This window comes from Haliotis rubra, unplaced genomic scaffold (assembly GCF_003918875.1).
Source record: "Haliotis rubra isolate DU_JTF1 unplaced genomic scaffold, ASM391887v1 Scf181, whole genome shotgun sequence".
NCBI classification, from domain to species: Eukaryota; Metazoa; Mollusca; class Gastropoda; order Lepetellida; family Haliotidae; genus Haliotis; species Haliotis rubra.
Window position 1 is genome coordinate 437786 of NW_025765792.1, and position 72089 is coordinate 509874.

Consider the following 72089-nt stretch of genomic DNA (forward strand, 5'->3'; position numbering starts at 1 on the left):
GGTCCAAGAACCGTGCATGAGCGTTTCACGACAGAGGTTAACAACAGCCTGTAAGTCATTTCTCCCTTAATAATAAACCCGTGAAGATTCGGGTTAGAATTGGTCTTCAGCAACCCATACTTGTAAGAGACGACTAACGGGATCCGAAGGTCGGGCTCGAGTGGTACGGCTTGCTTATTTGGTTAACACATGCCATCGTATCTCAATTACTTAGAGTGGGCGGTGGGGTAGCCTAATGGTTAAAGCGTTGGCTCGTCACGCCCAAGACCCGGGTTCGATTCCCAACATGGGTACAATGTTTAAAGCCCATTTCTGGTGTCCACCGCCGTGATGTTGCTGGAATATTGCTAAAAGCGGCGTAAAACCAACTCAGTCAGTCAGTCAGTCAATTACTTAGATCGATGCTTATCCTGTTGATCACTAGATTGTCTGGTCTATTATTTACAAACCGCCGTTAAATAGATAGAATATTGCTGAGTGCGGCGTTAAACAATAAACAAACAAACAAACAAACAAAATAATAAATCTGTGTCATTTTCGAACCTGCGGCCTCATTATCTGGACAAAACATGAGATGTTTATATTTCACTCTATTTATTGATTGATATGTACATCAACGTTATCCGAACTGAAGGCAGAGTTATATTTTCTGACGAAGATCTGAAAGGAAGACATCATAAAATAATTAACATTACAAGAAATTATTCGACAGTATATTAAATATAAAACATGATGCTTATTTCCAGCATGCAGATTTACTGCATTAAGGGGTAATTTCAGTTCTTGTTAATTCTGTTCTATGTTATAAAATTTTAAGAAATTATTCTAAAACTTCTCAACCATCGAGGGTTTCCAGCTTACCATGGCAAGTTACACATTGCGTAGGCATCTGCAAGTCAACCATGGTGTCGATGACGACGGTGACGTCTATGGCGATGGCGACGACATCGGCGATGACGATGTGCGCCTGACATGTCAAATGCAAGCAAAGACCCTGAAAGAAAAATGACCCAAATAGAGGAAATACAATTTTTCGGGAATAAGTTATATTCAGTTTCATCGAAGACACAACTAAACTGAGCGTTCTTGTTCAAGACGCAGGGATACAAAAGCTTTAAATTGCGCGTGAGTGAGTATGGTTTAAGGTCGCTTTTAGCAATATTCCAGCAATATCACGACGGGGGACACCAGAAATGGGCTTTACACATTGTACCCATGTGGGAATCAAACCCGGGTCTTCAGCGTGACGAGCGGACGCTTTAACCACTACGCTACCTCACCCCTCTAGATAGAGATGTTGCTTACCCTAAAGATAAGAAATGTAGAAGTTTCGTCCACTGGACAACATATCAACATGTTTAAACTTACCTTCAGGAACTACTTACCCAACAAAAACACAACAAGGAGATAAGAGATCTTCATCGTGGACAAAGCGATCCGTGTATGTTTGGCTGAAAGATCTGATCTGACTGATCCGTTAGCCTAGCGCAGTGTGATATATATATATATATGTATATATATATATATATACATACATACAAGTGAACTCGGAAGTTTATTTCGAAAATAGTTCAGTCGACATATATATATATATATATATATATATATATATATACACACAAGTGAACTCGGAAGTTTATTTGGAAAATAGTTCAGTCGATGCCATTTCGGTTCTGTTAAGTAGGTGCTGCCTGCTGTTTGTTGATACTGGCAACTACGTCAAGCTTCACAGACGTGCCTCCCTCCCACCATCACACGATTGGCTGTTGTTGATGGTGTTGCTGTCAGGCAGACGCTGGACGAAGTGGGGGTCACTGATCCACAGTGCGGGGGTTGTCACTTGGAGAGGACGTGTTTAGTTTGCATCAAAAGTCGGCAGGCGTCCTAGATGGTATGCACGTCTCTTAACTTTCGATTTTGCGTATATATGTATGTAGAATTACTATGAACCTGGCATACACGTCCTGATACACTTCCGGCTTCAGTTGTATATAAAAGCCATCGTGATTCTCAAAACGACAGTCAGGATCTTCCACAGCAAAAATAACTTAGTTTCCGTTCTTGCGGAAACCTAATGGATACTGGGTAATGTACGTTTCCGCTAGGTTTCAGTATCCGGAAACAGACAATGCGAGTTTCCGCATAGTTTACAAAACTGAAACTAACAAATCTAGGTTTCCGTCAGGTTTCTACAACTGAAACTATCATTATGCGTTTCCATTTAGTTTCAGGTCGCTGAAACGGGATCAGGCTAAAACGGCCCCATGACAAAACGGCCCCAATTTTGCTTGGCTAAAACGGCCCCAAATTGGCTAAAACGGCCTCGGTGCAAAACGGCCCCGATGTTGCTATCAACTATGTTGCTTGAAATGACCCCGTACAATTGCAAAAAAGAGACGTGAAATATATGTGAGCATTTATATTAACATGTAACATATATTAAAAACAGAAAACGTCCTAACAACACACATCTTGCGGCACACACTGGTTTTTCCGGATGGTCTTATTGCAAACCACACAGCGTTGTGTCATTGTGAATGTACAGTAACCATCTATCCCCATCAATAAATACTGTATATCATTGACACAGAGAACACTTTGCCATAGTCTTGAGTTCATAGACTTATATTTTATCATATTCATTTATGTTCTATTGCTAATGTTTGTCAAAACACCAGCTCTGTCAGGATTCACTCGACACAGAGCAACTGCTACTTCAATGTTGTTTTAATGACTGTATGTGTGACTTCATGGTATGGATGTGTTTTTAACAATTTGAATTCTGATTCTGAAATCTAATGTTTTATTTGTCAAACTTAAATTTTAGTGAATATTGTTAGACGATCTGTACAATATTCAGTTTGATTCATATCTTCCACATGTATTATTGGCCTCATGGCCATTTAAACAGAATAAAATCATGATGAAAATGTCAAAGTTAATTAATTTAATAAGTAATTGAAAACTATGCGTTTTGATCTATCATTTATGACTAAGGTCACACATTGAAAAAACGTTGATTATTTTGGGCCATTTTGGCACATATGGGGCCGTTTTCACTTGGGGCCGTTTTCACTTGGGGCCATTTCAGCCAAAGCATTTGGGGCCGTTATAGCCAATTTGGGGCCGTTTCGACTTGGGGCCGTTTCAGCTATAACCCGCTGAAACATTCATAGCAAAATGACTTAGTTTCCGTTGTTGCGGAAACCTATTGGATACTGGGTAATGTAGGTTTCAGCTAGGTTTCTGTACCCGGAAACTGACAAGTCTGTTGGTTTCAGCTTAGATGAAGTGGCAAACTTAGCTTTTTGCTGTTCCATTGGGGGACTATATTTATTTACTGTTACACTTGCAAAATAATTTCTATATACAGTATCCAGCTAGGGCCCATGCAGGGAGGAAAAGCAATAGCCCATTTTTATACTGTACTGTTAAAGTGTTTATGGTTATATGTTTTTAGTGTACATTTGTGATAGACTAGTTATTTTACTGTCCTTCGCAGACAGGTAAGTTTGTTTTTTATATAATGCACACATTTTCAAATTTAAATTATCAAGGTTAGTTTCAGCGACTGGAAACTACCGGAAACCAACAAAGTTAGTTTCCAGAAATGGAAATTTACAGTAAAGTATCATTGGTAGTTTCCATTGCATAAACCATCATTGATGGGAAGGGAACTAGTCAAATGGGCCGAAGGACAAAGGGCCGAGAAGTGCCAAGTCAAAAGGGCCGATGGAAAAAGTCAAAAGGGCCGAGGTGAAAGTCAAATGGGCCGTGACAAAAAGTCAAAAGGGCCTTAATTCCTAGTCATATGGGCCGAACAGAAAAAAGTTTAGAAAGGTTATACATTATTTATTGACACATATAGCACTGAAACATAATATCATCATAACATTAATAAAATGGTAATGGCATGGTAACAGCCAAGCATGTAGCCAAGTTTACATGTAATGGCAATACATATAGTTCATAATTTACTTAATTAACACAAGTTCACATAATTAACAAAAATTGTATAATGGTAATTTACACAAGTTCATTCGTTCAATAACAATAACCACTTATTATACCACATCTATTAAATTCCAAATCTCTATTACTCTTTACTTATTTCATTTTTTTACATACTTTTTAAATTCGTTCTTCCATTTAAATTTCCCTTAATACTTCGTTTCTATTTTTTGGGGGGTAGTAACACCATTCTTTCAAAATGTATATTTTTGTTCCCCTTCATTTCTTAATAAGTGTACTACGGTACCCCGTCGCCGAAATAACTTAGTTGTGAACCACTGTGAAGATCGAGTGGCCCATCAACTGTCGCTCCATGTAGTCACAGATATCACCCAGCTTCTGTAACGATGCCCTCATCTACTTTACAATAAAAACATTAGACTCACATGTTTTAATTAGATTTGGATTAAAAACTTAAAACAAGAAAAACTTAACTTCACTTCAAAATGAAAACATTTGAGTCTCATGTTCAAATTCCATTTAAAATAACAACCACAAATTAAACCCTATTTACACTATTTTACTATGTACTAGTAATTTATTAAATTTTTATTTTATCGGCCCTTTTTTCGGCCTTTTTGACTTTTCATTTCGGCCCATTTGACTTTTAGCCTCGGCCCTTTTGACTTTTTTCTTCGGCCCTTTTGTCCTTCGGCCCTTTTGACTACAACCCGATGGGAACGTCAATGAAACGAACGAGGAGGAAATTACTCCATATATACCAGTATATACAGCATATAACCGACATTAACCTACGCTAAACTGTCTATGTATTCCATGTATATAAGTTTCAGTTTAGTGATCTCAGTGTTTCTGTACACCAGACTTCAAAAAAAAGGATACTGTCACATGAAACAAGATTAATTTCAGGAACAGTTAAACCATATTACGGAAAATTAAGATTCTACTTTGTCTCTTTAACGGTTTGTTAGGTACACTCACAGATGCCTTAAACTTATAAATTACTGAAGAACCGGTAAGGCTCCATTAGGTTTCAGTTACCCATTGGCTTTCCATTTGTTTTTCTCAAAGTGATACATACTAATACAACTAACTGGGAGTGGTTATGCACATTACACATAACTGTACTAAAAAGGACAATAGTTTCGTAAATGTTCAATAAAGAACATAATACAGGCTACAACAAATTATACAGTCGACTTATAGACATAAATTATTTTTTAAGTTTAACTTCATCTGCCAGTGGTGAAAAATGTTAGGATTGAAAGGAAATGAAGTCAATGAACATTTTGCCTTTTAATTATAGCATTATCATTATTGATCCATTATCATATTTATAAGCACTTTGGAACCTCATACATTTATAAAATGGCTTTCTAGATATGTCATAGAGTACCTAAAATATAAGGGAATCAGTTTACAACCTGAAAAAAACTCAGAGATCTTGTTGGGTACGCCCCTGGATTGTCAGAAGAGGAGAGGTGGGGGCTTATAACTCATTAGTACATGTTGTTTGTGGAATAATTTTGTTGAATGCTACAAGAAAAATGAAAACAAAATACAGATATCAAACTTAAAACCAACTAACGATATAACAAAACTAATGGGCTATTACCTTGTTCGAGAAAAGTATCCATCAGTATCCACATAATGGAACGATATGCCATTCATCTGCAGCTGCCAAAAAACCTGTTCCATGTCACGTGACCGGGTTTCATTGGACACCAAAGATAATACACCTGACAAGTTTTTACATAATGTCACAATTCTTTAAAAACGGTGCATGTTGTTTTAAGGGATTAGCTTTCTGAACTACCTAGCGAAATAGGTGACACGAACTCACCCCTTGTTCACTTACATAATGAAAATCAATGAAATTGAACTCACTTAGGTTGTTTTGACAATCATTGATTGTCATTAATTGATATGAGTAAGCACCAACTCATCAATTTTGGTACATAATTGCATCAAACACAACTGATTTGAATGTCCTTTTGGGAAAGAAATTGAGAAACCCAGTGAATACAGCACAGCACAAAGCACCAAACCCGATAAGATCAGGGTTAGAACTGATTTTCAGTAACCCATGCTTGTCGTAAGAGGCGACTAAAGGGATCAGGTGGTCAGGCTCGCTGACTTGGTTGCCAAATGCCATCGTATCCCAATTGCGTAGATCGATGCTCATGTTGTTGATTCCTGGATTATCTGGTTAACAATATTCCAGCAATATCACGACGGGGGACACCAGAAATGGGCTTCACACATTGTACCCATGTGGGGAATCAAACCAGGGTGTTCTGCGTGACGAGCGGACGCTTTAACCACTACGCTACCCCACCCCTCAAGATAGAGATGTTGCTAACCCTTAAGATAAGAAATGTAGAAGTTTCATCCACTGGACAACATATCAATATGTTTAAACTTACCTTCAGGAACAACTTACCCAACAAAAACACAACAAGGAGATAAGAGATCTTCATCGTGGACAAAGCGATCCGTGTATGTTTGGCTGAAAGATCTGACTGTGTCCGTTAGACTAGCACATCGTGATATATATATATATATATATATATATATATATATACATGTATATATATATAAGTGAACTCGGAAGTTTATTTTGAAAATAGTTCAGTCGATGCCATTTTGGTTCTGTTAAGTAGGTGCTGCCTGCTGTTTGTTGATACTGACAACCACGTCAAGCTTCACAGACGTGCCTCCCTCCCACCATCACACGATTGGCTGTTGTTGATGGTGTTGCTGTGGGCGGACGCTGGACGCAGTGGGGGTCACTGATCCACAGTGTGGGGGTGGTAGCTTGGAGAGGACGTGTTTAGTAAGCATCAAAAGTCGGCAGGCGTCTTAGATGGTATGCACGTCTCTTAACGTTCGATTTTGCGTATATATGTATGTAGAATTACTATGAACCTGGCATACACGTCCTGATACACTTCCGGCTTCAGTTGTATATAAAAGCCATCGTGATTCTCAAAACGACACAGTCAGGATCTTCAGTCCAACACTCACGGGTTGCTCTCTCCATCATGAAGATCTCGTATCTGCTTGTTCTGCTTTTGTTGGGTGAGTATTTCCAATGCTAAGATCGATATGAAAATGTAAAATTTCGGTAGTCGAAATTTCTTGATCTATCATCTTTTAGGGATAAGGAACATGTTTGGTGCTTTGTGAGTGAGTGAGTTTAGTTTTACGCCGCACTCAGCAATATTCCAGCTATATGGCGGCAGTCTGTAAAAAATCGAGTCTGGACCAGACAATCCAGGAATCAACAACATGAGCATCGATCTACGCAATTGGGATACGATGGCATTTGGCAATAAGTTGTGTTTGATCAAATGCATGCTGCAATTATGTAATGCACGGGTCTGCAAGTATTACTCACGAAGGTTTTGCTTCTATTGAGTTATTTGTCTTTCAGGATCTTTGCTTGCATTTGACTTGACTGGCGCTCATCGTCATCGCCGATGTCGTCGCCATCGTCATAGACGTCACCGTCGTCATCGACACCATGGTTGACTTATCGGTACACATTCTGAATGGAACAGGCCAAAGTAAACCTTAATTCTACCTTCGATGCGAAATGGTTGAATGGTTTGTTCTCAGTACAAAATACCTATGTAATGAAATGTAAAGAATGTGTAGAAATATAATTGTGACATTTCATATGAGGTCTCAGTGGTACCCATTTATTTTAAAAAATCTGAAGAACAATGTCTATCATATTTGCTATACCATCAGTTGTAAAATGATTTTAGGTGCATGCTATACACGTAAAGGTCAATGTAAGCATAGCTCCCTCACGTGTAAGTATTAGTTTTCCTCGCAAGACTCTCGCGATTAAAAGGGTTTAGTGTATATGAAACACCTATAGAGGAGGTAAAATGGGACAAGATTTGAAATGTGTAGACATTAAAGAATCCTGAGGTATTTCTTTCTTTCCGTATGAATCCGTGAAAATCCGGGTTAGAATTGATAATTCAGTAACCAATGCCTGTCGTAAGAGGCGACTAACGGGTCTGGACCAGACTCGATTATTTACAGACCTCCGCCATATAGCTGGAATATTGCTGGGTGCGGCGAAAAACTAAACTCACTCACTCGCTTTCTGTATGATATAGATTTCGTATGGATGTGGAAAGGGCTGTGTCACCAGTTTCAAGTGGCCGTATCTGTTTATCTGTTTATCTCCCTATTGAACGTTGGATCATTTTACGTGTACTGTCAAGAGACAAAATAAGAGATGATTTTTTGTTTGTTTCAGGTCTTGGTCAGAAAACAACCCTGCATATACTTTGGAAAAATGTACATATTTTTCAGTAAATAAACAGTTACTGTATAAGCGCCTAATGTTTTGTCGTGATAAAGAGGACTTATGTTCGTTCTGAAGTTAGGCAGTCGTACGTGACATGGTAGCTGAACATTGTACCAAATATGGGAGTGAAGGGATAGAAAGAGACAACACCTCAGTGGAGAAACAGAGGAGCATAGGTATTGGAGCAGAAACTCTGGTGTAAACAGAATTCGAACCCGCAATCAACGTTTTTAACTACATATTACCTTGGACATCCGCAAACCGAAACATGAGTCGCATTAACCTATTCAGACAATGACCTACTTTTCAGCCAATCCAAATTTTCTTGTGTGAAAGTGAAAAGAGACACCACAAACAACTATGGTTACACTGAATTTTAATTTCTTGTTTCATAAGAAAATGGTATTTACAAGTTAATTTTAATTTTAAACTTTAATAACATCGTATTTCTATATTTTATGGCGAGGTGTGGGCAGCATGACCTTAACTAAGACGTCACAGACTGCCCCAAATACAGTTTATGGAATAAGCCCAAACACTGCCAGATATCAGGGCTGGTAACTTCAAAATGTTACCAGGTAACAATGGATTTAACCAGACCAGACACCAAGATATGCTGAATTTCCTCAGATGTATGGAACAGCTCAAGTTTTTACCAGACCATCGCCCTGGCAAGCTGTAAATTTAGACCGTCCGTCAGAAACCTAGTCCGTCTCGGAGGGGCCTTATTTCATACACTGATTTCTACCATACATCATCCGCTCATATGATACGTACATATTGACTAGGGCTGGGACGGGTCCAAAATTACTACCCGGGTTCCCCACCCATTTTACCCTACTCTACCCTACCCGGACTCCCGTTATGTAAAGTCCTGATATCAAATTTGCAAGAAATGGCAACATATTCTTCAGCTCAGAGGCTAAAATTTCGAGTTTTTAATGTCTTAACCATGTGTAAAAACCTTGGAGTCAACTTTGTGTGCAGACTCTTTCAGTGTTGTCACAACCCCTAGTGTACAGTACACAACCCTGTGCACTTAAAAGAACCCACGAATCCGTTGGTATATGACCAGATGGTGGCCACACGAATACGTACAAACACCTAGTTGCGGGTACAGCAACGTGCAGTAAATTTGGACAAAATACTGTGACTATGTGTCCCAGTCCACCCAGCAGTGAATGGGTACCTTGTTAGGATGAGAAAGCCACAGTAACTCGGTGCGCCTAGTGGCGGCAAGAGTTGTATACTCCCCAGGAGTTGAGATTGATACTATGATGTTCCATTGAGATTGACACTTGTCACTAGCCACCACGTCAGGTTTCACAGACGTGTCTCCCTTCTACCAGCAGGGATGTGGCGGTTGTTGATGGTGCTGGTGTGATGATGCAGAGCAGTCACTGGTCGCCGTCGGGGCCATTGATGCATAACATGGTGGCAGTCACATGGAGACGACAGGGTCACTGAACGTGGACGTGGACGTCAACAGTCAGCAGCCGCTATGGGCGGTATACACACGTATCCTTCCGAGCATTCTGGCATATATACTATCCAAAAAAAGAAACTCATAGGCCAGAAATCCGTTGCGAAAATGTTGTATTTTCAAACATGTATAACTCGTCCACAGACTTTAGTGCATGAATTTTTACATCAGCTTAGAAGAAGGAAATGTCTATACAACCAAGTGGATAATTTTAGATAACGGAGGGTTTAGCGCGATGGTGACGACATAGCACGGTCCCGCCGTCGGGTCTCCTGGCTCTCAGTCCAATCTCTCTCAACCTGTTCCGTACAGTTTGACCGGATATCCTCCGAAATCCAGACACCCTGGCTGCTGTGCTCTCACCCGTGGCAGTACCATCACGCAAATGTAGTACCCGGATGTACCGATCTTGGGCTGCAGTGGTGACTCGAGGTCTGCCTGTACGGGGACGGTCATTTGTTGTACCTGTTTGGTTGTAACGAGCTGCAAGCCGTGATATCGTGCTCAGACGCCTGGCAACAGAAGACTGGTAATCTCCACGCTGCATTCTTTCAATGGCGATGTTCCGCGTCACAGCGTCAAGACGTGACGTAGTGATTTGACCTTGAAACTCCTTCAAAACGAATGCCGGTTTCCGTAAGTAATTTGGATTTTATAGCCAGACAGTGCATGCTGTTTGCTGCACAATTTTAACTTGAAGGTGATTTTTGTTGCACTGTGGCGATGCGTTTTTAATCCTTGCAAGAAATCTCATCAAAATCAACATTTTCAGGTAAAGTGGATTTTTTTTACTTGTGCAATTGTGTAAAAATCATGTTATCAACACTTTTGTTACATATACTCATGCCAATAATGGTTGTCACCCCCTCCCACCCAACCCCACACACCCCCTCTCAAATTAAAATAAATTGAAGGGGGTGACAACCATTATTGGCATGAGTATAATTTGACGATTGTCTGAACACAATAGGTAATTAATAGATTTTAAAAATACAAAACGCTATGAGTTTCTTTTTTGGGATAGTATATTATATTCAAAAAAGTGACTGTAAATTATGTCAAATCTTCAAAGAAGATACAACCTTTTAATCATGAAATAACAACATATTGTATTGTTTAATCTATTAGTCACATGATCATAACGGGTCCGGGTACTGAGACGGGTATCCGGGTCCAACTCACTACCCACCCGTCCCAGCCCTAATATTGACCCATTTTAAAAAACCGTTATGAAAACCGTTAAAGGTATTAACAGACTTTTCTCAGGCAGAAGGTACACACGTCTAATTCTGCCACTGCTATCTCATGGTTGTTTTAGCGAAATTACTCGTTGATTCCATATCTCCGAAACAATGAACCCTACATGTATTCTTATGTGGACTCCTATGAACATCACATCCTCGTATCATACTTAAAACATGATAAACGAATAAACAATAAACAAACAAATAAAACAGTCGGTGACATGGTCGGCCCTTCCAGCGACCGTGGTCATTTGTTTGTCAGGTCCAAGAACCGTGCATGAGCGTTTCACGACGGAGGTTAACAACAGCCTGTAAGTCATTTCTGCCTTAATAATAAACCCGTGAAGATCCGGGTTAGAATTTGTCTTCAGCAACCCATACTTGTAAGAGACGACTAACGGGATCCGATGGTCGGGCTCGAGTGGTACGGCTTGCTTATTTGGTTAACACATGTTATCGTATCTCAAGTACTTAGATCGATGCTCATCCTGTTGATCTCTAGATTGTCTGGTCGATTATTTACAAACCGCCGTCAAATAGATAGAATATTGCTGAGTGCGGCGTTAAACAATAAACAAACAAACAAACAAACAAAATAATAAATCTGTGTCATTTTCGAGCCTGCGGCCTCATTATCTGGACAAAACATGAGATGTTTATATTTCACTCTATTTATTGATTGATATGTACATCAACGTAATCCGAACTGAAGGCAGAGTTATATTTTCTGACGAAGATCTGAAAGGAAGACATCATAAAATAATTAACATTACAAGAAATTATTCGACAGTATATTAAATATAAAACATGATGCTTATTTCCAGCATGCAGATTTACTGCATTAAGGGGTAATTTCAGTTCTTGTTAATTCTGTTCTACGTTATAAAATTTTAAGAAATTATTCTAAAACTTTCAACCATCGAGGGTTTCCAGCTTACCATGGCAAGTTACACATTGCGTAGGCATCTGCAAGTCAACCATGGTGTCGATGACGACGGTGACGTCTATGGCGATGGCGACGACATCGGCGATGACGATGTGCGCCTGTCATGTCAAATGCAAGCAAAGATCCTGAAAGAAAAATGACCCAAATAGAGGAAATACAATTTTTCGGGAATTAGTTATTTTCAGTTTCATCGAAGACAACTAAACTGAGCGTTCTTGTTCAAGACGCAGGGATACAAAAGCTCTAAATTGTGCGTGAGTGAGTATGGTTTAACGTCGCTTTTAACAATATTCCAGCAATATCACGACGGGGGACACCAGAAATGGGCTTCACACATTGTACCCATGTGGGGAATCAAACCCGGGTCTTCAGCGTGACGAGCGGACGCTTTAACCACTACGCTACCCCACCCCTCTAGATAGAGATGTTGCTAACCCTTAAGATAAGAAATGTAGAAGTTTCGTCCACTGGACAACATATCAATATGTTTAAACTTAATTTCAGGAACTACTTACCCAACAAAAACACAACAAGGAGATAAGAGATCTTCATCGTGGACAAAGCGATCCGTGTATGTTTGGCTGAAAGATCTGACTGTGTCCGTTAGCCTAGCACAGTGTGAGTGTGATATATATATATACAAGTGAACTCGGAAGTTTATTTGGAAAATAGTTCAGTTGATGCCATTTTGGTTCTGTTAAGTAGGTGCTGCCTGCTGTTTGTTGATACTGACAACCACGTCAAGCTTCACAGACGTGCCTCCCTCCCACCATCACACGATTGGCTGTTGTTGATGGTGTTGCTGTGGGCGGACGCTGGACGCAGTGGGGGTCACTGATCCACAGTGCGGGGGTGGTCACTTGGAGAGGACGTGTTTAGTTTGCATCAAAAGTCGGCAGGCGTCTTAGATGGTATGCACGTCTCTTAACTTTCGATTTTGCGTATATGTGTATGTAGAATTACTATGAACCTGGCATACACGTCCTGATACACTTCCGGCTTCAGTTGTATATAAAAGCCATCGTGATTCTCAAAACGACAGTCAGGATCTTCAGTCCAACATACACGGGTTGCTCTCTCCATCATGAAGATCTCGTATCTGCTTGTTCTGCTTTTGTTGGGTGAGTATTTCCAATGCTAAGATCGGACATGAAAATGTAAAATTCCTGTAGTCGAAATTTCTTGATCTATCATCTTTTAGGGATTAGGAACATGTTTGGTGCTTTGTGAGTGAGTGAGTTTAGTTTTACGCCGCACTCAGCAATATTCCAGCTATATGGCGGCAGTCTGTAAATAATCGAGTCTGGACCAGACAATCCAGGAATCAACAGCATGAGCATCGATCTACGCAAATGGGATACGATGGCATTTGGCAACCAAGTCAGCGAGCCTGACCACCTGATCCCTTTAGTCGCCTCTAGCGACAAGCATGGGTTACTGACGATCAATTCTAACCCGGATCTTCACGGCTTTGGTGCTTTGTACTGTGCTGTATTCACTGGGTTTCTCAATTTCTTTCCCAAAAGGACATTCAAATCAGTTGTATTTGATCAAACGCATGCTGCAATTATGTAATGCACGGGTCTGCAAGTATTACTCACGAAGGTTTTGCTTGTATTGAGTTATTTGTCTTTCAGGATCTTTGCTTGCATTTGACTTGACTGGCGCTCATCGTCATCGCCGATGTCGTCGCCATCGTCATAGACGTCACCGTCGTCATCGACACCATGGTTGACTTATCGGTATACACTCTGAATGGAACAGGCCAAGGTAAACCTTAATTCTACCTTCGATGCGAAATGGTTGAATGGTTTGTTCTCAGTACAAAATACCTATGTAATGAAATGTAAAGAATGTGTAGAAATATAATAATTATTATTATTATTAAATGTAGGAAATATAATTGTAGAAATAACGGCACATTCATCAATGAGGTCTCAGTGGTACCTATTTATTTTTAAAAATCTAAGGAACAATGTATTTTATATTTGCTATACCATCAGTTGTAAAATGATTTTAGATGCATGCTTTACACGTAAAGGTCAATGTAAGCATAGCTCCCTCGCGTGTAAGTATTAGTTTTCCTCCCAAGACTCTCGCGATTAAAAGGGTTTAGTGTATATGAAACACCTATAGAGGTGGTAAAATGGGACAAGATTTGAAATGTGTATACATTAAAGAATCCTGAGGCATTTCCTTCTTTCCGTATGAATCCGTGAAAATCCGGGTTAGAATTGATAATTCAGTAACCAATGCTTGTCGTAAGAGGCGACTAACGGGTCTGGACCAGACTCGATTATTTACAGACCGCCGCCATATAGCTGGAATATTGCTGAGTGCGGCGTAAAACTAAACTCACTCACTCGCTTTCTGTATGATATAGATTTCGTATGGATGTGGAAGGGGCTGTGTCACTTTTATTCTAAAGCTTCAAGTGGCCGTATCTGTTTATCTGTTTATCTCCCTATTGTACGTTGGATCATTTTACGTGTACTGTCAAGAGACAAAATAAGAGATTATATTTTTGTTTATTTCAGGTCTTGGTCGGAAAACAACCCTGCATATACTTTGGAAAAATGTACATATATTATATAAGTAAATAAACAGTTACTGTATAAGCGCCTAATGTTTTGTCGTGATAAAGAGGACTTATGTTCGTTCTGAAGTTCTCAAGACAACGTCGCAGTTACAGTCATGCAGCCGTACGTGACATGATACCTGAACATTGTACCAAATATGGGAGTGAAGGGATAGAAAGAGACATAACCTCAGTGGCGAAACAGAGGTGCATAGGTATTGGACAGAAACTCTGGTGTAAGCAGAATTCGAACCCGCAATTAGAGTTTTGAACTACATATTACCTTGGACATCCAAACCGAAACATGAGTCTCATTAACCTATTCAGACAATGACCTAGTTTTCAGCCAATCCGAATTTTCTCGTGTGAAAGTGAAAAGAGACACCACAAACAACTATGGTTACACTGAATTTCAATTTCTTGTTTCATAAGAAAATGGTATTTACAAGTTAATTTTAATTTTAAACTTTAATAACATCGTATTTCTATATTTTATGGCGAGGTGTGGGCAGCATGACCTTAACTAAGACGTCACAGACTGCCCCTGTTTGATGAGGTCGTAAAATGATTCACAAGTAATCTGGCTCACTGGTTACACCTGTTATGTGTTCTTTGCGCTTATTCAGTGTAGTTTTGTAACGCACAATGTGATTGATATAATATCAAGTCCGTACCAGACCGTCAAACTTTTGTAGTGGGAGAACCTCGTTTTGAGATTTTCACGATTTCCAGATTTCCTTTTGTCAGAGCACGCTGTACGACATAGCACGCTGCACGACGTGTTTGCAAGGATTAGAAGGAGCGTAGTGTTGCAATATACAAGTGGTTAGATGTATCAAATAATACTGATTAAGATTTACGTATCCAGTTGAATGAATTGGTTTCCAAATTCTGGACTGGTTATTGTGCGCAATAGGACGGAACCCAGTCAGCAGGAAACGAGACTGTTGTGTAATCAATGTTTTTTCACGGTGAACCAACCTTCATGTTTAAGTAACTTGGAAATAATGAATTCTCTACTAATGTCTTTCTTACTCTGAACCGCTGTACAATATTGCAGACATGTCGTGGTGTATGTTTATAAAAACAGCTGACACTCATTACTCCAGCGAGTATAGTACGGGATGTGACGTTCATAGACACCCCGCGTTACTATACATGTGCGCGTAGGTCTGGGTTTTCTTGAAGGTGATTGGGAGGACCTCAGGTTATTGTGATGCCATTATGCCTTGTTTGATGGATCTCTGGACTGACTGACTGACTGACTGACTGAGTTTGGTATTACGCCGCTTTTAGCAATATTCAAGCAACATCAAGGCGGGGACACCAGAAATGGGCTTCACACATTGTACCTATGTGGGGATTCGAACCCGGGTCTTCGGCGTGACGAGCCAACGCTTTAACCACTAGGCTACCCTACCGCCCCTGGATCTCTGGAACGTATGTGACATAAAGACAACAGTCAGTTCACTTCATGCTTGAGCTTTATTGAGTCGCAATGTACGGAATACTTATGTTCCAAAACCGCAAAACAACGAGTGATATCTATGGAATCCCAGAGGGGCATTGTCTCTCTATCGCCCTTACATGAAGTAACAATATTGCAACATTGTATGGAATCACATACGCCCATTTGTCGCATTGTCGCGATGTCGCGTGTCGCGTGTCGCGTTTTGGTTTAATTTGCCTCACTTTACTTGTTTTTGACAACGCGACAATGAGACATAGCGACAATGTCCCTTCTAGGATTCCATAACATTGTGACCAAACAGGGACGCCATATTTCCAGGTTAAAACATGTGACACAATTGTCGAGATGGTGTACACGTCAGCAGCATGCATGTAGAGACTAATGGCTGAACTAAAACATGTTGACTTATGATATCTAATTACAATTTAGGTAAAACATATTGGTGCAGATATTTCCGATTGTGAACATTGACCTATACGGAATTTTGATCAGGGATATCAATTGCTGCGCCTGTTTGAAGGCCATCGTCACTTGACAATGGAGACCTTTAGGGACAGACAGAGTTTAGTACTGTTATTCAAGGGCGACTGAAGTCAGGAAGCACAAAACGTGATCCTAGGGGCCGTACATAATTTATGGCTTGGGGGAGTGATGATGATTTTTATGGAGAAGCATGTGCAATGTGAATTACCCCCACCTAAAATTTATGTTCACGACTGGGCCTTGTCTAAGCTCAAGGAGATGAAAATAGTTTAGGACTATTTCCAAGGAAAGATAATTCTGAATTTCCAAACATGGCTACTCTATTTGACCTCATTTCACATTTTACTACGCGCGATTTGACTGGTTTGCCACGATTCTTAACAATAATGGCGTACTATACAGGTACGAGTCTTCTTGTAGGTCTTGGTGAGAGACGAGTGGTTTCGAATGGATCACCACATTGTGAAATGTGTTCGTGTGGTTTTTCACTGGTAGCCCAGCACAGTTCCTTTGGGTTTTCTAATAATATTGAATACCTCTTTCCCAGTCTCAGCAAGTTTACCATATTTTTTCATTCATGGGCTTTGGTAGGGGTTTCTGAATCCATCATTATATTGTGTGAAATACCAAACACAAATTAACTCCAAATCACATTGTGTCTGACCCTTCATTGTATTGAGACCCACAGTATCTCAGAAAGACGAATTGCTAATCTTCCATTCCAGCTTTACTATGATGAGTGATTGAGTTTACCTTTACGCCGTTTTAAGCAATATTCCAGCAATATCACGTGGGGGACACCAGAAATGGGCTTCCCACATTGTACCCATGTGGGGAATCGAACCCGGATCTTCAGCGTGAGGTGCGAAGGCTTTAACCAATAGGCTACCCCCACCCCCATATCATTGATAATGATGTGATACCCTCAGCTAGATTGTTAAAGAAAAATGTTTGGGGCAACAAAAAAAGATTAAACAAAACATTATTTGCATCTAGGTCTTGATGAGACAAAATGATCATTTACAGATATTGTGAGTCCAATCAGTTTAAAGAGAGCATCAGAGTTCAAATCTCAGTTAACAATATTGTAACTGTCCGTTTGATGAACCGTGTTTCTCATTTCGATACGATTCTGCTGACTCAGCCGTAATAGTCAACTTGCAAAACGGACAAACAATAGGGCTTCTATTGGATAAGTTATTAGATCCATTCTCTCATATACATGTCCGTGTGCTCCTGTGTAGCGCAATTGCCTGAAAAATAATGATAAGATGTCACATGGGGATGTGCAAGCCACATTACATCAGAAAGGGGATATGTACACCGTGTGAGTGAGTGGAATCAAAGTCGGAAATATAGTATGGCATGCTGACGTTCAGACTATGGCACCGCCCCACCGTCTCATAACCATGTACAGTCCATTGGATTTGAGACCGATGAATTGCTCACTAACACAAAATCTAATAAATGCAAAAAAAACCCCAAATTTTGCACAGTCACATTAAATCGACAGACCAACTCTGATGATTTGTCTCATAATTTTGGATACCCGAATATAAATTTGTTTAACAAACAATCATTATTTTGTTGTCGCTTTACGTTATTTTCTTTACGGGGGGCGGGGGGCACTTGCTGGTAGAACAGCCAGGTAATCACACTGTTTATTTTAATTAATAATGATATAATCAACTATTCGTAACTCCGCTTGGTCTTGTAATTGCACTACCTACTGGACACATTTCTGAGACCATTCTTACAATAGGACGCCTCTTCTTAGATGTAAGGCGCTATGTACATTCTCGATAATGTGTGGCTTCCAACAGAAACATTTTGTTATAATCAATAGTAATTTTCAAGGTGCCGTTGACACTTTAGGTTTAAAGAACTGCGAGGTAAGAGAAACTGTAAGAACCATTATGCCCGGGATATTCTACCTTTACTCGAAATCAAACCGAAGTTATTCATCGTCGATAATCATCCATGGTGACGACGGTGACGTCTATGGCGATGACGACGACATCTTCGGTGACGATGTGCTCCAGTCAGATCAAATGCTAATAGGGAGCCTTAAAGATGAAGAACCAAAGTCATGATTATTTTAAGCTTACAAAACATGGTGCGTATTTGGTGCTCACAATACTTCCTTAGACTATGGCCTAGTCTCTGAATATATAATATGATGGAAACAAATAATTCCTTATATATTGAAAAAGAGCCATAGTGTGACGGGAGATTTGGCCTGAACCTGAGGAAATCTAGACCAGAATTCTGAATCTAGACTCATTTAGGACTCTAGCATTGCAGAAAGGGCTGAGCGGAAGGGGAAAATAATGTGGTTCAGGGACTGTGAGACAGATTGTACGTGCTTGTATTGTTTGACTTAAGGAAGTTGACTGATATATGTTTAGATATACAGATGACTTCGGTATAACTCACCCAGCAGCAGCAGAACCATCAAGTAAGTTATCTTCATCTTGTAATTGTCAAACTCTCCTGTTGCCTAAACGTTAATAGAACTAGATGACGAGATTGTCTTCTATATGCTCATAGTTGCTACATATATACCACACTGCTCGGAAGTGAACGTGTGTATACCGACCACAACGCCTGCCGACTGTTGACGTTGACGTCCACGTTCAGTGACCCTGTCGTCTCCATGTGACTGCCACCATGCTGTGCATCAATGTCCCCGACGGCGACCAGTGACTGCTCTGTCATCATCATCACGCCAGCACCATCAACAACCGCCACACCCCTGCTGGTAGAAGGGAGACACGTCTGTGAAACCTGACGTGGTGGCTAGTGACAACAAACACTAACTAGTCCCAAAATAACAATCAAAATGGCATCGATACATGTACAGTTTCCTGTTGAACTTCCGGGTTCTACACATAAAAGCCAAGACACCATCTGAGAGTTCAGTCAAAAGCAAACGGTTAAGTCTGCAGTCAATCGGTCAAACCGGAGCGCTTCTTTCTTCTGAACATGAAAATCGCTTATCTGCTCGTGGCGCTTCTGTTGGGTGAGTAGTTTCAATGGATTAAATACAATGGAATGTAAATGTTCTTTCCTGCAGATAAGATCTGTTATCTGCTAGTGGTGACTGTTTTGTACCAATGCTGTCTAAGTTGGTGAAGTAGATTGTCTGTTTATTGGATCTGAAAATGTCTTTCACAAAGCATACTTGTCTTAGACATGAAGTAACAGACGTCTTGTGTTTCAAGTTATTAATGGACATTCACAAAACAACTGAAATTTACTTCCGAAAATATTCCATCTATTGATCATTTTCCTTCCAGGATCTTTGCTTGCATTTGACATGACAGGCGCACATCGTCATCGCCGATGCCGTCGCCATCGACACAGGCGTCACCGTCGTCATCGACACCATGGCTGAAGTGTACGTATGCACTTGAGGAAGTTATATGACATTAACACCCTCATATTATCGTATATTTATGAAATATATAACTAAAATTGGGTATAAAAAGTAATTTATATATTCAGCTCTCAGTTGTAGAGATCTAAATATTGAATTTCTTAGCTCGCTATGTTTGATCTTTCTTTAAAAAATGAAACATTTTGTCATGATTTTGTGGAGGTTTCCTTTCTTCTATTTTAGGCCTGCGTCAAGAAATCCACATTCATTTCGGATGAATGTACACATGCAATAAAATAATTCTAAGCGTCTCGTGTTTTGTCCAATGTCTTTGGCTGTCCCATGTCTTACTGTTTACTCGCGCTATAGCGAGGCGGTCGTTTCACACAGCGTAAGTACTGGGATGAAATACTGGGTCAAAAATTTTGGAATTCCAGATATAACCAAGTCCAATTTCGTCAAAAATATGCTTAATGTTCATTATCCATTTATGCTTACTTTTTCCAAAACGTGTGTCGTTAAGAAGTAATTTAAAGATGAGTAATGATAATTTGGATGATTTACCTGATTAGTATGGCACTGACCAGCGAGTCAGGTTCATTATAAGAGTAGGGGTGCAATTTCTAATCCCAATTAGCCTACATTGTTTTTGTATGCGAAATGGGATGTAGGCGAATTGAGATGTAGGTGAATAGAGACTAAACCTGATGGGGTGTGTATAAGATACACAGGTCTCTTATCAGTGAGTGAGTGAGTGAGTGAGTGTTTCACGTCGCTTTTAGCAATACTCCAGCAATGTCACGGAGGGGGACACCAGAAATGAGCTCCACACACTGTACCCATGTGGGGAATCGAACCCGGGTCTTCGGCGTGACCCGTGAAGATCCCAGGTACAATAGGTCTTCAGCAACCCATGCTTGCCACAAAAGGCGACTATGCTTGTCGTAAGAGGCGTCTAACGGGATCGGGTGGTCAGGCTCGCTGACTTGGTTGACACATGTCATCAGTTCCCAATTGCGCAGATCGATGTTCATGCTGTTGATCACTGGATTGTCTGGTCCAGACTCGATTATTTACAGACCGCCGCCATATAGCTGGAATATTGCTGAGTGCGGCGTAAAACTAAACTCACTCACTCACTCACTCTTCGGCGTGACGAGCGAAGAGTTTCACTGTTCACGTAAAATGACATAAATTACTTTAAGAAAATATATGTACATTGAATGATAGGGACACATTGAAAACGTTGACCCGAGTTTTTGATACTCCGAAGTTGTCTGAGTCCGCCATGAGCCTAAGTGACGAGACAGCACCGTGTAATGTGAGGTAATTGCGGTGGTACTGACTTTGATTACGACCCAGACCAGAAAACTGCACTCTCCTAAACTGATAGGAAATTAAAGACGTGCACTCTGACACTAACCATCTCATACCGAATTCCAATGATACGGATGCCAGAAGTCTGCTGACCGTGTTAGGGCACTTGTTGGGGAATGGTTCAAATGTTTCTCTCATAAATCTGTAAATAAACTCGCTTTCCTTCAGATGTAGGACATGTCCAATAAATCACAAGATGATGAAATCATCAGAATCCTATCCATCATTTTCTGACACCAGCAGCCTCACCCTCCTGCAGAACAGGGATGGTGGCGTAGCCTAGTGGTTCAGGCGTTCGATCGACCCGGGTTCGATTCCCCACATGGGTACAATGTGTGAAGCCCATTTTTGGTGTCCCCGCCGTGATATTGCTGGAATATTGCTAAAAGCGGCGTAAAACCAAACTCACTTACTCACTCCTGCCGAACAAAGAATCATGTGCACACACGTACACTTGCACGTACTCTGCTCATCATTTCAACACTCAACACATGACAGATCCTTACCCCACATGTCCTACCCACCCACACTTACCACAGTAAACAAATTCTTAAGTCGCCCCACAACAGCGCTCTCACAGCCTTTGGAATCAGCTGATCGATCAACACGACACTGTTAAGCGCGATTGCCTCGATGTAGTTTTAGTAAGGATAATGCCATGGACGGTATGTATTTGTTTTAAAATCATGAAAAATATATAGATTCAAATAGCACGCACGTGCGGTTGTTGACGATAACGGCTATCATGGGTCCAGTTGTCCATGGGTTTATGTATTTCGACGATCTTGCGGGCTTGTTTTGGAGATTGTACGTGCGCTTCCAACAGTTTTAGGACATGTAATTATTTATTGCTACGTGTTTCAAAGCAATGATATTACTGCCAGTATATATGTATGTAACTAATTAACTTTAATCTTTAAAATTGGGCTTATATTTCACATATCTGGGGATATTTTAGTCTGACCTTTTGGGGGTCATTCATATTCTGTTCAGCGAATTCATTTAAAATTCCATCAGGGGTATGACAGCATGTAGGGCTGCACGGTATTACCGGTATACCGCAATACGACATTGTAACAATTACGTATCGCGATACGTTTATGACGTACCGGTATACCGCCAAAGATTTATTTGTTTAATTTTAACCCATTCAACACCGCATATAAGACTTCCGCCCGTATACCCCTAAATTTTAATGCCGAGGAAAAAATATATTATGTATATTCAGGTAATATGGGTGGTGGTGGTGGGTGGAAATTGGGCGAAAGTGTCTTTCCAAATGATTGGCAACGGGTCCACTTTAAAATTGTCAAAGAGCAAAGTATCAACGTTTCGAGGAAATCATTAAAATCCATGACCATGACGAGAGCTATAACCGGTGACTATCATCTGACACAGGTCAAACATATTCCACAGCAGAGTCTTGGGAAATCTAGATTTACTGGCCCAAACGAACTTTAACCTGACTTGACCATACCATACCATGGAACCCGCCGATTTGCATAATCCCTGCAGTCAACAGATTTAGAGTTAGACATTTATGTCACGTCCGAAGAGAATTTATGTGAGACAGATGATTTATGTTTAATATGTAAACAGTCGAAGACAGTTAATGCTCCAGTACAAATTCATATTTGTGAACAGCGCGACAATCCCTTGGCCCGAAAAATTGGAAACCGCAGAGCAAGAACTCAGGTTACTCCTAGCTTCCCGTTACGTTCCATGGTCGCTTGTCTAATTAAAGTGGGTAATTCCGTTGCACTCTGAATGCCTGTTGCCACAAAACGCGGGGTTTAAACAGATGCTGCTTGGTAATGAATTTTACGAAGTGTCAAGCAATATATCACAGAGGGAGCCCAGGAATAAGCCATGCAAATTGTACCAGTTTGATTTGGCACTAGAGTAACTAGTAACGAAAGGCCATCTGTGTTAAAGAACTTTTGGAAATAGAAAAAACTGTTTTTTTCACATTTATATCCACAATATATGTAGTTAATATGTGAAAGTGTGAAATATCTCTTAAACTATGTTCGGCTAACTACAGTCTCTGTGGTAGGGAGATAGGAAACGCAAAAAACGGACTTTACTGAGGAGAGATTAGTGCATTCGCCATTTATTCATCGCAAACAGGGTGTGCCGTGCCAGTTGGCCATTGACGGCCTTGGCCTTTAACCTGCCCCGCACTTAACAAAGGGAGCTCATTGGCTAACAATAAATTATGTCCCATCAAATCGCTGACTCTTTTCTGTGCGGAGCAGGTTAAGGCCAATGTCGTCAATGGCGAACTGGCACGGCACAACTCTGTTTTGCGATGAATAAATGGAGGTAAACTCATTATGACAGTGAGAATGTAAGTGTCTCGAAAGAATGGCGACTAGCACGCTGACGGGTGCCATCAGTTCAACATGCTTTCTTGCATGTCGTTTGTGTATGCTGTGAAATAAACAAGAAAATGGGTGAGTTACCGCTACAAATTCTGAGCTTGGATTTTGGCTCGGAATCGAGAAATCGCGATTTTCGAGCTTCCGAAGACCCTAGTTCCCAAAAGTACTGCTTCGATTTTTGTGCTGTATGTCTCATTTTGAAGGTAAATCTATTGGCTTGAAATGTGTGCATACTTTAAATGGGATAAATACAGTGAGTATTGTTGAATTCGCCCTGAAACGAACCTGGTGTGTTGACCTCGTTACATCCCTTTCCTTTATATAGTACTGACTGACTGACTGAGTTTGGTTTTACGCCGCTTTTAGCAATATTCCAGCAATATCACGGCGGGGACACCAGAAATGGGCTTCACACATTGTACCCATGTGGGGATTCGACCCGGGTCTTCGGCGTGACGAGCCAACGCTTTAACCACTAGGCTACCCCACCGCCCCTTTTATATAGTACTTAGACCCCGTCAGTGACAATATATACCTTGATGGCAGTTTTTAGCGTTACAAGCCCCTGTGGACAGTACTTTAGTATAGTCTCACGGCGGGAGCCCAGAAATAGGCCTTACGATTGTACCGATGTTTGATTTGGCACTGGAGTAAATAGTAACAACATAGATCTGTGTTAGTATTGTCCCACGTACGATTGTCGTAAGAACAGATTAAAATGGATTGAGTGGCTGAAATGAATTGTGTTATATGTAAACCTTATCACGACGGCGGGAATTGTTGCTCTTTCAATCTACCATTTGTTTGCTGTCCAAAACTCGACCATATACTGTTGGCAGTGATTAACAGGTAATCCTTTACAATCAGTCCTGACCCGTGAAGATCCGGGTTAGAATTGATCTTCAGTAACCCATGCTTGTCGTAAGTGGCGACTGACGGGATCGAGTGGTCAGTCTCGCTGACTTGGTTGAACTTATGTCATTGTACCCCAATTGCGTAGACAGATGTTCATGCTGTTGATCGATTGTCTGGTCCAGACCTCGATTATTTACAGACCGCTGCCATATAGCTGGAATATTGCTGAGTGCGGCGTAAAACTAACTCACACACTCACTAATGCTTCACGATCAGTCCTGAGCAATGTCAACAGGTACGACGATGATTGACAAACGAACCTGTACATGTACGCGGAGCATGAAGTCCACGTGCACGGCGTCACTTTTCATCACTGTCCCGATGTATACGAAAATGCACGCGGAAGGTTGACTGTCCCCAAATAGTGTCACGACGATGTTCCAGAGGAATGTAAGGAACAGATCTTAAGGATTTTTGCGTCCTTAAAGATCTGCAACTATGGCGACATGAACATCGTGGGATATCACATATATTCACATATTTCAGTGTTATAACAGTCACTCATGTCACGTTCAGTTAGCATGTCGAGCGAGAAACCTTTCTTATCCAAACGAAATTTTCTGAAAGTGCTGAGTGTGTGAGTGTGGTTTCGAATCCCGCATGAGTGAGTGAGTTTAGTTTTACGCCGCTCTCAGCAATATTCCAGCTATATGGCGGCGGTCTGTAAATAATCGAGTCTGGACCAGACAATCCAGTGATCAACCACATGAGCATCGATTTGCACAATTGGGAACCGATGACATGTGTCAACCAAGTCAGCGAACCTGACCACCCGATCCCGTTAGTTACCTCTTACGACAAGCATGGGTGACTGAAGCCCAATATTCTAACCCGGATCTTCATGGGTCGAATCCCGTATGAAACTCAACCCTAAGGTATATAACATTTATTACATGCTGATGTATTATGTACTGAATCAGACTGATATTCTGACTTTCACTTTGTTATTAAATATGATTCGTTAAAATTATCAAATTATGGTTCTTATGAGTAGTATGTATTATGTTAAATATACTAACACAAATATAGGCAATATATCACTCCTCTGACAAACTATAAACAAATTTACAAACAGCACGTTTCACGTCTTGGAAAACCTCTGATAGACAAAAAAGTTATATAATAAGAAAACATGACCACAAATAGACATAGAGAAAAGGTGTCAGTGGACAATGAGATGTGTTGATGAATGGTACGAGAACCTAAAGGGGACTGATTCAAGCTTTGGACAGACATTACTGGGATCATATGATGATACTTTATGCAAATAGCTGGCATTGTTTGTGACAGAAGTTAAGGACCAAAGAGTGAATAACCATGGAAACACTATTCTTGAAATCCTTATGCCAGTGCAATATTATACCTTCGGGAAAACTGTAGGGGTGTTTACTTAAGAACTGATTTTGTATTTGCCGTCTACAGAAAATGTTGGACTGGGAAATGCGGTCTTTGGCCCTTAGTGGACTTGGTATTCATTAGCGACAGCTGATGTGATCACTCGTGAACAAGAGGATTTAGTAATGGCTGAACTGAACACTAGCAGATGAAACGTCACAAGAGCTGCTGGAAACATGAATGGTTGTGGAATGAAATAGTTATGAAAAAAATCCTTTGAAATATTCTGAGGGGTGAAAAAACCCGAACAATTACGGCACTTAAACACACGAATGTAAGTGTGTGGTGGTTTCAGACAATAACGAAAACCCTCAACGATGTCCTGTCAGGATACAGTAAGAAATAGGCTTTAGGTTTGTTTTTATTTAAACGGCCAAGTCCTTGCATCTGTTTTAAAGTCCTTGTTTTCAACAGTCGAGGGGAGACAACTCGGGTTGTTAAATTGCTGACAATGTTTCAAGCGGTATTTGTTTTTGTTGTTGTGAGGGACAATACGGGCGCCAGACATAACATTTGTAATCCATTTATTTCACCAACACATGTATAATCATTTTGACATATGCAGCCGCCGTCCTGTAGAGCTTCTGCCCAGAGAGCGTAAGGAAGATGGTTCGATTACTTTGTCTATCGTGTGCTTAACTTGTTCATTTTCAGAAATGGCGAATGCGTCATATCGGTGAAAGATACGTGTAATCGTGAGTGTTACCGACTGTTTCGTACCATGCTATGAGTGACAGACGTTCTATGTTTGAGGGTAAGAGTTCCGCCCGTAACCCCCGCTTGAAATGTATTCTATTTATTAGGATTATTTCGAGGGTTTAGGGTTAGGTTTGGGGTTAGATTTTAGGGTTAGGGTTAGAGTTAGGCATAGGCAGTTTATGAAAAAACCATAGGCGTATATTCTTAGGTATATAATGATTTTAAACAATACGGGGTTACGGGCGGAAATCTTTTTGAGATCTGGACTCTGAGCGCTCCATGCCATCGTGATTTGAACATTTGCGGGACCAGGGCCCCGTTTCACAAAGCGATCGTAGCCCTACGATAGTCGTAAGTCTATGTTAAAGTATGGGAGCTACGAACATCTTAGCGCTACGATAGTCGTAAGTCTATGTTAAAGTATGGGAGCTACGAACATCTTAGCGCTACGATAGTCGTACGTCTATGTTAAAGTATGGGAGCTACGAACATCTTAGCGCTACGATAGTCGTACGTCTATGTTAAAGTATGGGAGCTACGAACATCTTAGCGCTACGATAGTCGTAAGTCTATGTTAAAGTATGGGAGCTACGAACATAGTCGTACGTCTATGTTAAAGTATGGGAACTACGAACATCTTAGCGCTACGATAGTCGTACGTCTATGTTAAAGTATGGGAGCTACGAACATCTTAGCGCTGCGATAGTTGTAAATCTCTGTTAAAGTATGGGAGCTACGAACATCTTAGCGCTACGATAGTCGTAAGTCTATGTTTAAGTATGGGAGCTACGAACATCTTAGCGCTACGATAGTCGTAAGTCTATGTTAAAGTATGGGAGCTACGAACATCTTAGCGCTACGATAGTCGTAAGTCTATGTTAAAGTATGGGAGCTACGAACATCTTAGCGCTACGATAGTCGTAAGTCTATGTTAAAGTATGGGAGCTACGAACATCTTAGCGCTACGATTGATGGAGATGATCCAGAACAATCCACTCCACCACCTTCCTTAACCCGATGCTGCATCACCGCGATGCTATCCTGGCACCTGAATGCAGAACCCATGATCTCTATCTGATTGATTTCTTGAAAGTTCCCTCAGGGGCGGTGGGGTAGTCTAGTGGTTAAAGCGTTGGCTCGACACGCCGAAGACTCGGGTTCGAATCCCCACATGGGTACAATGGGTGAAGCCCATTTCTGGTGTCCCTCGCCGTGATATTGCTGGAATATTGCTAAAAGCGGCGTAAAACCAAACTCAGTCAGTCAGTCTTCCCTCAAGCTGGTTCTGGCAATTAAATCTGCAGCTTAATAAAAGTTAATACCTAGTTAAATTCGTCCTAGAAACGGGTGGGATCGGGTGGTTGGGGTCGGTGACCTGGATGATTGCGTGCCACCCTACTCCGACGGCTGGTTGTTCATAATATCTATCACATGGTTACCTGAACCAGAGAGGTATGTGCGTGTGTGCACATGCATGTTTATGCGGGTATTTGCATGTGTCTGTTATTTGAGTCCACTCATTGTGGAAAACGGCTTGTATCCTCTCAAGTACGTACCGATAGAAAGAATTCCAAATGACCTCAGTTAATCAAATATCCTACACTTCCGCCAAGTATATGAAAAACATATTCTTGAATTCACGTGTTAACACGGAACCAGGCTAGTTATTCTCGAAACTTCTTAAGCCCTAAGATCTTCTTAAGCCCATTCTTAACACATTGGCTACGATCAAAGTTAAGAATTGTTAGGGCTACGAACGTTTCGAGAGTAAGTGCAGAAAACAATGAACATCTTTACTTAAAAGAATAAACAGGAAAATTTAAAGCCTGATTTAACGTGACTCAGAGTCTTTCAAAGGCATTTTGAAGTTGGTAGAACATGAATACATGACACCCTTTATGTATATCACCTTCTTTCCTCCTTGCAGGGGTTCAAAATCTTTTTAAAAAGTCACTTGCCACTGGGCAAGTGACTTTAAGAAAGTAACGTGTCCTGACTAATTTTCCACTTGCCCTGATTTTATGAAATAATCATGATGATGTAATTATGAAAGAATAAATCAACATGTTATTTGATGTTAATGTTTACTGGACTATTTATTGAAAAGTGATAAATAGTAAAAAAAGATAACTCTACTTTATTATCATTGCGAAATTTAATAGCTACATTTTGAGCAGATATGGAATTTAATCCAAGTTTATTTGCAGTTTGAAACCATAAGTGGAAATTATCTAGTAGCCCACGGACAAGTAAGATACCATTATTTGATTGCCCGAAATGCAAACTCACTTGTCCCGGGCGTCGGGCAATGGGATTTTTGAACCGGTCACGATGTTTCAGAGCTTCTTGTGTCTTCATCTTTTATCCACCTGATGGAAGAGCAAGAAGTAGCTCTGAAATGTCATGGCCACGAATAGAAGGTGTTAGCCATAAAAAGTCTGTATTTAACTTGATTTTGCTATGGAGCAGAATATGCTCACCATTTCGCAAACACCAGCTCCACTTATAGTCAGTTGTCAATTGATATGAATTTTACCGCGATTTGACATTTTGCAACAATGGAATCTATTTCGGTAGGTTTTCAAGAATGATTAATCTTTGGCGTTGGCGTTTTATTTTTCTCCCTCCAGAATTACATTCTGAAAAATAAGCTGTTTGTAAGAGATGATCTTAAAGAATAGGTGTCACAATGCACAAGCACTATTGATATAAATGGATCCATGTTGGTCGTGACTTGGGTGCATTAGCCCGTCTAACATATCAACCATTTGAACGGTATCCTGTACGACATTAACACTCATAGTGATTTATTTTGTCACTTTCGATTCTTTTTCCACCACGCTCACGCAACTTGTGACATTTAAAAAATTATCAACCGAGACATTTCAGAAAGAAGAGGCATCCCTTTTTTAGAAGGATATCAGCCAATTTAAGAACAAAGGCTTCTGAACAGATCAAATATTGATCCCCCACCGTCCAAAATATTAATCTATTTTTGTAATTCGATACTGCTTTTGTATGTAAATGACATGTTATCAAGTACGCTTGTACGCAGTTGAAGCACAAGGCGGCATTTGAACAAGCCCACACCAAATGTGCACTTTTGCTAACGCTGTTGCATAAATACATTAACATAAGTCTGTTTCGTAATATTGGGCGATGGGGTAACCTTGTGGTTAAAGCGTTCGCTCTTCACGCCGAACACACGGGTTCGATTCCCCCATGGGTACAATGTGTGATGCCCACTTCTGGTGTCCCCCGGCGTGATATTGCTGAAATATTGCGTAAAACCATACTCACTCACTGTTTCGTATTGCCTGTGTCCGTTAGGTGCATATGTGCATGGTGATGACAATATCCAAACAAATCACCGACTGTTGGTGCAGTGGATAGAGCCCCTGTCAGGAGAGCGGAAGGTCGGTAGTTCGATTCCCAAGCATCACATTAGCATGTGTTCTAAACCAGTTTTACTTGGAGTGAGTGAGTTTAGTTTTTCGCCTCACTCAGCAATATTCCAGTTATATGGTGGCGGTCTCTAAATAATCGAGTCTGGACCAGACAATCCAGTGATCAACAGCATGAGCATCAATCTACGCAATTGGGATACGATGACATGTGTCATCCAAGTCAGCGAGCCTGACCACCTGATCCCGTTAGTCGCCTCTTACGACAAGCATGGGTTACTGAAGATCAATTCTAACCCGGATCTTCACGGATCAGTTTTACTTGGAGTTTACGTAAGGTCTCTCCTCACATAGTACATCTATACCTTCGTCTATGTTGAAACAGTTCGGCATCTGCTTAAGATACCTGCAAATAAGGAAATGATGTAATGTAATACCGTCATGGATATGTTTGATCAGCTATGTGATGAAATTTGCTCATCCAGCATCGACTTCCAACGGATACATCGTCATACCACGACAGCGTTGTACGTTGTGGTTGCTATATCCCAGTGGTGTTCCAGGATTCGAATGGGAGTAAGATGTACCCGATCGTACCAAATACTATTTGGATGTTCAGGTTACTCAACGCATTGTAGATTCTACGTTCCTCTTTCACCTATGGAGATATAGGGGCGGTGGAGTAGCCTAGTGGTTAGTCGTCACGCCGAAGGCCCCGGTTCGATTCCCCGCATGGGTACAATGTGTGAAGCCCATTTCTGGTGTCCCCCCGCCGTAATATTGCTAAAAGCGGCGTAAAACCCAACTCACTCACTCATTCACTATGAAGATATACGTACATTGAACTGCAGTAGTTGTGCGAGTCTCACATAAGGTCAGGAAATGACTTGAGGCCGTGTAGAACTCGGTGACCTAAAGGCCAGAGAACCCAACTTCGTGCATGGTGCCCACCTTTATCTGATAATGGCCGTAGGCCGGAAGGTTGGAATAGTAGCTCATATTGCATGTTTATTGCCTTTACTGCTGATTGGTCATAGAACTCTCTGGTATCCCTCTGAGTGCTGGGGGCGGTGGGGTAGCCTAGTGGTTAAAGCGTTCACTCGTCACGCCGAAGACCCAGGTCAGGATCGGTCACTTGGTTGATGCGTGTTATCGTATCCCAGTTGCGTAGATCGGTGTTTATTATCTGGCAAGGCTTTCTCGTCCCGACATGCGACCCGTGAAGGTCCGGGTTAGAATGAACCTTCAGTAATCCATGCTTGTCGTTAGAGGCGACTAACGGGATCGGGTGGTCATGCTTGCTGACTTGGTTGACACATGTCATCGGTTCCCAATTGCGCAGATTGATGCTCATGCTGTTGATCACTGGACTGTCTGGTCCAGACTCGAATATTTACAGACCGCCGCCATATAGCTGGAATAGTGCGGTGTAGAACTAAACTCACTCACTCGTCCCGACATGCTTATTTACAGACCATATATCTCGAAATATTGCTGTGTTTGTTATGGGATGTTGATGGGTTTGAATGTATAATGTTGTTGGATGGTGCGTATGAGTGTGCGTGTGTGTGCGTGTGTGTGCGTGTGTGTGCGTGTGTGTCTGTGTCGAGTCGACTGCTCTTCGACGAGACGTCATTCTGTTGGTATTGCGTGAAAGCCATCCATTTGCGAAATATTTATTGGGTTCGAATTCTCGGACGTTTAACTTCTATTTCTACCGTTGGTCACATATTTTCTAACACCTTAAAATACATGTCATCATCCACTCTGACTTGAGTTTCGTTTTAATTTGCAATAAGTGTTTGGCCAACGTAACTTCGAATTCATCAACGCTTACTCGTCGATAAGAACGCATCCTTGGTCTAATGCGTCTGCGCGGAGAAGAGCAGGTCGAGAGTGTACTAATTGTTATCCGGCCTGGCAAATGGTATGAATATGATAATGCAGTGACTGACTTTGACCTATATTGTATTTTTGTCCGGTATCCATGTTAACTGGTGTCGTATCCTCGCAAGGTATCAGTATAATTCCCACAAGTTTGTATGTGCATTGCTTTAAAAAGTGTTATAATATTGAAAGACCACTTTCATCTATTCGCTATTTGAAGAATGCCTTGTGAAGAGATTTCAACGCAGACTGCAATGAATCGCATTCTAAAATTCGTTATCATAAAGCTTACGGACTTACCTTCAAACAAGCTGTTTGCACAATGCTTAACAATTGCAAGTGTTGTAAAACTAACCATTCACGATTTCTATTTAACAAAAGTAAAGCATTTTATCTCTCAGTTTAGAATTTCAACCCCACTGATAAGATATGTGAAGACGGTGTATAGCTCTCGTAAGGGCATTATTAAGTTTCCTATCTACATGTATCTAAAAGGTCATTTTAAATCCTCCGAATCGGCGTATTAGTGCACTTGCCTATCTAGTAATGTTACAAAAATGTAGTTTTAAAAAATAATGTCAGTGCAGCTGAGATAGTTTCAAGGAACATTAGTGACGACTTCAAAATACAAGCGTCCCAAACAATTGCCTTGCTCACGGATGTGCAAACGTGTTTGAGCTGAGGAGACATTACCTGTCTCGTCTTGTCACCAACATGCTGAAGATCTGTCTTCTCTATTGCCTGTGTTTAGCCTCTGTAAGTTGAAATTGTCAGATTTTAAATGTTTTGAAAACTTTAGTATTGCAAGAGATACGTGTCGGCGCCAGTTATGTCAGCCATGTTGGGCAAGGTACTTGGCCAGTCATGCTGCGCTAAGCCTTTCAGAGTTGTCTAGAGACTGGGCTTTAAGTATGCCAGTATCTGTTACTCGCAATGTCAAAGTAGATTCCAGACATCCAGCCTCCACTGCTTGCCTGATCTGGGCTTCCGATGTGATGCATCCATCTAAATGAGGTATGTTGGTTCAGATGTTTTGAAAGACTCGTTGGTTCCAGCCACTCTCTCAAGGTCTTCGAGTGGCCGACTGCGCTAATCACTAGACTCTGTATGTAATACCTTTAACTCCATTGCATGCATCTCATGGAAGTGTCCATCTCGTCCCTTTCAGTAATGATTATCTCGGTTTAATCCGTTTCACTATCTCGAAGTCTCATTCTAGGCCCTGTGATTTATCTATTTATAAGTCTCATATTAGTCAGTTTCGCTGATCTCGAAGTCTTATTCTAGCCTGTTTCACTTATATCGAAGTCTCATTCTAGTCCCATTGATTTATCTCGAAGTCTTATTCTAGTCTGTTTCACCCATCTCGAAGTTTTATTCTAGTCTGTTTCAGCCATCTCGAAGTTTTATTCTAGTCTGTTTCAGCCATCTCGAAGTCTTATTCTAGTCTGTTTCACCCATCTCGAAGTCTTATTCTAGTCTGTTTCACCCATCTCGAAGTCTCTTTCTAGTTTGTTTCACCCATCTCGAAGTCTTATTCTAGTCTGTTTCACCCATCTCGAAGTCTCTTTCTAGTCTGTTTCACCCATCTCGAAGTCACACTTAGTACCCCTTTTGAAGACTTGAAGACTCTTTCTAGCTTCTTTCATGAAGGTAGCCGGCCTTTTTGTTTCACTTTGAAGACAAACCTTTGCTAAAAGTGGTGATATAATGCACCCACCCTGGTATACCCATGTTCAGTATTAATGCTGGATGAATGAATTGTGTTCCATCAGCGACGAGGGGATGGGGCTTCTACTGTCAAGAGTGTTAATTATGTATGCGTTTCCCTCCTCCCTCTAAAGAAAATACCTGAAGGAAGTCCTTCCTTTCTTTAATGTCACGAAACAACGTTAAGAAATGGAAGTAGCGTCATATACCCTAGACGTGATATCATACTCACAGTTTATTTATATTCATGTTATAAGGCTTTCATAGAGCACTTCTTGCGTGAGTAGTATGTTCAAAGCTATTGTATCACCTGTCGGTAGGGATGCATGGAACACCGTAGTCGTTCTGAAAATGATATAATTACGTATTTTGAATTGAAGGTAGCAATTGTATTTGTTTGATATATGTTAGTGTTTAGTCCATATAACCATGTTCAAACTTGCTTGAAAGGACATATTCATCATAAAATCTGTAATAACATATGTATTTTGTTTGCAGAACACTATTTTGCTATCGCTGTAAATGTATGAGTGGTGGTGAGGTGAATTGGGTTTTACGTCGTGCTTGAGAATATTTCGCTCATAGGACGACGTGCATGCATGTGTATGTGTATGTGCGGCTGCTTGTACTAGCCCAGACTGAAGCTGGTTTTATAGTGCTAGCCCACTGAGATACCATGCCGCAGTGAAGCATGAATACCCCACTCAGACACATTATACTGACTCCGAGCCAACCAGTCCTTGTTGTACTCCCCTTTAATGCCGAGCCAGGACCCAGTCCTTGTTGTACCGGTCATTAATGCCGAGCGCCAGGAGGCGGTCTGTAAATGTACAAGTTTGAACCACGATATATTTTGAACGATATATCTTTTGAACTAATGACTGAACGGTTGAACTAATGATATATATGTTGAACTAATGAACTGTTGAACTAATGATATATCGAACTAATGATATATCTGTGGAACTCTGTGGAACTAATGGTATATCTGTGGAACTAATGATATACTACACCAGACTATGCCGCTGTGATATATCTGTGGAACTAATGATATATCTGTTACTCAGCTCATGTAATAGACTATGCCGCTGTGATATATCTGTGGAACTTATGATATATCTGTTACTCAGCTCATGTAATAGACTATGCCGCTGTGATATATCTGTGGAACTAATGATATATCTGTTACTCAGCTCATGTAATAGACTATGCCGCTGTGATATATCTGTGGAACTAATGATATATCTGTTACTCAGCTCATGTAATAAACTATGCCGCTGTGATATATCTGTGGAACTAATGATATATCTGTTACTCAGCTCATGTAATAGACTAAAGTTGCTCATGGTCATCTGTATCTTTACTACATTATTCTCACTTCTTTGTTAGGGTCTAGTTAGTTTGAGATGAGGACAGTCTCAGAAGTAATTATTCATACTATTCATCAATGGGATTTTAAGACAGAATAAAACTCTTTTTCTCCCAGACCAGATAACCCAAATAGTCGACCCTTCTTTACCTTAATAGCTCAAGGTGTTAAACTACGAAATGAACGCCAACGCATTGTTCAGTGAGTGAGTGAGTGAGTATGGTTTTACGCCGCTTTTAGCAATACTCCAGCAATGTCACGGCAGGATACACCAGAAATGGGCTTCACATATTGCGCACATGTGGGGAATCGAACCCGGGCGTTTGGCGTGACGAGTGAATACTTAAACCATCATTCTGAAGTTTGTGAACACACTTGTAAGATAATATTGTAATGGTGAATATTTTGTAATGGTATTGAATGTTTCAGGGCCAGTTCCTGTTCGGCACCAACGTTGATGTCTCCAGCTATGGAGGCTACACGTTTGAGTATCACAGCTACAGCGTGAGTGCAATCAAAACATATCCACCGGTAGACAGAACAAATTTATAAAATTACTTCCTTGACCTAAAGCTTGACATAACTCATTGAGGTCCACAGAGCGCACCTCCGTGATGACGTGCCAATCTTACAGCTGTCGCCTACTAAGTTTATAGAGCAGAGTGAGCGAGTGAGTTGGTTTGACGTTTTTATTGGTATTAACACATATGGGGAATCGAACCTGGGTCTTCGGCGTAACGAGCGATCACTTAAACCTAAGCTACTCATGCCTCGAAGGTTTTAGCTGACGTTGCAGAAGAATTATTCTTTTTAACTGGATGTAGGAGTGAGAGCACATTGGTAAAACAGCTCGCAATTTCCGTTCTCTCCCGATACGATCCGGACTGGATTGGTACGTTGGCAAGTCATGACTTCTGGACAGTGCTGGTAACGGAAGCATTGTTAATCCATGTCGTAACATGCTTAGGACGACAGGCTGTGACCATGTAGTCAAATCCAAGTATTTTTTCCACTTTGCCTGGCAAGGGTGAGAAGTTTATTTCGCTCAGAATTCATGTTTTGAGGTTTGAATGAGTGTATTAAAGCACCATGACACAAATTTCAACTCATTTTGACAAATTCGGCTAATTTAGCAACGTGATGACAAATAGCAACGTGATGACTATGTCTTTTATGAACTCGTTACACTTATCTAACCTAAAGGAGTAAGACTTGGTGAGGTTTAGTGTTTTTTCAAAACACGAAGATATTGAATGAACGATTTGTAAACAGGATCTCTGTCTTTGTTTCAGGATCTTCTTATCGTGAAGGATCTTCAGAGTTGTTACTTCATGAGAACTAACGACACTCTGTCGAAGATCATCACTGACAAGCAAGAACGAGGCAAACTGCAGGTTCATGTAGTTGTGCAGCGAATATCTACCGTCCTAAAATATGTTGTAATTTCAAAATGTCCTCTGGAAACTGAAATCGATGTGTTTTAAAGTTGGTTTCCACATCTTTTCTACTCTGGCCATGTTTGGCGCCTAAGTCGCTGGTGCGGAGTTGTTCGTGGGTTCCAAGTGAGATTAGCCCTGATTATACGTATGGTTTGGGCAGCACCAGATGCCTTGCACAATTATTCTGATTTCCTCAAAAAATGAAGCTTACCGAACGCCGTGGTCCAAGAGGACCGTCTGGAGCAGTTGTCTGCTTACTCTTACATTACGGTTTATTAATGTTTTGTAGCAGTTTATGATTAGCACAGTTATCAATACCACAATTAATGATTATTCTAGTACAACAGTTAATGATTACTAATACCATAACAACAGTTATTGATAACCATGATAGCACAGTTAATATTTATCCACGTGTCCTCATAACGGCTCAGGTAATGACTTTCCTGGTATCACAGTTAATGATTACCCTATAGCTAATATCACAGTTAACGATTACCCTAATATTACAGTTGAAGATTACCCTTATATCAAGATAATGATTATCCTGATATCACAGTCAATGATTACTCTAATGTCTCAGTTAATGATCACCTTTATATCACAGTAAACGATTACGGTAATACCCCAGTTAATGATTATCCTCAAATCACAGTTAATGAATATCATAATACCAGAAAGATCTATACTGGGAATTTCAAATAGGAAATAACAGTATACTGAACCTCCATTGCACGTGTTTTGAAGAAGTAACGTTACTTTTGTGAGCAACTGTTTAGCTAACTTTGAAATTGCTTGTTTTAATTATTTCTTACATTTCCTTTTGGATGAGCGGTGGGGTAGCCAATTGGTTAAAGCGTTCGCTCGTTACGCCGAAGACCCGGGTTCGATTCCCCGTATGGGTACAATGTGTAAAGCCTAGTCCTCGTGTCCCCCGTCTTGATATTGGTGGAATATTTCTGAAAGTAGCGTAACTCACTTCGCTTCCTTTGGGGCACAGATTTTAGAGGTTTTTAATCCACGAACGTCCGATTCATCGATTCAACTCAGGTCTTTTCAGTTGGAACTGGTGGGGTTTAATGGTAAGTTCAGAAGGTTTGAATCCACAAACGACCCGTCATCATTCATGTTTCGACGATTCAACTCACTGACGTATTTTCAGATCGAGCTGCTGGGGTTCATACTTAGTGACGAACACGTGAAGCGAACCAGTTTCATCCAGGCAGACATCACCCACCGAGACGTCACTGCCACCTCTGCCTGCGTCGGCAGGGATTTGTACGAAATGAAGTACCCAGCAGATGGCGCTGCCAACAAGCAGGGGAAGACAACTGCTGAGACTACAGCTAAGTCTCAATTGACCACAATAACGAATGTGTGAACAAAACCTTATGTACATGTCTGGATGCTAATGTTTGGTATTAATTAAAGACAGTGTCACATTGCGGTGTTCATTGTTAACGCGTTAATTAAGAAACCTGCAGCCTGGTTAAAGCGGTCACTCGTCACGACGAAGACCCGGGTTCGATTCCTCCAAGGTAGGTGGTGTCCTCCCATTTGCGAGAACTCCCAGTTGCGAGACACATTAATGAATGGTTCAGTGCTCACAGGTGGTGCTTCCCAATCCCTACGATGAAAGTGGGAACAGCCCTGTTGCTGAAGAGTACTCGCAGGAGGCATAGTTCATTAATGAGACACAGAAGACATTGTACATTGAAGAGCATTTATTGTTTTCAGTAAAGAACAAGTTAAATACTGAAATACTCAAAAAGATTATCATTATATTTACACAGAAGAAATAGTTCATTATATACTTCATTATCATTATTTATTCTCACATTTAGATGATTTGTTTTATTATGATGTTTGTGTGTCATTATAAAACACTTTTTTACATGGGTCCATATTTGGAAATTTTGACACTTTTCATATTTTCAGCAGTTTGCCGACTGCATCAAGATACTGCATGTGTTTTTTCGTTCCATCTGCAAGTTGATCTTTGAGTCTATGTAGTCGATTGTCTATTTCCCTGTACACGCGTTTCCTCGATCGAGGGGCGCCTCCCAGGTCGAGTTGGCACAGCTTGGCCTTCTCTATTTTCATGATGATTTCCATAAACCTGAAGATGTTCACGAAGTTACCTACACAAGTGTTTATTTTTTAAAGCCATTTACCTGAGTAGGTTAATTACTTTATCTTTTAAGCTACCTCCACAAGATTCAGTTAAATAGCTTATCCCTAATTAGCTGGGGTTAATCCATTCTATCAGATAGGGGAGTAAGGTGTGTTTTCTTTGCTCCTTACCTTCTCCACTGTCTCACAACTGGGAGTCTCGCAACTGGGAGTTCTCGCAAATGGGAGTAGACCAGGTAGGTACATTGTGTGATCCCCATGTCTGGTGTCCCCCGCCGTGATATTGCTTGAATACTGCTAAAGCGTCTTAAAACTAAATTCACTCACTCACTGCAGCCTGATTGATCTCACATGTGGACAACGGCATTGCCGATGAAGAAAATAAAATATTTATTTGGTAGTGCGTCTATTATCTTACACCATGTTCGCCGATTTCAAATAGCGATGTCACTTTATGTTCGTCGTATGATCGCGTGTCGCAATTCCTTTTTCATCTAATATAGTAGATGTGGCAATACCTATAAATCTGACACCTTGACAAACAAGTACTTAGAGACTTTATCGTTAAAACCTCAAATTTGATATGACACATCAATGCCAGAGAGCCACAAGTCCCCAATATTCGCCGAAATAGATTCCATTAGGCGTAAAATGCAAAACACCGGCGAAATTGAATGGATCACAGAAAATATGTGGTGCCACCAGGTTTTTGCTAAATACAGGAAAGTCCTGCCCTCCTAGAACACCGACAATGACACCAACAATGCCTAAATTTTGCTGTTTCTTTATCAACTAACGCCCCGCCATCTACCCTGTCATCATGCTCTGACTTCCTGTCGGTGGTATTTGATGACGTCACAATAGCGATGTGGACGTCAGAACATTGCCAACGTCTTTACATTTCATGGAGGTTTTGTCATTTGAAACAATGCTTACGGTGTCTTTTGTCTTGCTGAATTGGTTCATGTATAGTGAAAATAATGATTCAGGTTTATGAAGCAAACACATATTAACATTTATGTATGCGTAATTCCTGCATTTTGTTAGCTCCATTCACTTCCCCTTGAAAATTGGACTCATACACTTTGTCCTCACTCTCTCACTCGTGAAGATCCGGGCGGAAATGGTCTTCAGTAATCCATGCTTGTCGTAAGAGGCGACCAACGTGATCGGGTGGTCGGGCTCGCTGACTGGGTTGACACATGTCATCGTATCCCAATTGCGTAGATCGATGCTCATGATGTCCATCACTGCTATCAACTTTTTTATTTTAAGCAATTCTCTTTTGTATAAATAACACCTTGTAGAAATCTATATTGAAAATCTAAAAGTTTTGTGTCTTGCAATCCTTTTCTGTATACTGTAAATATATTTTTCCAATCAAAGTTTATTCAGGAAATAACAGCAAAAAAAATATAAAAAAAAATAATAATAAAAAAAACCAAAACTGTTATTTCCTTGAAATTGATATTTAAGCCACCGAACCTTTCTTTTCACCATCATGTATGGCAGAAAAGGAATGAATCCTGAAACATATTGTACATGCTCGCTCGCCTAGGTTCCAAAGTTGTCATGTCTTCGAGTTGCATTAGTTTCAAACTCGCATGTTTCCAAATGGCTTCCGTTTCTAAGTCGACCGATGCTAGCACCTGGAGGTTGCTTGCGATGTCTTGTGAGACAGCAGACTCCTCCCTGACATATATTCCGGTTCGTGTCAGTTGCCCTTTCCTCCCGTCTTGTCTTCACCAACGTGACCTTCGTCAGTTTGACTCCGTGTAATAGCAACTGATCTTGTGGCTGGATCAAGGTACGTACATGAATCAGTCACCTGATTCAAGTCATGACACAGTGTGTAGTCCATTATGCTTCTTGTCTTTTTGTCTGCTGTCATTCATGTAATCATTTTACATTATAACAGCTTTAAATTTTTATTTTTAAAATCTCATGCTACGCGTTCGGTTTTAAATCAAATTTTGAGCTATTATAATTTCGTTATGTACCTCTGATTTTCCGACACAGCTTATACCTCAACGAACCTAACAAAAATACTGTCAATACTTCAACTGAAAAGTTGTTTTCCATAAATTGTGTTTCTAAGAAATACCAATCAAACAATTCATCTTGTAGCTGCTCTTGTTTGCGTTACAGACCCATATTGCCATATGTATCAAACCCGTTAAGATCCGGGTTAGAATTGATCTTCAGTAACCCATGCTTGCCGTAAGCGGCGACTAACGGGATCGGGTGGTCAGGCTCGCTGACTTGGTTGACACTATGTCATCGCATCCCAGCTGCGTAGATCGATGCTGATGCTGTTGATCACTGGATTGTCTGGCCCAGACTTGATTATTTACAAACCGCCGCCATATAGCTGGAATATTGCTGAGTGCAGCGTAAAACTAAACTCACTCACTCACTGTAATATGTATCAAAGAAAAGGGTTACCCAGATAATGACTAACTCTGAGAAATACACCAGAGCTGTGACTGTATTTCCACCTTACAACTAGGTGTAGCAGTGTTGTTGACAAAAATTCTTCTGGAATCTTGACATATGTCGTTTCCCACGTCGACAACTATTTCTGTTTATCAGCGTTCAAAGAGTTCACAGTTTCAGGTCGTACTTCATTTCAGCCTCAATACAAACAACCACAATCTCCATGTTGCTGCCGATTCTTCTCTCCAGTGTTTCTCTGGCACTTGTAAGTTTAATTATTTTTTAAACTTATCGTTATTATGATTATATTGTTTGTGAGTGACTTGAACCTTTATGTCATAACGGCTTTTTCCCAGCCATATAGTTACGAGAACAAGTCCATACATATACACATTCGAAAACAAATTTCTATATTTTAACATTACAATATTATTTACAATTAAACTACGAGGTATAATAAATTATAATTAAAATCAAAAGCTCATATTTGAAACCAAGCAATTTGTTACATACATATATACAGTTGAGATACAAACATACGCTAACTCATGCGAGTGAAACATATCTTTCGGGTTTTCACCTTGACAATGTGAATCCCTTTCGACAGCAAAGTACACACAGTCAAGCAAAATAGATCATGTTGAAAGAGTGGGTTACGCGCCTTTACGGATTACACAACCAGTATTCGCTGTGATAAATTTGAGGATTGACACAGTCTGTGCATTTTTAAAAAAAGAGGCATTACTTAATCCAAAGACTGTTTGTGAAGTGTATGTAATCGATGTCATGTTAAAGGTCAAGTAAGACAATAGTGTCGAAGGCGACTCCCCGCCGTGATAATGCTAATGATGCGTAATCATCACTCACTCACTCACCCACCCAAATCTCACTCTCACTCACTCACTCACCAACCAACTCACTCACTCACCCACTCACCACTGGAGAACAATAGAGTCGACTTGATATTGAATCCAACGGTTAGCGGTTTATGAGTTTGTGAGATGTGTTTGGTGGCCTGTATTATCATACTTGATGTGCAACGACAACCTGAAGTATGCAAGTCTTCGACTCTTACTGCTTTGGCTAAACGAGTGCTGTAGTGCCATTTTTATTAAACGAGTTAATGATTTGGTATAAAACGACCGAAAGTGAGTTTAATGCTAAATCTTTCACGAGTTTGGTAAAGATGGTATTTCACGGTGTCGAGTTTAGTATTCTGTTTATAACTCTCCAACATAATTGTACCAACTGCTTACAGTGTGATGACTCTCAGCTTTCAAGCAAGGTCTACTGCCATTGCGACAGAGGTATTAGCATTGTGACGTCATAACTGTAAACCATTATGACGCCATACGTCTAGCGGTATTACGCTAGTGTAATATTGTCGTAAAAAGTTTAGGTTGCTGGTGACCGCGGCCAAAGATCATTAGGTTGCTGGTGACTACGGCCAAATATCATTAGGTTGTTGCCAAAGATCATTAGGGTTGCTGGTGACTACGGCCAAATATCATTATGGTAGGTTGCTGGTGACTACGGCCAAATATCATTAGGTTGCTGGTGACTACGCTGGTGACCGCGGCCAAATATCATTAGGTTGCTGGTGACTACGGCCAAATATCATTAGGTTGCTGGTGACTACGGCCAAAGATCATTAGGTTGCTGGTGACTACGGCCAAATATCATTAGGTTGCTGGTGACTACGGCCAAAGATCATTAGGTTGCTGGTGACTCCAGCCGCCTATGGAAAGGGCTTTTGGGGGTGGCTAAGGCCTCGTGGGATGAGGACAGTTTCCATGCTGTATAATAAAACTCAGGGTCTCCATCTTTCTTTGTGATGACAACAATTATCCGTGTCTCTCCATTACAGTAGCGGACTTCATCTGTCAGTGAGTGGGTAGGTTGTGTCAGTTTGATGTGGGAAGGACTATCGTTGGCTTTTATCAATTGGGCGACCCAACGACCACGGGTTTGGCGGTGACACACCCAGAAACATGATAAAGCAGATCTGTGATTTGAACCCACGATCGCGGGGTTCTGATGTGACTGAAGGACACAAAACTTTAGAGCGAATTGTGGGGCCTTGGAAGACCAGGCCACCCAATAGTTCTTGGGAAGGAGCCCATCTCAAGCTAAAATGTAACTGCATAATGTCATGATACTATCCTACACCTGACCCACTTTCCAAAATCCCCAAACAAAACCAACAGCATGTATATTTAACATCTTTGAGAGGCATTTTAAAAGTTGTAAAGATGGAGGAAAAGCAAGTTCTATGGATAGTCAATTTCTTTATTGCAATGAAAGCGACGTTTCGTCGTTAGGATCTACACCGAATCGTCGCTTTCATTGCAATAAAAGCAGTTGACTTTCCCTAGAACTTGGTGTTCCTTTATTTATGAGTATTTACAGATATGCATGTATTGAACGCTGTTCAATGTTATATTCGATTTCGATGTTTCGCGTTGATAGTAATTTCCTTTACCTTCCAAAATACATCGTGTATGGACATGATTTGTTGCTGTTGTTTATATGTAATGATGTACGAACACAGGGAATACAGCACACACACATATAACTCACATATTTCTTACTTTGTCTGGCAGGGTCAGTTCCTGTTTACTTCCAATGCTGAAATTTCCCGTCGGAATGGGTACCAGTTCGAGTACCACCCGGACACGGTGAGTAATGTGTGACAAACACTGTATGTTTTGGGGGTGTTCTAGCAACGACACGCTCTAGTGAGGATAGCTTCAAGCAATGCTATACATTGATTGTGTTCGGGACGATTTAAACGTCGATTTCAGAAACCCACGCTTGTAAAAGGCGACTAACAGGATCGGGTGTTCAGTTTCGCTGACTTGGTTGACACATGTCATCGTATCCCAGTTGCGTAGATCGATACTCATGCTGTTGATCATTGGAATCTCTGGTCCAAATTGGGAAAGAGCGAGAAGGAGAGGTATTATGTATTGTGTACTGTGTGTATTGTGGTAAAACATCATAAATAATGCAAGGATTTGCTTTCGTGCTAATGTTTTGTTTTGTCTGTCGATACCATTGATAATTTAACGAAGCGTCGACACCAACTATTTCAAGTCTTATCGGTGTATTGGGATGGCAATACTGACTCATCAACAGTTGCAATATACCACTATACAAACAGCTTTATGTGAACTATCGTGTAGAGGATATAAGCATTTTATTATCTTCTCTTATAGCTCAGCCTTACGTTTTGTGTAACGTTTTAAAAGAGCCAGTATTTGGGAATTTGGTTTTATTAGACGCTTGTACAGCCTACTCTTAATACCGTCACAGTACTGCTGTAGTATATTGTCATATCGATCTTGCAATAGTGCGGCTATAGCGATGTAGCTATTGTCATACGTCCAACAGGTAATCTTCTACATTGCCTGGTTTTGCATTTTGCTTTATTGATTCGGCAAGACACGGGTGTGGCAATTATAGATCTGACTTAAGCAACCATTCACATTTCTTTCAGAAACTCTTGACGGTAAAGAATATCTTCAGCTGTTACTTTGTGGGAACTGACGAAAGCCTCAGGACGAGGATCAGAGATAAAAATCTCAGAACAAAACTACAGGTAAACTTGACTGTTTAAAGCAGGCTTTTGTGCAGTGTCATGGCCCTTGGAAGTGACAGAATCCGATGAGTCTGAAATTCGTCATGATTATATTTATTTGTTGTTGGTTTGTCGGTACGATACAAGGGAACAAGACGTTTTGTCCCACGGGATATATCCAGCAATATCACGGTAGTATCGCTGCGGGGGACACTATGAATGGGCTTTTCACATAATAAGCATGTGTGTAGTCGATCTCATTCCTTAGGTGTGACGAGCGTACGCGTAAACCACTCTGCTACCCTTCATGATTTTAGGAACGAGGAAAACATTTACAAATCGTTGTATAAGATCGTACATGATTTCATTTGAATGAGAATTGGACGTCTCGTTGAGAACTGGATTCAACGTTTACCGAGATGCTGGTCCAGAAGTGATTATCTGCACACTACCGCATGTAGCTGGAATATTACGGTGTGCGGCGTTAAACAACAAATCTAACATCGTCCAGTTACATGGTTCTACTTTTCAGGATGAATTAATTGGATTCATTCAAGACAACCGACACATAATAAAGACAAGCCTTGTGCAAGCTGGCATAGCTCACAACGATCCCGCAGCGACGTCAAGCTGTGTTGGGGACAACCTGTTTGAACTGGAATATCCGTCAAAGAGCACCACCGCCACTCAGGGGCAGACAACTATCGGAAGAACTAAACAGGGGCATACAACTCGTCCGACCACGCAGGGATCAACGGCATGACCTCAACGGAAGATTGTTATGTTGTAACTGACCTTGCCCTCGATGACGTTGTTTTTGTAGAAAATGTTGAATGGTTCATTAAATGTCCATGAACAACCGCCCTAATCTGGATGTCTTATGTGGTTTATTGTTTTTTACTAAGTACATTTTAAAGAAATACTTTAGTAGTTGAGATTTACTTTCAACCTGACGTCATCAAAACGTCATTGCACTTGACGTCAATTCAGATGTTTATGAGCTCTTGAAATATGATAACACGTCTCTTTCGCGTTTATTGTGCTCTCTACCATTATTTCAAAATCTGAAAAAACAATTCCATTGTCTTCTGAGAGATATGACTTGGTATGAACTGTGGTGTATCGACTCGTCAACCTGACATGTTGACTCCAACATGCAATATGTATTGCTGTATCCTGGGTAACCACCCCCCACCCCCCCACCCCATGTCAGTCAACACAATGTTCAAACTTGCTACATGGGATGCAAGCGTGACGTTTCGTAAGTGTTGTCTACCTTGCATCTTTGACAATACGTACACCATATGTGCGACTTTTAAGTCACTGGTTACACACTTTGTAAAATATTTACGTTGTTTGTTTAAAGAATAACCCCAAAGTGGCAAGTATGTACTGTTTTTGTGTATAGTATATATATTTAGCACAGCATGTTAACAGTGCTGTGATTTATCATGGCGAGGCAAGGGACGATCTAGTTCTCTAAGATTCACTGTGCTAAGTGACGTCCCTTTGATACGCCAGTACCCTTGTTTTCTTGGGTTGTCACCCGTGAAGATCCGGGTCAGAATATTGATCTTCAGTAACCCATGCTTGTCGTAAGAGGCGACTAACGGGATCGGGTGGTCAGGCTCGCTGACTTGGTTGACACATGTCATCGGTTTCCAATTGCGCAGATCGATGCTCATGATGTTGATCACTGGATTGTCTGGTCCAGACTCGATTATTTACAGACCGCCGCCATATAGCTGGAATATTGCTGAATGCGGAGTAAAACAAAACTCACTCACTCTTGTCTTGTCATGCGTGCAGGTGTACTGTGGAATAACTGTCTGAGACCTCCCGGATTCTATGTCACTTCGTCCCTTCCTCACTCATTGAGTGAGGCGGCTTAGTATAGCTTGTTCAAAGCGCCTGAATATAGCTTGTTCAAAGCGCCTAAATATAGCTTGTTCAAAGCGCCTCAATATAGCTTGTTCAAATCGCCTCAATATAGCTTTTTTAATGTGATGTTAAACTCTACTCACTGTTACAATCAGTCCTCAAATCAGTGGAATATTGTCAAATGTCTTTATTGAGAAAATAATACAAGAAAGCAGTATGTGTTGAAGATATCGGGTATTCTTAAGTCAAGATAATAATATCAACATTAATTTCTACATCATGTAGTAATGCTCGCACTCAGGTCAGAAGATAGTGATAGTTATAACAATATGCAAATAATGTCACGCCTGGAGACACAATAAATTGGCATTTCATCCATGCGGGGGATCGAATCCTTGACTTCGGAGGGATGATGGATAGCTCACCCCACCCTCTACCATTCGCTCCTCAGCCCCGTCCTCTTGAATATAACCCCTCCCCTTGTACACGAGTGACAAGGACTACGCGTGGATCAAATGGTGGCCTTCGCAAAAGAATAATTTCATGAAGGATAATTGGTCCTTTTGGCCCACTGCGAATATGCGAAGTTTTATGTTGCGGAAGAAGTACTTATGACATGAGTGAGTGTAGTTTTACGCCGCTTTTAGCAATATTCCAGCAACATCACGGCAGGGGACACCAGAAATGGGCTCCACACATTGTACCCACGTGGGGAATCGAACTCGGGTCTTCGGCGTGACGAGCGAACGCTTTAACCACAAGCCCCTCTTTGATTTTGAAACTTACTACGCATGTTCAAATGGTTGACAATAAGTCTTTTTTGACATTTTGCATTTCTTCTAGTTTTTATATGTACTTAAGAACTGAAAACAGATTTTTCAAATTCGAGAGACATCCGTTTGTATCCCTCAACAAGTCGGTGATCCAACAGGAATTTCCTCTTTAAAGCTTCTACGTATATAAAATTCGGCTAGTGTCAAATCACTTTTGATATATTATACACCCCCCTCTCACCACAAACATCATCATCCCGAAACCATTATTCCTACTTACACGAGACAAATTGAATGTGTGAGTTTGACAAAGTCACAATTTACATCGTCTATACCTGAGATCCGGAGCATATATACAGCCCCCATTATAAAACCAAATACAACCATGTTGCCATTGCATCAGATGGACACGGTTAAATCTGAACAGACCCAGTATGTTTTTGAATGTGTGTGACTTTTGAAGCATTAATCCATCTGTGATTTTGCGCTCTTTCCTTTCTGCTCCACGTAGATCTTGAGGAACGCTATGGCCGCGTTTCGCCCTTGCTGCAAATACAGATACACATGTATAATTCGAGGTTTCAGACCTGTTTTGATCACGTTTGATGTGGGTTAGAGTGAATGAGCGCAGTAAAGGATACCAGTACTACACACGGGTATTCGACATGACAACAGCTAACTGATGATGTGAAAAACGGTACATTTTAAATTTATTTGGAAACCATCTCTAGTTTCTTGATTATGTATTTTTTCGAGAATTTATTTACATGCAGTAAAGGAATTATTGATGTTATAACGTGTTTCTGATCTTTACCGTGATGAGAAATTCAATGTCTTCATCCTCCAAGTCGTCCATAGTTGTGATGTAGTCGCAATCAATGCCGATAGAACGATCAAGGTCACGTCTCTGTTAAAAAAGGATATATATGGAATTATGAAGAAACTTTTTTTGTAAAACACTTTCACGGAATCTTAAATTTAAACTATTTTCACAATTACCATATGCTTGAAAATACCCTACTTACCTTGACAACCACCTCTTTGTGCCTTGCCGTGATGGAGTCTATTATGGCAATCATATACGTCGTCAGACTGTCTATCACATGCGATGGGCGACTGTGGGCGCCGTGGTGGATCGGGACACCTCTCTTGGCAAAATATGACACCAGAGCGTGTACAGACACCTATAGCAGTTGAAAAGAGATGCACAATGGTTGGTTTCATTATTCTTGATTATCAAGGGTGAAATATATCACTAATATTATATACCATAGACCAATTCCGCAATATGATGTCATTGATGAGGGTAATAAATATAACTGCTTCAGACTGTCGGGACAGGTGTTTCACCTCTGCAAATGACACGAGGATGAAAGATTACTGTAATGAAGAAAGACCATGAAAGGTCATCATTCATCCTATGGCATGACAGGGGCTTGGGGTAGCCTAGTGGTTGAGGCGTTCGCTCATCACGCTGAAGACCCGGGTTTGATTCCCCACATGGGCACAATGGGTGAAGTCCATTTCTGGTGTCCCCTGCCGTGATATTGCTGGAATATTGCTAAAAGCGGCGTAAAACTAAACTCACTCACTCGAGCAAGACAACTGAGGAATATATTTTGCTGTAGGTTCATGCAATCACAGAAAAATACTTGTGTTGGAACATACGAAGGAAGCCGTATTTCTTCGGTGAACTTTAATATTATGCACAGAAGTAACGTCGCTTACATGTTATTAATCGAAGCCAACATGCATATGCGAGTTATTTGAAAATCAATATCATAGCTCAGAGATTACTCCACAAGTGAAAAAGAAGAACCTACTCTCAATAACTTTAATATAAATTCCGCATACAAAAATGAGAATGAAACTGCACAATTTTAATTTCAAGTTTCTTGGTGTCTTGAAATCAGTGCACGGGTGATGCAGAAAACACCAGGTTATTTCCAAGATTAAATGTTAAACAAATCGTTATTACAACTCTACAAACTCTTGAAATTGGAAAAATATGAAAAAGCTAAAACTCACAAAATCGTCGTCATATCTATCTATCTCATCGAAGACTTTATCCGGTTTCGTGTTGCCGAAAAGAAGTTTGTATTCCTCTGGGCTTATGTTGCTGCTCTGAAAATGCATGTAAAACAGGATTTATATTTTTATAATCACTACACCCACCCCATTGAAGTCCCCAAATCCCATAACACATGATGTTATACTTTTCATATTTGTAATATTCTATTATGAATAATATTAATGTTACTTTAAAGAATTTATGCTTGTCTAAATACAAGTACATGAAGAAGATGTTGTTGACATTCAGGTCAAACATTCTGGAACATATGTTATATTTGAGATCACACTATCTTAGTAAAGTACAGATTCTAGTACTTTTGTTTGGTTGAGTCCCATCCGGAATTCGAACCCACGCCCTCAGGCACCTAATCGCCAGCACACAAAGTCAGCTGTCTAACCCGCTAAGCATGATGGAGTTAAGAAGTGACAGAAGCTCTACCCCCTTCAGTAAATACCTTGAGCGCGTCAGTGAGCTCTGTCTTCGTGATGTGCATGCTCTGGTCAAGGTTCCGTTCACGCAGACACGCCATGAGTTTGTGGGCGATCTCCTTCACCGTATCCTGCTTCCTATTATCCGCGTCAATCTTTGTCATGTGAGGAAGACGTTTCCTGGAAGGGAAACAAAGGACAGATACTTAGAATACTCACATTGCCGTTTCCAGGTCGCGATAAAATACCAATCGGACGCGAATACGTCGCGAATTGTGGACTAATCACGTTCCATCTTTTCCCTTTTTGTTGCCGGTATGTAAAACGGTCTAAGAACACACTCCAAAGGACATATACTATGAGTACTCACACTGCTGTTTCTCGATGGTGTTACCACCAGGTCGCGATACCAACCAGCTACTGAATGGGACGCGAGTACTTCGCGAATGGCGGACTATTCGCGTTCTATCATTTCCCTTAAAGTTTTTGTTTCAGGTTTGTAAAGCGGTCTAAGAACACACTCAAAAGACGACTAGGGGTACCGAACTCAGTTCTTCTGCGTCATTCCATATGCGTTTTGGAATACAATAATCAGATTCGTCCTGCGATTCGTGGTTACCTATGCCAGTGGTATTGCAAAAGATACATACTACATTACTTAGGATTTCATTTGAGGTGGCACGCATCGTCATGAATGAAAAACTGTTCAGTCACTCACTCACTTACTCGTCCACCCACAAATTCACTGTCGAGTTCTGTGCATTCGGATGCACAGACGGTGCCAGGCACGATCTTGGCAGGCATTTCACGAAGCAAACGTAATACCCGTTTTCGTTTGAATCTCACTCACTCACACGTGCACCTACCTCATCAATGACGTGTTTGGTCTGTCTGGGGGATAATCTTTCATACGTTCTCCAAATTCACGTTTGAAGACCTCCCTTTCGTCGGTTGAGAACTGAAACAAGAAATTTAAACTATAAGTCCATTGATTTGCCTTGATTTTATAGATTAGCGAAAGAGAACGTGAAAACGTGTTTGTCTTTATGTACTGAGCAGCTACCTACCACCATGGCTCCTAGTGTCTTCTCACTGAAGCCATCGAACCAGCTGCTCTGTTCCTCCTCGATGTTGGCATGGTGTAAGAACGAATGCTTGGGGTCCATGGAAAGATACCATCCTGGAATGATACGTTTATGCCATATTCAGGGAAGTTACATATTGGGCTTAACTTAAAATTCTTTCATGTCGAGAGATACTTTAATTAAAAATTCAAGTGTATAATACTCATAGTACTAATTCGTTTTCAAAGGTATCAGTATTGTTAGTGGTGTCAGATGCTTTTATGATAATTACTTAGTGATGATACTTGGTGATAGGCGACTAGCGGGATCGGGTGGTCAGGCTCGCTGGCTTGGTTCACACATGTCATCGGTTCCCAATTGCACAGATCGATGCTTTGCTGTTGATCACTGGATTGTCTGGTCCAGACTCGATTATTTACAGACAGCCGCCATATAGCTGGAATATTGCTGAGTGCGGCGTAAAACTAAACTCACTCACTACTTAGTGATAGCAATACGATGATTATCTACAACAATATCTTTAAAGAATAACAATGTTATTCATCGACAACTTCTTTATCGCAATAGATGCAAAATTGTTCCTCTTCATCATTCCAGCTTCTAAATGCCATTTATCGAAGAAACAATATTTAACTATTTACCATCAAAAGTGTTGATGGGGTAGTTATTCAGGACTCCGCCATCAACGAAGTATTCTCCTCTTCCATTCACAAACGAATACTTGGGCTTCATCACCACTGCAACCAGACATCATAAGTTATTTATCTTACCTCTCACATATATGTCGCTGTATGATTGGCTGAGCCAATCAATGTGACCCGCTTACAAGCGAGTAACATTTTCTACCCGCTAAATGCCGAACTGTGGGAATTGGTTTGGTACTTCGTGTTAGTTGTGTTTGAGCTGTTGCCTAACTTCGGTACTCCTTATTATGACCCAATACCCGTGCTTCAAACAGTTCAAAATTAACATTGAGGTGTTCGGTAAGATAAATACGTTGTTCACTGGTCCCTCGGGTCTTATGGGTTGATGTACCCTCTATATTTGTTTATGTTCCCCTCGCTCTTCGGGCTCAGGGAACATAACCAAACATAGAGGGTACATCAACCAATGTCCTCCTCGTGACCAGTGAACAAATTATAATTAAAACTGTTTATATTGATACCTACATTGAAGAAAGTATAGTAATATTTGAATTATAGCCTACTTCTGACAAATTAACATTTATTTACTTTCTTTATGTTCAATATGAAGTTAAATTTTTAACGTGTCACAGCTATCGAATAGTTTACTGGATATTACAATAAATAATTCCTTAAAAACATAATTGCATAATTTGTAAAATTTTATAACTGCATTTTTTGCATTTTTCAGTCTGACCGGGTGACCGGGTCGTAAAGTTGTATTGACGTTGGACGTATGGACGTTTTTATCGCATACAGGAGAATTCAGGTGTAAGCTTCGTGTTGAATTTATTCGACATGTTTCATTACTAAAAATTGTGATATTCCTCCCATGTAATAAGCATGTATTTATGAATAACAGGTGTTCGTGGAAAGTGATTGATATGGTTTATTAATGATAGCTTGTTTAAGATATATTTCTAGATGTATATCTAAATGAAAATTGTAATGAAACGACCACTCACTCATCGACGTGTGCACCCATTCATCAACCAAATCACTCAATAACTCACTCAAGCACTACTCATTCACTTCTCAGTAGTAATTGAAAATCCGGGTTAGAATTGGTCTTCATCAGCCCAATAATTGCTTTTGGTAAGAGGAGATTAACGGGATCGGGTGGTCATCCTCGCTGACTTGGTTGACATGTCATCGTATCCCAAATGCTGTTGATCACTGGAATGCCGCCATATAGCTGGAATATTGCTGAGTGCGGCGTTATACAACAAATAAACAAACAAACAAACAAACTTCTCAGTAGGCGAGAGATCTAGACGAGCCAGCCCCTCACCTGGAATGCTAATGGACATAGCGAGTGCCTCCATGATGGGGAAGTCCGGTGTTGTCTTGGGATGGAAGTACTCCACGCTGGAGGTTGACATGTTGGAAGCCACAATACACAGCTCCTTCCCGTGGTCGTGGTACAGCTGCAAGAGAGAAGGATCCATGGTTTTCTGGAGTACATACATAGTGGGCGAAGAAGGTCTTAGTGGGATATTAATGTTGAAATGTGCGTGAATGAGTATAGTTTGACGCCGCATTTAACAATATTCCAGCAAAATCAAGGCGGGGAAAAAGATGGCACTTTGTACCCATGTGCGAGTGAGTAAAATTAGTTTTACGCCACTTTCAGACATATTCCAGCAATATCAAGGCGGGGGACTCCAGAAATTGTCTTCACATATTGTACCCATGTGGGGAATCGAACCCGGGCCTTCCGCTTGACGAGCGAACGCTTCAACCACTTGGTTACCTCACCGTCCCGTGCACAGAGGTAGAACCCTAACCTTCTTGTAAAGAACGGGAATCACCGAAAAAGTACAGAATGTAACAACAGAACGTAAAAAGAATTTTTTACCACCAGTAAAGTACGGTTATAACGAACTCAAAGGGATATTCATTTCAAAATAGTTTGTTATAACTGTCAGCTCGTCATAAACGTGTTCGTTACAAATGAAATTTACTGTAATAATCCATTTGAAATTGAATATAAATATATCTTGTATTACAGACATTTTGAGAAGGTCACAAATAATAATGTTGATGGAACGCAGGTAAGAAAAGTGAAATTGGATTACTGCAAGGTAATTCTTCTGAAATATAATCCACTAAAAAGAATCCAGAAAAATTGCCACTACATGTATCACAAAAATTAGACAAGAATGTTTGTTTTTCTGATGACATATTTGCCTTGTCACACAGGTCTATTCCCATCTTCATAAAACTGATCATGCTAATTCCTTAATAATATTTGAATGTTGAACTAAATGTTGAACTATTGAATTGAATGACACAACTGTGTCAAAAGAACACCTCTTGAAATGATCCAGTTGAAACTAATTTATCCGTTTGAATCAATATTGTCTAAGAGTATAATAATTCAAATTTGCATTATTTCCAATATATTCATAATAAACTGCATGGGTGCTAATCGAGTGGAAATATTGAACTGTGTTTTGTGTCAGAAGACCCCGATGGAAGCCATAGATGTTTAGAAGAATCTGAGCCGTGACGTCTCGGTTGATCTTCACTAACCAATGCTCGCTGACCTGGTTGATGCAAAGCAATCACTGGATTGTCTGGTCCAGATTTGATTACTTATAGACCACCTCATACAGCATCAAAGTAACAAAGCTATGTAAGATGATACTTATGAGTTGAGGATGTCAGTCCAAATTGATAGACTAATGCCAAGGGGCACAACTCTGCATGTACTAATCCATTCCCTATCATTGTCCCACAGAATTGATTGTAATAAAAAATGAAGATCAGAAATATTGCCAATGCTCCAAAATATGTCACGCTGCATCATCTATATGTGGAACACCAGTCTCCATTCACCTGACCTGGGGCGGTAGGGTAGCCCTAGTGGTTAAAGCGTTCTCTCGTCACGCCGAAGACCCGGGTTCGATTCCCCACATGGGTACAATATGTGAAGACAATTTCTGGAGTCCCCGCCGTGATATTGCTGGAATATGTCTGAAAGTGGCGTAAAACTAAACTCACTCACTCGCCTGAACTTATCGAGGCCTAACTTGAAACGGATACAGCTTTATTTTACAACATGTACCTTGATCTTGTAATGTGGGATGACATTTTCGATTCCCATGTCATCACGGGATTGAAATACAACCGTAGATAAGCCACGGTCAACATACAGTGAGTGTACTACGCGATAAGAGACTTGGACCTTGAACTATAATAAGATTGGGACATAAATACCGTTTAATCATTATGACTCCTTGTCAGTGTTTGATCATGACTTGTGACACGTTTATCCTCGTGCTCCGGTACATTAGGTTCCGTGTTGTGGTTTATATCGCGTCATATAAGAGACGTTGTAGGTTCAATGCCCGGCCCGTCAAACCGAAACACGTTAAAGGTGGTATTTGTTGTTGCCCCGCCTGACGTTAGGTGTTATTTAGGGTGATGATAATTTTGAGCGGGGTCACCCATTTTGTTCTGGGGAGGTGTGTGTGTGTGTGTGTGTGTGTGTGTGTGTGTGTGTGTGTGTGTGTGTGTGTGTACACATGCACCTGTGGGTGTGTGTGAGTGATTTGAGAGAGAGTAGAGAGAGAGAACTTATATTGCATGTAGTCTTCAGGACAGCTGGACTCATGTTGGCAGTGACTTTACAAATCTAGTTCATCATATATCTGTGAGGACATTACGATTATGGGGGCGGTGGGGTAGCCTAGTGGTTAAAGCGTTGGCTCGTCACGCCGAAGACCCGGGTTTGAATCCCCACCACATGGGTACAATGTGTGAAGCCCGTTTCTGGTGTCCCCCGCCGTGATGTTGCTGGAATATTGCTAAAAGCGGCGTAAAACCATACTCAGTCAGTCAGTCAGTCATTGCGATTATGTTTATTCTCCTCAGTATAATATTTTCTGATGATATAATTTTTACTCGGATTATTGGGAGTTATGATCGAACGGGCGGTGATGAAGTCTAAAGCTTTCTCTTGACACGCTGAAGTCACGGGTTCGATTCCCCACATGGGTACACTCTGTGGAGCCTATTTCTTGTGTCCCCCGTCGTGATATTGATCGAATTTTGCTAAAAGCGGCGTACAACCGTACTCATTCACGCACGGTTTTAACAATAAAATCCCTACCCGTGAAGGTCCGGGTTAGAATGAACCTTCAGTAACCCATGCTTGTCGTAAGAGGCCACTAACGGGATCGGGTGGTCAGGCTCGCTGACTTGGTTGACACATGTCATCGGTTCCCAACTGCGCAGATCGATGCTCATGCTGTTGATCAAAATATTGTCTGGTCCAGACTCGATTATTTACTGACCGCCACCATATAGCTGGAATATTGCTGAGTGCGGCGTAAAACTAAACTCACTCACTCACTCACACTCAATAAAATCCCACGTATGCTGTTAACGTGAAACAGTAAACTTGGGCACTAATGAACTCAGTTTGATCCCATCATACTTATCCTTAAACGTGTACCTTGCAATAAAATGACAGACAAAGATACCAGTTGTACGTGTGGATGAGTGTAATGAATCCTTCGTATGCAGCGCATACTCACAACGCACACACATCACGTTGAACGTGACCCAGATGTCGCAGAATAAACGCTGATTCAGCGAATCTAAAATGAACTGCTGTACAAAATGTCGGGTTTAGTTTTAGGTCACAATGACCGTTTTATTACTGTGTGAATATTCCAACATGCGACCATTGGGTTTGGTCGCGTATACTGATTAAAGTGAGTGAGTGAGTTAGAATTTAACGTCACCTCGGCAATATTTCAGCCATATAGTGACGATATAGTGATTAAAGTATCACTTTCCGTGAATATTTTATAACCAGTCTAGAGGAAGGAACTTAGCCATGATAGGTTTGTAAGATAATGGCATATGCATGCAAAATAAATGTTTTAAAAAGATCAGACTTGTATCAGATCTGTACATACAATACACTGACACATTTTTTAAATATCATTCACAATGTCTGAGGCAGACGAATTTTTAATAGAAACATTCAAGCATATTTTTCGATCATACCATAATGTTGACTGTCATTGTCAATATCTAATATACTAAATCACTTTCATACAACAAATGTCGCTTGGAGAATATTTTACCTGCTGTCACTGTTCGACTAACCAATCTTGACATGTTATATTTATGCGTCTTGATTACGGAGCGGTGGGGTAGCCCAGTGGTTAAAGCGTTCGCTCGTCAGGCAGAGGACCCGAGTTCGATTCCTCACATGGGTACAATGTGTGAAACCCAGTTTCTGGTGTCCCCCGCCGTGATATTGCTGGTATATTGCTTGCTGTTTTTCCAAAAACGTTGTTATGATGTGATGAAATGATGTTCTGAAGCTCACCTTTCCAAAAGTCAGCAGGCTGTCGCCGTGTTTTTCGCGGATCTGTTCTGACATGGCGTTGTAGAATTTTTTGGCAGGATGCCATCCGTAGCTCCAAGCCAGATTCGGCAGGAAGGCAAGGTAGCCACACGTAGCGTCTGAATAAAACATAAAACAGATTGCACGTTAGTAAAAATTACTACATATGTATAAGCATTAGTACTTATAAGTTTCATATTATTTTACCTGGGTAACATTTCAAATAACACCTTCTGTCAGCATGCTGATGACAAGAATAACCCCCCTTGAATATTGACCGCCTCCGTGGTGTAGTGGTTAGAGCGTCCGCCCGGAGAGCGGAAGGTCGCGGGGTCGATCCCCGACCGCGTCATACCAAAAGACGTTAAAATATGGTACTTGTTGGTCCCTACCTGGCGCTCGGCATTAATGGGTACAACAAGGACTGGTCGGCTCGGAGTCAATATAATGTGTCTGAGTGGGGTGTTAATACTTCACTGCGGCATGGTATCTCAGTGGGCTAGCACTATAAAACCAGCTTCAGTCTGGGCTAGTACAAGCAGCCGCACATACACATACACACGCATGCACGTCGTCATATGAGCGAAATATTCTCAAGCACGACGTTAAACCCAATTTCACCTCACCTCACCTTGAATATTCTTTGCATAGTGATTGAAGCGTTCGTTGGTCCCTTATCCAGATTCGATTCCAAACCTTGCAGCTATGTGTGAAACCAATTGTTGGTTTCCCAATGATCTTGATGTAATATTGCTTAAAGCGGCGTAAAACATACTCATTGGGTCACTTACATAACTAAGCCATTAGCGCCTCAATGCCGATCAGATTTAAGCAAACCATATACTTGCCAAGGAAAGCTGAGGCATCTAACGTCCGAGAAAACTCCTTGACTTCCCGCGGGGTGAAGCCCAGAGCCATCAGGGTGGCGAACACAGCCCCCATGCTGACCCCCGCGAAGCGATGAAGCTTCTCATAGATCCCGACTTCGTGGAGGACCTGTAACCAATGCAAATATACTGTAACCAGTGTAAATATACTGTAACCAGTGTAAATATACAGTAACCAATGTAAATATACTGTACCAGTGTAAAAAACCAGTGTAAAAATATTGTAACCACTGTTAATATACTGTAACTTGTGTAAATATACTGTAATCAATGTGTAAATATACTGTAACCACTGTAATATACTATTATACTGTAGCCACTGTAAATATACTGTAACTAGTGTAAATATACTGTAACCAGTGTAAATATACTGTAACCAGTGTAAATATACTGTAACCAATGTAAATATACTGTAACTAGTGTAAATATACTGTAACCAGTGTAATTATACTGTAACCAGTGTAAATATACTGTAACCAGTGTAAATATAATAACCAGTGTAAATATACTGTAACCAGTGTAAATATACTGTAACCAGTGTAAATATACTGTAACCAGTGTAAATATACAGTGTAAATAACTGTAACAGTGTAAATATACTTGTAACCAGTGTAAATATACTGTGTAAACCAGTGTAAAATATACTGTAATACGTGTAAGTGTGTAAATATACTGTAACCAGTGTAAATATACTGTAACCAGTGTAAATATATAACAGTGTAAATACTGTAACCAGTGTAAATATACCAGTGTAAATATACTGTAACTAGTGTAAATATACTGTAACCAGTGTAAATATACTGTAACCAGTGTATATATACTGTAACTAGTGTAAATATACTGTAACCAGTGTAAATATACTGTAACCAGTGTAAATATACTGTAACCAGTGTAAATATACTGTAACCAGTGTAAATATACTGTAACCAGTGTAAATATACTGTAACCAGTGTAAATATACTGTAACTAGTGTAAATATACTGTAACCAGTGTAAATATACTGTAACCAATGTAAATATACTGCCTTAAGTGGTATTGAACGGGCAGGGAAAGTACCAAAGATTTGTGGCAGCGAAGAATCAAGCTGTGCATTTGAATGACGTCTTATGGAAGGCTTATAACGCCAAACGATGTCCTTGATGTCTAAAGGTCACGGTCTTTGATACAGATACAGGGTCCAGACCGAGTGTAAATACTTTTTACCAAAGCTGATATTTATTTCTTTAGTCCACTGTTATATACATATATGAATCTGACTCTTTATATAACTTTTATTGATTCAGAACATACATGTACTCAAGGTATTGAAACAGCGAATTTACTAGTATCTGTTGTCTTGTGCACATATCACTATTTGCCTTGTGTCGAGCCAGAGCTGCTTGTCGAATCATTGAATTGATACAAATATGGGTTTCGACAACTCTCGGATGATCAGTATACAAACTGATTTGCTTGTGCAAGTCGCGGCATTGTAATTACATAATATAAAATACACCTAGTACAATCATGTAATCTAGTTACGAATACTTGGAATTAATTGGTCTTCAGCAAGCCATGCTTGTCGTAAGAGGCCACTAACGGGATAGAGTGGTCAGGCTCGCTGACTTGTTTGGCACATGTGATCGTATCCCAATTGCGTAGATCGATGCTCATCATGTTGATCACTGGATTGTCTGGTCTAGACTCGATTATTTACAGACCGCCGCCATATAGCTGGAATATTGCTGAGTGCGGCGTGGAACAACGATCAAACAGACATGAATATAATATACAAATACCTCAAGCGTTCCCATATACGCTATTCCTTTGGCTCCCCCTCCTTCGAAAACGATATTATCAAAATCGAAAGAAGTTTGTTTCAGTAGCCACAGATCGCCTGCATCCATCGCCATTTTGCTGGATAATCACAAATACTACCAAGCTCATTGACTATTCTGGTCAGTGCTCCACGGGGAATTATATAGGTAAACAGGGCGTGGCGTTTACAGGTATGTGTTCTGAATCATTTGTTACTTTCACGTTCATATTACGTTTTGAAAGAGTAATTAAAACAATATTGTACAAGTGAGGGTTATATAGCCTCCATGGCTTCATAGATACAAGTCGAAGACTTCTACCTATACGGATGATAGTTCTCAGCCAAATGTGTCATTTCGGTGGTATGTCTCAGCAAAATGTGTCTATACGGATGGTAGGTCACAGCCAAATGTGTCTATACGGTGGCAAGTCTCAGCCAAATGTGTCTATACGGTGGCAGGTCTCAGCCAAATGTGTCTATACGGTGGCATATCTCAGCCAAATGTGTGTATACGGATGGTAAGTCACAGCCAAATGTGTCTATACGGTGGCAAGTCTCAGACAAATGTGTCTATACGGTGGCAAGTCTCTGCCAAATGTGTCTGTACGGTGGCAAGTCTCAGCCAGATGTGTCTATACGGTGGCAAGTCTCAGCCAAATGTGTCTATGCGGGTGACATTTCTCAGCCAAATGTGTCTATGCGGGTGACATTTCTCACCCAAGTGTGTCTTTACGGGTGGCATTTCTCAGGTTAAAGGTGTTAATATATCAACTTGGGCAAGAAAGGAAGCTGGTTTTGCATATATACACGCTTTGTTTTCTTCACACATGAAGATATGTTGAGCAGCGAAATATCTCGAGTACATGAAGGAGTTTTGACCGGCAAAAGTAACCGGATTCTATTGTTTATAAATTTATTGCGATGCACCTGAAGAAATCTCTCAGAAAATACTTAGATCCAGTTAGTCGCCTCTTACCACAACCAGGGGTTGCTGAAGACTACTTCTAGTCCGGATCGTGAAGGGTCACGGGATCTTTAATGCATTTGACATACATAAACTCATTTGGTAAAAGTATACCAGGGAATGAGCAAATGCTGTATCTACCTAACCAAGTCGAAGATCACCAGATTAACAATAGTCCCTGAAGTATTCATGATCTTCAAACTTGATCTTCAAACATGATCTGCTTCATACAAAGTCAGCTATGACAAACAGGTCATACCGGAGAGTACCATATACCATCTACGTATCAGTAACAGTAACATCTTGAGATCAGAAGAAGAATACTGATGTTTTATCTGTAGTGGGTTTACAGTGACATAGATTTAATCAAATTAACTATGATAACTATCAGTGTTTTCTTCTAACCTATTTTCTTGTCCTGTGTGGATGACTGTTGACTATAGATGTTCAAGTCTATACCAAGAAAGACCAAAGGTTGATTTAAGCTAGTCCCATTCCGTCTTAAAACAATAACACTCAATACACCAAGCCATCAAGCCCGTCCAATTTAGCCACCGCTTTAGCCGCCGATTTATCCACCGACTTATTCGCCGATTTAGCCACCGATTTAGCCACCAATTTAGCCCCCGACTTAATCACCGACGTAGCCACCGATTTAGCCACTGATTTATCAAAAAATGGCAAATGGGGACCAATCTAACCCCGGCTCACACAGATGATTTCATACATGGAAATACTTTATACATATACAGACCTGCGCGACCCCACAATAAGCCACACCTTTGGCTCCGCCTCCTTCGAATACGATGTTTGTGAAATCCAAGTCGGCTTTTTTTAAATCGTCTATGAATTTGTCGGCCATGACGATTCACAACAGTTTGAGTTTGCTCCCAACTCGTCTAACCTTACCTGCTTTTACCTTTCAATATTTATTTTAGTGTCTGACTTAATTTGAAACAATAAATTTTCCTTTGTGTCAGGTATGTTTGCTTAATGCTTTGCCGTACCTAGCAACACGCTGGTTGTGTTGGGTACTTCAGAGTACTTCCGTTCACACTGCATTGTCTAAATGTACGAATTCCCTGCGGGGACATCATTGGAGAATATTCGCCGGCTGTGTTTCGGTATCGTATATATTTATATGGTAGGAACAGTGAGTGAATGCGTGCGTGCGTGCGTGAGTGAGTGAGGGCTTGGTGAGAAAGTATCCTTATCAAAGCTCACTTGGAATTTTACCATTTTACTAAAAAGCAAGAGCAGACAGGAAGGTGAGGTGATGGCAAACATAGAAAAGGTTTGGATCAACAACCGTTTCGGTCCCTTACATGTCCAAGGGACGTAACTCAGCACAGTTAATTATCGCGAGCTAGAAGACCCGCAGACTAGCTAAATGGAGCCTGAGACTGAATTATCATTAGCGATAGTGAACCTCCCGGTTTATTTCATAGTCTCGCACGATTTGCAATCTCGTTTATTTCTGGAAATAACCAGACATCGGCAACCCCAAGTGTTGAGATGGGCGCCTCAGCCATGCCAGAATCCGGTTAGATAGCCATGTCGTAGATAAGAACATATTCACATGACGCGTTACTTTTTGTGATAGGCCGACAAAGTTTTGTCATGGAAGGGCTTCCGTAGATAAGGGAGGTTCAGAGAATGATTTACGTTTCTGATAAGCTAAGACTAACCCAGGCGATAGTATTAAAGCCCCACTGTCACTGCACATATTTGTATTTCTATACAGCACACTGCGCTTTGAATCTTTGAGATTAAGAAGAACGTTGGTCTTAAAACCATATACTGTCCAGACGAGATATTGTATTGGCGATACCCTTGACGCTTGTACAGCATCATGACTTAGGGTAATCACTATTGATATTTTGTAATATTGTTTGTGTTCGTAGTGGATTTCAAACGAAAATGTCATCATATTATTATGATACATTTGATCTAACATTTAAGACTTTGTTGATAGGCTTACCAGCTGTGTGAAAAACCCAGCAAGTGTTTAATGAAACATTTTTTTTCAAAGTGTAGTTAAAGGTTTTATGTAAGTATCATGGACTGATAGAATAGTTTTAAAGACAGGATTTGAAACTCGGGATTTGAATTTTGGGAATTTAACAATTTTAATGATCAAATTGAAATAACTATGATTGACGCACTTGCAAATATACATTGATAGAGGATAAGTGTGTGAAATCCCCTATGTATTGAAATCCTGTTAGGAATATCCCTATATTCGAACGTTTATTTTGATCCGTTTATCTCTGCATTTGCCAATCCGGACGATAGTACCGAGTTTTATCACCATAAACACTGGTATTAAAAAAAATCGGATCGAGAAATTAAACTGGCCTGTTTCAGCTCCTGAAACTGAGGAATTGAATGAGAATTGGCTGCCACAGCTGACAATAGAATGAGTGCAGGCTGTTAGAGATGAGAAAGGGATGAGTATAGGTTGCTGAAGCTGAGAGTGGGATAACTGTGGGCTTCTCGAGAAGAGAAAGAGATGGATACAGACGACTAGATATGAGAATGAGAGGAGTTTTAGCTGCCTGAAATGACAATTGATGAGTGGTTGTTGCTAGAGGCGTTAATGGGGTGAATATTGGCTGCCGCAGATGGCACAGGGGGACGTGAATAGAATGGGGCGTGTGTGGTGTGAGTATGTGTGTTATACTGAATATATGCTCTTAGGTCTGTAACATAGTCTACGGACAGAAGAACACTCATAATTGCGGTGAATCTTGGATGATCTTGTCGAGGAATGGAATTTGAATTCCCTAACTCCTCATGCTCAGCAAATGATCCATATGGGCCCCTGATCTCAACGCAGCACATACATCATGCTATGGCCGGCGCTGCTTTGCATAACGCGTCTCAAGATGAGTTCTGTATCAGCACCATTCACAGGCTATTGTCACTCAAAGCGATGTTCAATACATTGAGAGATTCAGATTGTACGAGAAACGACAGGGAATATGACAAGCAAATAACAATAAGGTTAATCCACACCTTTACCCTCCCCATCAGCAGAGTGATAATAAACTGTGCTTCTTTACTGAACTGGACTATGTATTGAACTCTCTTTGTTGAACTGCAGATACAAATATCTTGCTCGTTCATTCATCGAGATACGTGATGCTCGTCAGTTACTAGTAGAAGCGCTCGTAAAATCAGATAATGTCCCGACACCATCCCGTTTCCATCGGTGGTAAATGATAGTCAATTTACTTTTCAATGACAACTTTGGGAATTACGTCAAACAAAATTTATTGTTCTTACGTACAATTGTGTCATTCATTGCTTCAGGTTGCCCCGAAGGTGTGACGCGGTTCCGAGCCTGTCAGACGTTTAAGTTTTACACAAAGACATCAATCATGTTGATATCTTTGCCCTTTTAGTAATTGTGTAAAGAACAAGGGTTTTATCCTTGACCGAAACGCTCATACACGATTCGACCGGTTACGTTTTTATACATACGTTCTCAAGCCAAGAACAGGAATCGTTCACGAGTACAATGATCAACGCATTTCTTCTTCTTTCAAAGCATAATGTTCTGTGTCCACTTACACATGTATCATTGACACGGCTAAAGATAACAGAATAATGACAGATCATACTAGAAGTATGCACTAGGTCTAGAAGCATTATGTCGATGCAGTCACCAGCATTAAGGCTTTATCACTTAGGACATATAAATAATCTGGACCAAACAAACAAGTGATTGATATTGAGACCAACGAACCACGCCTGCAAGTCGCAGATACTGCCAAAGGGCTTCAGTTGGTCGTCTCTGGAATCCATCAAAGAAAAGGGCTAGAAGAGATAAAGAACCCCCTATCCTAATCGCCAATATCTGCTCCGCCAACACAACTGCAATAAAAGGGCACCGTGTACATGCCCACGTCATACTTAATGTACACAGTTTCTGTGCCCGATCATGGCCTAAACGCATTAACTATACTTCTCGATAGTGGCTCTGAAACTTTTCTTTTGTGAAGTAAGAAATCGTCTTGACGTGAAGAGGCCCTCGCGCGTTGCTGTAACGGATACATTGATATAGAGTGTTCCGTTTGGCACAGAGACGATGATTGATCGAAGGAACAACCAAAGACTCTTACAGAAGCAGGATGCACCTGGTCCTAATGGACTTACGCTCAGTGGTGATGCCACGTTCCTAACCCAATTTCCCTTTTCTGGTTAGCTCTTATAGCAGATAAAAATGAGGAAGAACTACAAGAACACAAGATAGTTCCGAACAACAGAAAACTGGAAACGTTCTTGAAGAAAGGATTTGGTTTTGATTTGAAAAATCCCATCTAACTGATTATGAATATGAATCTAGGGTGAGCTATCTTCGTTTGGTTCTTATGTTTTATCAGTTCAGCTGATGTAATCAGATGATCCTTTCTCATCAGTACATTCAATGTAATACTGATTGTGCTGAGGGCGTTGTTCACATGATGGTATGTCTCCATGACCTGTACAGAGTTTCTAGGCAATCATGGTTGAGAACGAGCGCTTGTTGCAGAATCTTAATCCGATTACCCGGGTCAAGATGTGCCTCTTGGGGTTAAGAGGAAGTCGGTCTAGATTCATTAAGTGTTATTTAATTATCCTTCTGATGGTTTTATTAAATTTATTTATGACAAATGGTTCAGTTATAGCTTGGCGAGTCATGAGAGGGAATTGAGAATATTGAATGGAGTAAATAATTGAGTCGCAAATGCATCTTCTTCAAGACCATTTTCTTGTAATTAATTTACAATCATTATGCCTCATACAAACGTTGTCGTTTGTATGAAATAATGCACTTATTACCGACCCGTTTTGCTAAAGTTCACAATAAACGGTTCTACACCTGACATAATTATGATGATGCACTAAATAATCTGTTTTGTAATAACGTGTTTTACTATTCCCTGCAAAATGTAGTTTTTATGCATGAATCATGCAAGACACTCGATAATGTTTGCAACAAAACTGAGAACTTTCATATCTGGATCTATCGCTAGGCAGAAGAAAACAGTATCTCTATTTCTTACTTCAGATGTAACCAGGATCTGTTTATGCCATTACAGTGTTTTCGAAGGAGGGCTGTCGAGTGTCGTTTCCCTAAGCTGCTGTTGTACATTGCTGGTGATTTCTCCAAGGAGGCAGGTTGTCACAGTGACATTATCTGTTTTGAACAGAGTTTACTGTGAGCAAGTAACTTCAGATTCTGGATCAGCTGCGCCAATATAATGTCAAGGATATCACTTAAATTTTCCAATCAAAGTTTACCCAAATTCCTTTCTTGTACTTTATTGCATAGCAGTAAACTTTATTGCAAATGTGGAAATGATATTGATTTCTACGTTGCTTTTATACCTAATAGCACGTTCTAGACAAAAGACGTCAAGGTATTAAGGTTCTTTTGCAGATGTAAGCTTACTAGGCACATATTTAAACCCGGAAACTGGTAAATTAGAGTTGTCAATTTGCTAAAAAAGAAAGTTATTTATCAGTTTCATCCACTCCAAAATGGACATATATTTATGCATGTTCTTTTAACACATAATCGGGTTGAGAAGGGTCTTGGATTTGTTACATTTATCACTACGTGTCGCATTGCCGGTTTAGTATTATCGGCATATCAGTTTAATGATTACCTATAGGTCAACACAATAGGATGTAGAAGGCAGGAAATGAGAACTGTCTCAACCACCAGCATTCTTATTGGTTATTTCATCGGACGGATAATCTATTACTTATAAGTAACTTAGAATACAATGGCTTATATATTTAAGACGAAATTGTACTTTCAATGATTTATGCGTGAACTTTGAAAGGTTCTCTGAAATAGTCTAGACTAGCTTCCGATGTACCCATTCGTTTGAGACAGGTAGCTTGTATAGTATTTCACACTATTGCAATAGTGAGTGAGTGAGTTTAGCTTTACGCCGCTTTTAGCAATATTCCAGCAATATCACGGCGGAGGGACACCATCCGGGATTCGAACTGAGACTCTCAGAGTCAGGCACTTAATTGTCATACTGTGTATGTTCTGTTATCATATCATGGAAGGAAATGAAAAGTATGTGTTACGTGTATTTGAATGGGTGCATCAGTAGTATGCATGATCTTATTCCGGGTGCAGTTCATAATGTAAGCTAAGATCCGCTGATACATGGTTTAAATACCTTATAACTCGACTGAAGCTGTTCACACCATAGTCTGGCGGTGGGGTAGCCAAGTGGTTAAAGTGTTCGCTCGTTACGCTGAAGACGCGGGTTCGATTCCCCACATGGCTGCAATGTGTGGAACCCATTTCTGGTGTCCTCCGCCCTGACATTGCTGGAATATTGCTAAAAGCGGCGTAAAACTAAACTCACTCACTCACACCATAGTCTCACCTATTAGTTTAACCTTAATAAACGTCTCCGTTACTGCTGTAGGCTTTCCTCAAACATTGAGCGGGAAAAGAAACTCGTCATTTATCTGCAAGGGATAGCTTTTGATGATCCAGATGGGAACTCCTGGAGGATTACCATCCACTCAATGATGTCATGCATGATAATGATATAATGTACGTTTGTTCTTCACGTGTGTCCTCCTGTGCTCAAGTTAGAAAGAAAAATGTTTAAAAAAATATTTTCCAACTATGTTTTTGCTGAACATCCACGAATTATGTCTTTAGACATTTTTGTGAAAGGTAAGTTGAACTTATTGTAGCGTTGCCATGAAGGCGTGTGCCCGTGGGGATGCCAAGTGTTGACATGACACGATTTAGAAATGTTAAGACGTTGTGGTAGGTCCAAAATCAAATCATGGATATACGATTACCCAGTTTTATCAGAATAATCATTTTACAGTTGACATATGACAGATATTTAGAATAAAAGCTGCATATCAAAGCATTGGGCATAGTAATTAACTCAAGGTATAATTGCTGTGAGGGCCAATTGTGTAAGCATCCATACGAGTGTGTGAGTATGGTTTTACTCCGCTTTCAGCAATATTCCAGCAATTCCACGACGGGGGACATCGGAAATGGGCTTCACACATTGTACCCATGTGGGGAATCGAGCCCGGGTCTTTGGCGTGACGAGCGAACGCTTTAACAACAGGGTTACCCCACCGCCCCAGCATCCATACGGTCCAGAATCACAGTACAATGCATCTATAACCAGACTCAATCGAACGAATACGTCTATATCATGTGATTCTGACATATGCAAAGGCAAGGCGATTGAAGCAATAATTGAAATCTAGACCGTGTTTCATCCGAATTATTATTGACACGAATATGAGTAAGTGAGTGAGTATGGTTTTACGCTGCTTTTAGCAATATTCCAGCAAAATCACGGCGGGGGACACCAGAAATAGGCTTCACACATTGTACCCATGTGTGGAATCGAACCTGTGTCTTCGGCGTGACGAGCGAACGCTGTAACCACTTGACTACCCCTCACCCCAAGAAGAATATGAAGGAGAATATTTGATCACATATAACATCACACACAGGTACTACTGTCCTCTGATTGATGCAGGTGTCTCAATGTTATCCAGTACATGTTAATGATCTACAAACATCAAACGAAAGAGATACATATCATCTGGATATCTAGTTTGGAAACACTCAGCCTACATTGAGCTGACCATGCTATTTTTGTCATCAAAGACAATCGGACGATAGCATCTGCAACATCACCAAGAAGATGAAGCTGGCAAGTGTGTCAGGAGATTGGTGTGAGCAATAAAGGACTTGTGCGGCATCCTTCGGATGTATTTATATATATTATTGCCGTCAGATAGGAGGTGAGGTGAGGTGAAATTGGGTTTAACGTCGTGCTTGAGAATATTTCGCTCATAGGACGACGTGCATGCGTGTGTATGGGTATGTGAGGCTGCTTGTACTAGCCCAGACTTAAGCTGGTTTTATAGTGCTAGCCCACTGAGATACCATGCCGCAGTGAAGCATGAATACCCCACTTAGACACAGTATACTGACTCCGAGCCGACCAGTCCCTGTTGTACCCATTAATGCCGAGCGCCAGGCAGGGACCAACAAGTACCATATTTTAACGTCTTTTGGTATGACGCTGTCGGGGATCGAACCCGCGACCCAGATAGGAGGTAATCGAAGGGTGAAGCCGAAAGTTTCAAGAGTGTGAAACAGATGTGATAATAGCATCTGTACAAAGCTTCTTCTTAATGTCAGTTAAGGAAAGAAATGTCTTTGGTGTAACAGAACCTCAGATGAAAGGATGAACGATTGGCGAAAACTGGATAGAAGCGTGGATACAAACGGGAACGTGATTATCTTCATGAAACATGCACAAGTATTTTGTATGTAAACTATTTCTACGTCGGGGCATATGACATTTTATACAAACCTACCTACATTATATTTTCATGAAATGTAGTGTACTTTTACTTTCCTTTTTTTAAATATCATTTTTTCATTTCAACTCTCATTGTGGAAGCTTCTTCCAGGAATCGTGTTCTTTTGAAATAATTTCAGAAGTAAAATTTTGGTATTGGCAACAACTGATCGTAATTACCAAAAATACTGTCATTAATGAACGGTTACCATGTTGATAACTTGGAACATGCATAACCTACATATACGGTGACATTATTTATCGGAAACGCATCATTAACTTACATTCGTCCTTGTGAACCATTTAATAGACAGTAATGAATCGTTCTCGTAGGTCGATTAATTTCAGCCACTTAGGTTTGGACGTGTCATGAACCCAGAGACCTCTTCTCACACACCAATGAATTATTCCAGACAGAAAATATGTCTGTATATGAGGATCATGACCAAACGAATGTCCCAGTCAGACATAGCCACTGGGAAATTAACATCAAGTGTCTCCGTAGAGAGAAAGGATGTGCCATTGCATCTTTGTCGAGGTTCCTGCTACCACTCTCAGTGTAAATGAAATGAGATTAGATTGCAGCCTCTCAATAGAGCGGCGTACTTAACCTGATTCAGCCGCCCATATACCAGTGCAAGCACATGCTTCATACAGGCATCGGAGCCGGCATAGTCATCTGGTGTCTGAACCAATAGATAACACCTCGTACCGTATCGTGCTGATAACATTCAGTACTCAAACACTTGGCTGGAACATTGGGTGGTAGAAGTATCTCATCTCAGACAACAGTCATTATCATTGATGGTATGTCGATGTATTTGAATACTGATAAAAGCAACTATGCATCTAAGGCATTATTATGTATAATTAGTGTATGCTTATTCATACTACAAAATGTGTACATTACATTACATTACATTGATATACATTTATAAAGCGCTAATATCCAGTCTTAAGAAGACTGCTCAAGAGCGCTGCTGAACTCCGTATGCAATGCTGAACAAATGAGTTTTTTAATCTGGATTTGAAAGTACTGAATGTCTGTACTGATCGAAGAGAGAGGGGTCATTTGTTCCACAAAGCTGGGCCGACAACCTGAAAAGACCTTTCACCAAATGTCTTGGTCCGGCTGACTACTGTCTGGCACATGTGTTGTTATGATGACCTCAGATGGCGTGTTGGTTGATATTCTTGCACAAGGTCTGAGAGATAAACTGGTGCCGTGTTGTGCAAGGCTTTGAACATCAGTACCAATATTTTGTAATGGATACGTTGTCGGATGGGTAACCAGTGCAATGTCATCAGAACAGGTGTTATATGCTCTGTCTTCTTTGTGCGTGTCACAACTCGGGCAGCTGAGTTCTGGACTCTCTGTAACTTGCTCAGAAGATATTCTGGAATCCCCTGCAGCAGAGCATTGCAATAGTCCAACCGAGATACTACATATGCTTGCATCAATGTTGCAGCAGTTTGCTGGTTGATGTACTTCCTGATTAAGCCTATGTTGCGGATGAAATAGTAGGCATACCTCGGTGTTGTACAAAGAAGTGAAAAATATTTGTTGAGTACAATGCTATTGAGTGGCAATTTGGAAGGTGTGACATACAATATTGAACACACTATATGGATAACAACTTCTTTATTTCTTGAGTGAGACGTTTCAATACACATTCATGTACCGTTGTCTGTATCACTAAGAATCTGTATCGAAACGTTGCACTCTCGAGTTGTTATCCATAAAGTTTATTCAATATTGTACAATGCTATTTGTCTTAGCATAATGAGTGATGTGATCTTGAATACGGATTGATCTGATGATAGGGTGATGTTCAGGGTACATCATGATCTCTTGATAGTGGAAGTTGAAGGAATATAACATATAATGATTGTGTCATAGTTACAGGAACGGTATTGGTACCACATGCTAGTGTGTTATTCAGAGGTACAATATGTCATGTTATTGTCATGTTAGTGATGCACGGATGTCGTAGATGCTCTGGCGTCGTCAAACTGGGAAGAGCATCTTAAAAAATGGAGAGATCACAATGAGTTATCTGAAAAGGTCATAAACTCAGCTCTGCATTTGGTAAAGAGAGTAAATGAGTACAGTTTAGTCTCCAAGAATTAACGCTGATATCGTGACAGAAAACTAAGCACAGACAACACACTCACAGAAACCCATTGGCTCTAGCGTTATCTTGGTTTTGTTGCACAAGTAACATCCATCATGAACACACTTTCCCATGTCCATGGTCTTAATTGTTCCTACAGAGATGCTGTTGTCGAGAGACAATACCACATTTAAATACTTGAACAGGAAACAGTACAGAAAGAACAACTTGGGTCCATGGGTTCAGGATAGCCGTCAGCGACTCACCACATCATTTCCAGATTCTAAACTGAACAAAACTAACGGCACTGACAAAGAGAGAAGACAGAATTCCTGAGAGACACAACTGTGATGGAACCGTTCCTGAAGTAGCCATGTGCCTATCATGCCCGTGAGACGTTTCCTATTTAGGCGACAACATTTATACATCTTCTTCTGTTGACCTTCTGCAATGTCATTACCTGAAACCGACAGTTGTTTTCTCCTGATTCGAAAACGACAATGGTCTCTGCAGATAGGCATGTGGCCTTACAAAGGAGTCGTATTAATCTGGAACAAGATACTTTTGTGGGACACTGACAGACTCGATCCCTACGTTAGGTTTTGTTCTGTCTTTCTATTCATAGAATCAACAAAATCGAAACTGTATAAATATCCTAAGCTTGTCTCGTGGGGTAGTAATAATTATCGCAATACGATCCTCACACAATGTTTTCGTATTAAAGCCGTCCTCCTGAGAGGGTACGGAAGTCCCCAAAACAGTTCTAGTAAATTTAGACATACTACTATTTTTAACTGCAGCATATATGTTATTTAAGTTATGGCTAGATTGTCAAAAATTGCTAATAATGTCCATTTAGGAAGCAAATGTACTGTAAGTCCCCATGGTCCCTAATATGGTGATCCATCTTCAGTTGTTGGCAATCTATAGCCTCTTTTTTTAGATTGTATTGTCTTTCATAGTTAAGATGTTCTAAATTTTCAAACTAGTTTTACATTTATAAGTGTGATATTCTAGTTATTTTACTGTCCCTTACAGACAGGTAAGT

The 72089-nt window shown here is 40.6% G+C and overlaps 3 protein-coding genes and 1 long non-coding RNA gene across 4 annotated transcripts; 2 read left to right on the forward strand and 2 right to left on the reverse strand.

The window, feature by feature from the left end:
• Positions 1 to 11692: 11692 nt before the first annotated feature.
• On the reverse strand, positions 11693 to 12578 carry LOC124273498. Its single transcript, XR_006897664.1, has 3 exons — positions 12491 to 12578; positions 11968 to 12100; positions 11693 to 11767 (listed from the first exon to the last, which is right to left on the reverse strand). It is a non-coding gene; the product is annotated as an uncharacterized LOC124273498 (long non-coding RNA).
• Positions 12579 to 32539: 19961 nt separating this feature from the next.
• Positions 32540 to 37910, forward strand: LOC124273499. Its single transcript, XM_046708766.1, has 4 exons — positions 32540 to 32703; positions 35456 to 35530; positions 36319 to 36420; positions 37628 to 37910. The coding sequence occupies exons 1-4, from the start codon at positions 32662 to 32664 to the stop codon at positions 37844 to 37846; spliced, it is 438 nt and encodes a 145-aa protein (XP_046564722.1). The 5' UTR covers positions 32540 to 32661; the 3' UTR covers positions 37847 to 37910.
• Positions 37911 to 41190: 3280 nt separating this feature from the next.
• LOC124273501 lies at positions 41191 to 45473 on the forward strand. Its single transcript, XM_046708767.1, has 4 exons — positions 41191 to 41299; positions 43638 to 43712; positions 44534 to 44635; positions 45147 to 45473. Exons 1-4 carry the CDS (start codon positions 41258 to 41260, stop codon positions 45375 to 45377), a joined length of 450 nt encoding a protein of 149 aa, XP_046564723.1. The 5' UTR covers positions 41191 to 41257; the 3' UTR covers positions 45378 to 45473.
• Positions 45474 to 47733: 2260 nt separating this feature from the next.
• LOC124273491 lies at positions 47734 to 59685 on the reverse strand. Its single transcript, XM_046708759.1, has 12 exons — positions 59572 to 59685; positions 57755 to 57902; positions 56889 to 57025; positions 52830 to 52965; positions 51497 to 51592; positions 50838 to 50950; positions 50637 to 50728; positions 49797 to 49950; positions 49297 to 49392; positions 48294 to 48452; positions 48083 to 48175; positions 47734 to 47814 (listed from the first exon to the last, which is right to left on the reverse strand). Exons 1-12 carry the CDS (start codon positions 59683 to 59685, stop codon positions 47734 to 47736), a joined length of 1419 nt encoding a protein of 472 aa, XP_046564715.1.
• Between the last annotated feature and the right edge of the window lie 12404 nt (positions 59686 to 72089).

Excerpts from the sequence above, each read along its gene's own strand:
- LOC124273501 (XM_046708767.1), top strand. The coding sequence starts at position 41,258 with ATGTTGCTGCCGATTCTTCTCTCCAGTGTTTCTCTGGCACTT. Across the intron at positions 41,300-43,637 it reads CCAGTGTTTCTCTGGCACTT|GGTCAGTTCCTGTTTACTTC; the intron begins GTAAGTTTAATT and ends TTTGTCTGGCAG. Across the intron at positions 44,636-45,146 it reads ATCTCAGAACAAAACTACAG|GATGAATTAATTGGATTCAT; the intron begins GTAAACTTGACT and ends TCTACTTTTCAG.
- LOC124273499 (XM_046708766.1), top strand. The coding sequence starts at position 32,662 with ATGCTGAAGATCTGTCTTCTCTATTGCCTGTGTTTAGCCTCT. Across the intron at positions 32,704-35,455 it reads ATTGCCTGTGTTTAGCCTCT|GGCCAGTTCCTGTTCGGCAC; the intron begins GTAAGTTGAAAT and ends TGAATGTTTCAG. Across the intron at positions 35,531-36,318 it reads TTGAGTATCACAGCTACAGC|GATCTTCTTATCGTGAAGGA; the intron begins GTGAGTGCAATC and ends TCTTTGTTTCAG.
- LOC124273491 (XM_046708759.1), bottom strand. The coding sequence starts at position 59,685 with ATGGCGATGGATGCAGGCGATCTGTGGCTACTGAAACAAACTTCTTTC. Across the intron at positions 50,951-51,496 it reads CCCCATCAACACTTTTGATG|GATGGTATCTTTCCATGGAC; the intron begins GTAAATAGTTAA and ends GTATCATTCCAG. Across the intron at positions 48,176-48,293 it reads ACAAAGAGGTGGTTGTCAAG|AGACGTGACCTTGATCGTTC; the intron begins GTAAGTAGGGTA and ends CTTTTTTAACAG.